This window comes from Gopherus evgoodei, chromosome 11, assembly GCF_007399415.2.
Source record: "Gopherus evgoodei ecotype Sinaloan lineage chromosome 11, rGopEvg1_v1.p, whole genome shotgun sequence".
Lineage (NCBI taxonomy): Eukaryota > Metazoa > Chordata > Testudines > Testudinidae > Gopherus > Gopherus evgoodei.
In genome coordinates, this window is record NC_044332.1 from 67,309,372 (window position 1) to 67,363,391 (window position 54,020).

The window sequence follows — 54,020 nt, forward strand, 5'->3', positions numbered from 1 at the left end:
GGTTGAGAGTCACTTCTGGGGTCCGCGGACTACGTCTAAGATTTCCAAAGGCAGCTGTGCCTCCATTCAAAAGTGTTTAGGGGTGTCTGCAAATTAAAAAAGGTTGAAAACCACAGACTTGGCCTACAGGACCCAGCTTCTCTGCTCTATAGATTCCCAGCCTACGCCTTTCTGACTCAGTGGTGGTACTGCCTAGGGCTAAGCTCACTCCCCACAAACCCTTTCTCAAACCACTGAAAAGAGATTTGGAGGCTAAACATGTAAACATTAGGAAAAAACCCTTAGAAGGGATGGGAAAAAATCCAGGTGTTTTTCTTTAATTTCTTCCCCCAAAACTTTGCCACTTCTCCCCCTGTGCCAGAGCTGAAGATGGTACAGCCCGCTGCAGGCTTTGTCTTGGAACTGAGTTGATGTTAGCCTAGCAACCAGGGGAGAGGAGCTGGGCTGGGGAGATGCTGCTGCTGGCCCTGTTGTGCCCAGGGCAGGCAGGTTGCTAGGCTGGGCTGCCCTGCTCCCCCTCCCTGCCCGTCGCCCCCTCTCACTCATGGCTGTGGACAAGGCTCTGGGCTGTGGCCTGCACTCGAGGTAGGTGCAGAAGTTGGCTGCAGGCTGAGTGCAGGTGAGTGGCTGGCAGCCTGCCCTGTGGTGGGTGTCCAGGACTCTGGTGCAGCAGAGTACAAGCCCCCCACAGCACCTCAGTGCAAACAGACCCGCTGCCCTACATCTCCTGCCCTTCTCTGAGCCTGGAGACTCGCTTTAAGGGAGTCTATCCCTCTGGGGGAGGCAGGGACTTTTGCCACGTGCGTGTGTTTCAGTGAGATGTTTAGGGGCATCGTTTTAACAATGGAGAATTTGCAAGCGTGTCTATTTGCAGGTGCCAGTCAGGTGATTGTGTATCTGGAGTCCATCTGAATGCACACTAACCCAGTTTATGTGCAGAAATCTGAGTGTATGCATGCCAGTCAGGTAACTAAGCACCTCAGGCCTAGATCCTCAAAGTTGTTTAGGTGCCTAATTCTCACTGATTTTAATCCTAGTTACTGTGGTCCTGAGCCTGCAAACAGCTCCACACAGGTGGTCTCTGCCTGCACAGAGCTCATGCAGGATCAGGGCTGTGATTTCCAAATACAGTTGTGTGGGTTTTGTGCCTGCCAAGGATATGTGTCCTCTTGGGCACAATTATATTGAAACTTTGGCTCTTATAATTCAACGCTGAATTATTTTAAATCTCGTCCATTCAGATTCTCACCTGGTGTGAGACACAGCCAATACTAATAATAAAGGCAGTCAGTCTCAAGACAGCCTGCTTTAACTTTTTTATGATAGTGTATAAAATAATGAAACTTTTACTTCATGACATAAAACGTGAAGATTTATTTAAAGTAATTGAAAAAATATGCAGAACACTCTTGTTATAATAGGAAGCCTGTGACACTAAGGCATCAAGAGACCTGAGAGTTAAATCAGCAGCAGCATCTTCACCAATGTGAGTGGAATTTTCAAAAGTGCTTCATTGACTTTGGAGCATAAGTCCCATTGCTCCTAACTCACTTAGGTGCTTTTGAAAATCCCATGCTATGTGCAACTGCATTTAATTGTATTCTTATGTATTTAATTTATTACTTGTTAAGTGTGCTCGGTGCTCTACAAGACACAAAAAGATCTAATGGCTCAAATATTAATAGATGTACAGTGAAATCCTAGCCTTATTTAACAATGTGAGTTTTGCCATTGACTTCAGTGGGGCCAGGATTTCACCCATAATGTTTATTACACAGAGTAGTTCAACTGACTGTCCTGCCCCAGTAGTTGTAGGATCAGGGTCTTAAAGGCAGACACAGGTATTGTGGAAGGGAATAATATGGACGGTTTGTAATGTAGATGGGTAGTGGGGTTTGCTGTTGTCAGTTACTGATGTGAACCTATATGAAAGAATACTTTCCTAATGGCATTCCATCACCTGCTTTTCACACCTTTTACACCTAATGAGGGACAGTAGCAAGGAGGATGATGATGGTGATTTTATAGTTAAAATTTTAAAATATAAATGTATGTAACACAAATGGAGAGAAAGTGACATGCTATTTACCATTGTTTCAGCATGTTGTTGTGTCCATTTTGTTGGGACCAGTATAAAATTACCTTTGCCCTGCACAATACTGATGTTTTCTCACCCTGATTTGTGTAAAATATTGAATCCAGAAAAGCTAACCTGTAAAGCCAAAGCATGCTCATTTACTAATAAACATTATGCAGGGCCAGAAATCAACATGGCATTTTATGTGCTTAGGAGAAAAGCACAGACCCTGCCCCAAAAAGCTTATAGCCTAAAGGAGGCTAGACAAACAGAGAGCAGGACAAAGGACCATTAAACAAAGTACCAGGGATCTGTGAGTCTCTGTTCCTCAGATCAACATATCCAAGGAGCTTGTGTGGACTGCCTTTCTATGATGCTCCTCTCTGGAGCTCTTCCCCAGCCATCGTAGTGGTAGCCTGTAGCTGTAGGCCTGTAGGCTCTATAAGACAATAAGAATTGTAAAGCATGTGTAATGCTGTACTCCTGGATGGGCTGTCTGCAGTGGGAATTGATGTGGGACCTCTGGATCTTAAAGCCTGAGCTTCAACTATCTGGGTTAAAAGACTCAACTCTGTTAGCTAAGTCTGTACCAGGCTCATCAACCTCCGTATGTGGCCCAGCTATCACTAGAGGGGAACAGAGCCACACATTGAGTAAGGGTGGTTTCACTTGCAGGAGTGAATGTTGCATCAAGCATGCGATTGTTTTTAACCTGGGGTCAAAAGAACATTTGTGGAGAAGGGAAAAGGGGGGAAAGGGGAGGCTACTTGAAGGAGGGAAGCATCTGGCATAGCAGCTTTTCCTCTCCATCCTTGTGCCAAAGCTTTGTTCCCCTCTCCTCCGTGCAGCAGGTGTGGGAGATGGGGGAGGAAAGGGGCCTATGTTATATTTGTGAGCAAGCTTCCATGTGGATTATGTCTGGTTTCCTTATTGCACAATGTTTTGGACATTTCTCTAGACAAGTTTCTGTTCTGATAACTGTGCTTACTTAAACAGGATCCATACGCCTTGGCTTGCTGAATTATACATTTATCTTGGTTAAATAAATAACCCATCCAAACAATGAATTTATCAAAAGGACCTTTTCTGCCTTTCGTTGTGTTGGAGGACACTGAGGGGAACAAAGGGTCTCTTCTACACACACACAACCATCCAGGCTCCATTGAGAGATACTAGAATATCTCCAATAGGAGTTAGTAGAGTGTGCATGGTAATGCCTGTCCAGGGGAAGCAGGGAGGCTGGTCCATCTTATTTAGGGCAAACTCATTCAGTGGCTGGAAGTCAAAGCTAGACAAATTCAGACTGGAAATAAGGTGTATGTTTTTAACAGTGCAAGTAATTGACCATTGGAACAACTTACCAAGGGTTGTGGTGGATTCTACATCTCGACAATTTTTCAATCAAGATTGGATGTTTGTCTAAAGATTTGCTCTGGGAACTAATTTGGAGAAGTTCCTGCTGGATACAGTGAGTACAAGGAGAGAATGAGTCTGTACCAATCAGCATGATATTTCGTGTTAAGATTACAGTTTTGTGCTTGATCACAGGTAATGACATATCTTGGTACTCGTGGGCCTACATTTCCATGCCAACATGGAGGTGGTTCAGTCAGCCCCTTTAGAATTCAGTCATGCAGAAAAATCGTTTAAGAAAGTACCCACCATCCTTTTGGACAACCTCGTGGAGGAGCCTCAAAAGGGAAATAGTGTCCCCAATCACCTGCTGGAGTCGAGTAAGTAGTCTGCTGCCTGACCATCCTCCAGGCCGGAACATTGGGACAAAGGGTCAGGAACATTGTTACTTTTCAGAGACCCAGTCCTGCTCTTTTTGGAGTCCCATTCTCCAGCATAGTAGCCCTGCCTCCGTCCTGGCCTGGATGTAGAGGGTATGACCGGAGAAAAGGGGGCGTGCCTGTAATACCACTGCGCTTGGCTAATCCCAAGCTTTTGGAATGGACCTTGGAGCCATCAGCAGCCAGATGCAATTTAATATTGTGCCAGGGGTGAGGCTGGCCTCTGAATCATGGATCTATAAAGGTGGCATAAAGATACTTTCATTCCCCTCCCTCATTGTGCGTCAAGTATAGCTCAGCCAGATAAGAGGATCCAGCCCTATATCTTTGTACTCTCTCTCATGCATGGTTATGGTGCTACATACAGATATTAAATAAACATAATTAACAGTAATGGCATTTAGGTAGCCCAGTCTCCTTCTTTCATGTTTTCTTATCTTTCATTGCAGAGATTTATGCAAAACTTCTGAGAAACAAGGTCATACAGGCTAAGCCTGCCGTATTGCATTATGGAGGGTATGAAATCGAAAAACATCACCAGCAGATCCTGGTATGTCTTGAAGCTGGGAATAGCTAATACATTGTAAAGGGATAATCCATGTACACTGTGCATATTGCTCAACAATCTTCTGTCCTCCTGGCCAATACGCCCTCCTGCCCTGTGGAGTCCTCTAACAGGATACTTTGCCATAAAGCTAATGGTAGATCCTCCCCAAAACTTTCCTGGGTCACTGTGATTGCATTTGGCTGCACATGTGCTCATTAATCAAAGGAAACTTTGAAAATGCCCTCAGTCCTCTTTTAGAGGCAGTTTGATCTGGTGTATGGGGAGCTGGACTGAGAGTCAGGACACCTGGGTTCAATAGCTGCTTTCTACCACTTTCCTTTTGAATTACCTTGGGCAAGTCATGTCTGTTTCTGCTCCCAGCCTTTGTCTGTTTTGTCTATTTAGGCTGTAAGTTCTTTGGGGGCAGAGACAGTCTCAGACTATGTGTTTGTTAAGTGTGCAGCACAATCTCAGTTGGGTCCTAATAAGTAAATATTACTCTGGCTGCCAAGGGTTGGTCAGTGAACTCCTGATGCCCTGAAAAGTGCATATGGGCTCTACCCAGTTTTGAGGACCTGAGCAGCTACCTCTGCAAGCATCCTTCCTTTGGGAAAGCTATTCTGTTCTAACAACAGCTGCTAATGTTGCTTATAATTGGGAAGAAGGCTAATATAACCATTGATCTTTGCTGGCAGAACCACCACTGTTCAAAGTTTTGTGATCTAAATGAAAACTCCAGAAACCTCCAGAAAATAAAGTTATTTAATTTCCTTTTGTTTGAAAGGCCTCTATACAAAGTAATTATAAATAAGTAATTTCATTTTCTAATCCTTTTATACTTAAGGGAAAAACACTTTGAGCCAGATTCTGATTTGACAGATAGCATTTTCCTTTTCAAGTAGTCCCACTAATTTCAAAGAGTTTACTTGTGGAATAAGGTCCAACTCAAGGTATTAGGAGTTGGTCCTTTGTGATTGGGAGATTCTGCATACAAGACTTAAACAATTTGCTTTTTTAAATCAGCTACTGGTTGTGTTGTATTTTGACATTCTGAACAAGACTATAAACTCTCTGAAGCAGGACCACCTTTCCATTCTGAGTTTCTACAGCACCTAGCACACTGGGCTTCTGGTCCATGTCTAAAGTGCTGAGTCACTATGGTAATTCAAGTGATAATTAATAACATTCAACATTTTCTCTGTCAACATTCAATCTATTATTTCATGGTTTAACAGACTGTCTTTGTTAAGTATGGTCTCAGAAAAATGCAGCTTTACAATATTCCCAAATGTTCTCATAAAAATAACTTTTTTTGTCTTCTGCAGAATCTGGTAAATATTTCTGGCGATGTCATAAATCTTCACATTATACCACCCCAGACAAAATACTTTCACATCAAATACAACAAAACAGTGAGTGTCAAAAATAACCATCAGTTTGTTCATATTTGATTTTGCACTTGATAACATTGCACACAAACAGCATTAAAGGGCCTCCTCATTTATAATCTGTGTTATTTTATAGCATCGGCTTGTCCCCGGCTTGTCATTTGCCGTTACAGTTGATTTTTGTCCTGATGAGTGGCGATATTACTATGACTGTATCCGAATTCACTGTCCGGTAAGAAGTATCTCAGATAAAAGTGTCTCGTTTTGACTGTAATGTAATACAAATATTTTGCAGGGCATGATAATAAAGCATAGACATTTGTAACAAACATTCATATTATTCCACAGTCCTCTTTAGTGCATCATTGATCTCTCTTTCGTTATGCCCAATGTAGACCGCCTTACTTTTTGGCCTGCTGTCAATTAAAATAATATTCACTGCAAAAATACATTGTTATCCAGAGCCTGGCACAAATCCACAAAAGAACATCGACTATTAGGACACTTTGATATAGATGGCTAAACATGGATACAGGTGCCCATATTAAGGCACTCAACATTTTTTACTCTAAATTATTCATGGATTCTGAAGACCTCAGAAAAATGTACTAGAGTTGTGGGCCCTCAGCCTGGTTCAGTAATCCTTTCTTCCACACGTCAGACTGTATTTGATGCAGCTTTCACAGATGGTATTGTGGTAATGTGTTAGCTGAGCAGACGTGGGGGAGCTCCAAACATAGCTTCTAGAGGTAGAGAAAAGTTGAGGGGTACTTAGAAAGAAGCGAGGTTTCTACAGGCTCAGTCTATGAAATGCTAGAGAAGGCATTTCACATGCCTCCTAACTGCTAAGTACTGCTCGAAAAGGTGCTGGGGACACTGGCTAGGCGCCTGAGTCCTGAAGTGTGATTCTAAATTAGCCCCTCTTTCTATACATAACATTAATGAATTCTGTTAAATCAGTACTTTCCCCCATTTCTTCCAGGGAGATGACACTTTGCTTGTTCCTATCCATGGCTACCCTGCTGTGAACGTTGTAGAATTTCCATCATTTATAAGCTTATCAGATGTTTCTCTTGGACAGAGGTGAGTAAAGGTGACAAATGGGTTTTTTTTTTAAGGCTTGCGAAAATTAAAATATCTATTTTTTGTTTTTAATCTACTGTCTAAACATAAGACCTTAGAAGTCTTAATTAAGTCACCTACCATACATATTGCAAAGCCACTACACGGGACTTCTTTTCAAGAGTATGTTCATAGAAGACTGAACTCTGCAAAAACTAAACCTCTATAGAGACATAAGGCCAGAACCTCAGCTGCTATCAGTTAACATTGATTCACTTTTGATCTAGCTTTGATTTATCTTTAAGAGTAAAATCCCCCCTATGCAGGGAGCCAGCATAGGTCTTTGCTCCACTTAAGATGTATTTTGAGGATCTAGAAATTCACTGTACGGTCTGATCTGCATACTGTTTTTGTATCAGTAGAACTGTTTTGGTTATGGATGTGATTTTTTTTTACTGAAATAGTCACACTCACACAGCACCTAATTATACCAATATAAAAGTGGCATAGACCAGAACACCTTATTCCACTTCTCATACAGGAATACGCTAAACTCAGCCCCAGAGCTCTTTTTATTCACTTATTGTTCCGATTCTAGAAACTCCCTCTCCAAACAATCAGCCCCCCTACATAAATGAAATTCCAGCTCCGCAACTGGGTGACCCCCTCACTATGAACCCTAAATCTGCAGTGAGCTACGTGGAGTTATTTCCAGCTCAGTGCTCTGGTTATGTCATAGGCTGTGTTGTCCCTTGAGCTCCATGTAATTGCCTTGGTTACAACAATATAATACAATGGTCAGATGTTTAAGGCAAAGTGCTCCCGTCTCTTTTAACTCTTAAAGCAGGTTACAGTTAAGACACAGGCTATAACTGAAAATTGCAAAATAAAGGCACTCACTGTTATTCTTTATTTCCCTAACCTTTTAAAAGTATGCTTTCCAAAGGAGCACTGTGTATAAAATGCATTCCTTGCTAATCAGCAGGACATAATATCAGCCAAATAGTTATTAAAAGCAGGAGTAATCTTGTGTCAAATAAGTTTCCAGATTTGCAGGATGATCTCCAGGGTTTCACCAAACCATTGTCCCAAGTTAGGCACATGAGAATAGATGCACACCAAAAAAGACACAACTTTAGAAAGAGTGAGGGCTTATTTCTCATTTGTCTGAAACCCTCTTTACACTGCCAACGTGGGAATGAGAATCAGGCCCTTGCACAGTACTAATAATTGCTCCAAGGCCCCGTCCTATGTTTAGGTGCTCACCACTTTACACACTTGGTCTCGAAGGACATCATCAGTGGCAGAACTCCCAGTGACTGCAGTGGGTGCAGAATTAGATCCTAAATGACTCCATTACTGTTTTATGTGAATGAGAACCGAACAACAAATTCACATTTGTTTTCAATCGTTAGGGATTTTAAAGAAACACAGATAAACAAAATTTGCCCCCAAATTTAGATTGGGTAGAAAATAAGCTTTAACAAAACCAAAGACTAATAGAAATGTTTGTATTAATTTTTTTTTTAATTCCAATGGAAATGGTCTTTTTAAAAGTGAACACTTCCCTCAGTATTGTCAACTTCAGCTTTGCATCATTGTACTGGTGCATAAGACATGAGAAGCGAACGTGAAACTAGAGATAAATTGTTTAGTCTATGTTCAGTGTCCAAGCTGAGGGAAGTAGAATAAATATTGAAAAGCAAATTCAACTTTAATATTTATTTCAGCTTCAAGGTATTATTTGTAGAGGAAAAGAATGTTTGTTCATCTCTGATTTTTAACCTGACCGTGTCTCTTTAAAAAACCAAATGAATAAAAAGCCGTAAGTGTCCTAGAGCTATCCCCTTGTTAACAATTGTCCAGAACAATGGAATTGGGGATAGGTGGGGCTACTTGCCAACAGCAACTCCTGTTCTCCAAGTGATACAAGGAAAAAAGCATTGTTTAGTTCTGAACTAAACCATGTTTTTTCCACAGATTGAAATGAGGCCAGTCTGACATGTGGACTCTCTAACATGATTTTCCTTTTTCGGCTGGTACTTTAACAAGTGACCTGTTCTGTTGTAGTGAACTGCAGCCAATGTGTTGTGGTAGTTCTGAGTTTGTTCCCAGTAATTCATTTCCAGCAGGTCTTTAATTAGAGACAGGTCATATTTACAGCAGTAGAAAATATGTAACAACACTACCTGGTTCTTGTTACTAATTCCAGCTGCGATTCTAGCTCAAAGGCAAGAGTAGGTAGGAGAATAACATTCATTGATTCTGTCCTACGTAGATTTTACACCACACTCATCTTCACAGTATCTGAGTGCTTTCCAATAAACCATTGTGCAACATACCTAACATATGTCGTGTGGTTTGTTCTGTTTCCATGATGGCTGCAGCCTAGGGCTGATTTCTGTTTGTATAGCCAGTGTGGGTCTAAATTTGAATGTTAGTCTTTACTAAATGGTACAGTTTGTAAAACATACAGGTGATGTCATACAGGAATAATTAATCTCTTAAAATTATATTAGATTAATTTAAATGTATGCGTAGGAGAAACTAAGTATAGGAGATGGAGAGCAATACAGTAATTAAGACAATATTATACTCTCATTTTCTAATCTGAAGGTGTTCTAAAACGACATAGTTGTTGTGTAACTATCAAAATTAGGTAGTCCATCTCCATGACTCCTATATCTTGCAATACATGCTCCAGATGGAGAAAATGTCATTTTCCAGATGTGAGTCTGTAGTCACTGATTATAATTATTACTAATTTTTCTTTCACAATTCTTCCTTTCTTCTTTTGCAGCAAGGAATATGTGATCCCTTTGCAGTGCAGCTGTCCGATAGAGTTTGAGTTCCATATCGATTACATTCAGCCTCACAAAGCCTTTACCATTCAGCCAATCTCAGGTAGACCACATCTGTTTAAAGCTCTAAACATCCAAATAATAGTTTGCTGAGTTCTATTATTTATGACTGTGTGCTCAGTAATGTTCTGAAATGCACATTAGAAGATACAGTCCCTGCCCCCAAAAGTTTGCAGTTAAACCCAGACTGTGCAGTTGAAACATAGCCCCACACATGCATATAGAAAAACAAACAAGCAACTTTGATGGAAGGTCAAACTGTTATGCAGGTAGTATATATCTTTCCTTTGTAGCATAAGTCCTCTGTGGTTGATGTAGACCCAAGTCTCTTTGGGTGATGTAGACATGAATAGGATCTGGAAGGTTTGTCTTCTAAAGCAAATTTTCAGAGTAGTTAATAGCCACCATTTTGGTGTAACACAGCTAATTCCAACAAATAATTAGCTCATCCTGCTCAAGAAATCTAGCCACTAATGAAGACCAGTGGTGCAACTTAGCACATGGCGTTTGATATTATTGATGATGCAGAGAGAGAGAGAGAGACAGAGAGAAACTAACAAAAAGGCAGCCATGCTGGTCTTTGCTTCATTAAAAATATCAGAAAAAACTAATAAGATTATTAATATTCCAGGGTCAGTAACAAATCTAGTGATCTGCATATGATAGATGACTGCATTATATAATCTGCATGTGATATATAGCTGCATCATGGCAGAGTAATTTAGAGCCACTTCAGCACCACTTTGTACTTCTATAGCCATATAAAGAGGCCTAGCATAACTGAGAATCAGGCACTATGGGTTTTACAGGAGACAGGTGCTGAGCACACAGCATTTGGATGTCATTTAGTCACATATTTTCATGTATCTGCATATGCAGAAGAGGCAGACCGTTATGAGTCAGACAACGATACCATACACTCAACTAGTTTTTTTGTAGTGTGAAGTTACATATACAGCGGTGCCTAAAGATGCATATAGGCACCTAGTGGGATTTCCAAAAGCATGTATACAGGTTAGGTGCCCAACTCCCATTGAAAATCAATGGGACTTAGGTGCCTAACTTACTTAGGTGCCTTTGTAAATCCCGCTGGGCATCCATGTGCATCTTTAGGCAGCTAAAGATCTTTGTAAATCTGGCCCTCGGTGCCTAAGTCATTCTGAAAATGGGACTTAGATTCCTAAGTCACTTAGGTACTTTTGAAAAATATACCCATCTCCCGTTATACTGTGATATGAATGACATCCTATATCTTGTTAAATATTCAATTTAATAAAACTCATCAATGGAAACAATAGGAAGGAGATACCACTTAACTCCTTCAAGTTAGACTATCTGAATCACAGTGTAGTGTCACAGCTACTTTCTGCACACACTTTCAATTAGGCAGGTAGGAAAGTTAGAGCTTCTCGTTTCTAAATGATCTACATGATGCTCCAACAAAAGAGCATTCTCTTCTTTACTTAGTTATCCACTTGTTTGTTACATCTTTTTCCAGTAGAAGAAAGCATCATGTCAGACAAATGAGTATTGGAAATGTAACAGATGGTCTGGATTTGTTCCCAGCACTGCTGTGTAGAATAAATTCCAGGAGAATTAAACTATTCTCCATTCCTAGAATTAGATCCAAAATATTCATTAGTTACAATATGACAGCAACAAAGTCTTGCTTTCCCAAATCCAAAGGGACAGACTTAGTATCCTCAGCTTCTCTGTCCTTGCAAATGGAAAAAATGACAGTAAGAAGATAGTAAGAGCTAAGTGGGTAGAAGCACAGACAGCAACTGAAAATTTTCATCTTCTTGTACTAACATTAGCTCTTACAGAAGAGTAAAGGGAAACATCTTTCAAATTTAGGGACAGACTTTGATATCCTTGCCCATATTGAGTAGTACCTTATGCCTCTTAGGGTATGTCTACACTACCTGCCGGATCGGTGGACAGCGATCGATCCAGCGGGGATCAATTTATCACGTCTAGTCTAGACACGCTAAATCGACCCCCAAGCACTCTACCGTCGACTCCTGTACTCCAGCGCCACGAGAGGTGCAGGCAGAGTCGATGGGGGAGTGGCAGCAGTTGACTCACCGCGGTGAAGACACCATGGTGAGTCAATCTAAGTACGTCAACTTCAGCTACGTTATTCATGTAGCTGAAGTTGCGTAACTTAGATCAAACCTCCCCGCCCTGTGTAGACCAGGGCTTAATTTACCTAATTATTCTTCAACATAAAGCTTCATTCCACCACAAAATTAGGTCATGTTAGAACACTCCTTGTGGAGTCATGTTAGTTAACATGATATTAAGCATGATATAAATGGGACTACCCTTTTTAAACATGGTGTCATGGACATGCTTAACTCTCTGTTTCCAATAAGGCTTACCCATGAGCATTTAAGTTTGAAGGTCTCTGTATACACTAACTGCTAAATCATGTTTAACATTTTAATTAACATGGCTCCTCAAGGTCATGTTCTAACATGACCTAATTTCCCAGGGAAGAGCAGCCCTAAGGGTAATATAATCTAGCCTTTATTTCTGACATATTAACAGTGAAACAGTTTTAAAGTTTACTTGACTTGGATGGATTTTCATTCTTACCTTCAGATTAAACTAATACTAGGATTCTAGCACATGCGTGGATTAAATTGGGACACCCAGAAACCCTGGTTACTCTTAAAAATGTAGGTCATGATCCATTTCAGCACATTTTATTGGGCTTACTCAGAAGTAGAGTGCTCCCATGATTTCAGTGTAAATGGAATGTATTTTGTTCCCATGTACAGGAATAATTCCAGCCAGTGGGAAAATGGATGTGGTTGTTAAATATGCACCATTTGAATATGGAACAGCACAGATGAAAATGCAGTTGTGGATTGCACAGTTTAACTCAAAACCCTATGTATGTGTATTCACAGGAACATCAACGCCCCATGTGGGTTTAATGTATGTGTGATTGATTTATCTATCTTTGAATATTTTTGCCCATTTCTGTTTTAAAAATACCTTAATGAAACAAGATTTCATGCTATCTTGCCATGCTACTTAGATTGTGTTATTCAAATGCACCAAATATCTTGATTGCACATCATTCTGCTTAAAGTGCAACTAGACTGCATTAAGTGAAACTTTAATGAACATACAGCATTCCACCACATATTGTTCCACCGATTGAGATGCAATCAGCACTCTAATCACCAAGGCCTTCAGAAGCAAGGGGGCAATAAGATATTTTGGAACATCTCTCATCCTTCCTGGGAATTGTGAAGTAGCAAGATTAGGAAGTTACGTGCTCATCATTGTAATTTGAGAGACACCATCACAATCTTCTTGTATATCTATAAGGCACAGACAGGCATGTGGTGGGCTCCTACTCAACTCTCAGAATACTGATTAAATTTGTGTCTTTTCTTCTGAAATCTAGAAAGGAAGAATTTAAAACACATAAAACTCTCTCGGAGAAGAAAACAGTGTCACTAGGAAAACGAGTGGTACGGAGAAAAGACCATTTAAAGCATCCACAATCCAGCCAAATTCAGAAAGTAAAGGTACAGAGAACTACTAACCAAAAGTACCTCCAGGGGCTGATACAATTCCTTATACCTAAACACCACACACACAATTTATTTCTTCCTATTAATTTTTATCCCACAGGAGATTGAATACCACAACCTGCGATTCCCAGCAGATTTGTCAAATCCCTATGCTGTCGCAACGGTTTTGATTCAAGAGCCTGGCAAATTAAAGATTAAACACTTGAAAGAAGGTAACGTAATGAAACAATCCAGAATAAAATAAATTTGAGGGGCCTTATCTTGCTTTTTAATTTTTAACAGAACTCCATGATGATTTCAGATGGAGAGCTTGGCTTCAAAATGGCTGGCATAATATGACCCTAGTTTCTGAAGAAAGTGTCACCTTAACCTTTCTTTTGATTAATTATTGCAGCGGTCAGGTTTTCCCATCAAAAATATATTTTCATTTTACACAGAATTCTGGTTTGAGATGTGGTGGAATAATTATCTGCTCTTGTCCACAGTCCTGTACCAAGGTAATGAAGGTGCAAAAACAAGACAGATGAAGGAAGCTGTATTTGAACTAAAAGTCAAACAAGATATTCAGGAAGAAGCAGCAAATCAACTTAAGTGGTGAGTGTTCATTATTCATTTTTATAACAGACAGCAGTAAGATTTGTTTAAATATGACTTCTCTGAATAAAGCAAGCAAAATTTATTCATGCTTAAAACCACCATTTCTGATCATGGTAGATTAATTTAACAAATGAGTTACTTTTATTCTATTCACATTCTATTTCCTGAGAGGAATCTGATAAGTAGTTAGTAGTAGTAGCCAATAAGCACAGTGATTTTATTTTGACTGCCACTCAGAAAGAAAGCTGCTCAACACAGTCCAGATCCCACTCTCATTTGTCCTCATCCTGCACCAATAAAGTAAATGGGAGCTTTGCTATTAACTTCAGTGAGTATAGAATCAAACACACACTGAGTTAAGTCAGTGGAATTACACTTGTGTTTAAAAAAGCGTGTAAGGCCCCAATCCAGCAAAGTATTTAAGCTCATGATTAACTTTAAACACATGAGTAGTCCCATTTAAATCAAAGGATTTGCTGGATGGAAGCCTTAGAAAGAGGGCTGTTAGGTCCATTATCTTTTAAATAAAGCAAACAGCATGCTGCATCAAGGATTTTTCTCTACTGTAAATACAGGCAGGTTCATACAGGTAAAGATCCAGTTTCTATGAAATTTAAGAGAGAGGTTATCGAAGAACGACAGCAGGAAGACGAGAAATACAAGGTTAGCCTTCACTGTTTGTTCTGCATTTTTTAAATCAGATTTATACTTTTGGACTAAATAAAACTGACTAATGAACGAATACCCTGTTTGAGATGGCTGCTGGCTTTATTAAATAGGTTGATACATACCAGTGTTAATGATGCTAATTCCCTCACCTATTATTCCCAACCCTTATTATTGTTATTACTATTTATACAATGCCTTGTATGTGCATGGCTCTGCACAGAACATATGAAAAACTTGGCCTTTGGCCTGTAAAAAGCTTACAGCCTATGAGCCCTCAGCCCACCCCGTAAACGCTCTCAGATAGGAATAACGTTATTCACATGAATATCAATTGACAGGTTTCACAAGTATTCCTGTTTTTATGAATATCAATGGGACTCCTCATGTGATTACATTATTCACATATGTGTTTGCAGGCTCATGCCCTAACGTCAGGCACAACTATGAATTAAAACAAAGGAGGAACAGGAAGTAAAATGAGGCATACAGTAATATAAAATAAGGATGCCTTATTAGCTGCATGTTCATCTTTTGGATTTCACTCTTTTTTTATATGTATTTGTTTAATGTTTAATACATTCAAAAGTTTTATTTAAGTTGATTTAGGGAAACAGTGTTGAGCATGAGATTAGGAGAAGATGGCCCTGGAATGGAGGGGAATAAAGGATTTAGCCATGTGCAAGAGATGGGACAGTAGGGGAGAGGCATTGGGATGGGGGAAGAGAACAGGAGAGAGAAGGAGAGGTCAGAAATGAGGATCAGGAAGACAAACCCAGGTGGTATAATGAAACAAGATAGGGAGAGTCACATCAGCTGGCAGTGAGAAGCAACTCAAAAGGTACCATTAAATCAAATGGCAGAGGAAGTTACTCATAGGACAATGAGGAATTTAAGACAGGACAAGGTAACCAAATGGCAGCAATGGAAAAGTCAAACATCAGTAGCCTGGCGAAAAGTGGAACCATTAATTAAAAGGCACGAATCAACGTTCAGTCCAATCGCATGAACGGCTTTTACAGCATGGTGAAGTTAAGTGATGTCAGCACAAACTACTAATTGAACAGTGATGTGAAAGATTTCTATAGAAAGAGTACCGTTAAAAAGAGTGGCAGATGAAATACAGAGTGGGAGGTTACAGAAGGTAGGAAAACTGCAGCCAATATGCAGAAGGACAATGAAGGAGCTCTCTGGTCCAGTGCTTCTGAGGATTGGAAGTTGTTGCTGTGTTGGTTTTGTAGCCCATCTAGCGGTTGGTCTCTGCTGCACAGAAAAGTGGGTACTTTGTTCTTATTAGGCAATGGGAGAAGAGAGTGGGTGCAACTCACTTCCTTGATGCCCGACCATGCTGGGGGTCTGACCCCAGACCCCAACCCTTATCCTGAAATGGGACCTGTCCTCCCAGACTCTTACATGCATTGGAATTCAGTGGATGTTCCAGTGCCATAGTAGCTGCAGAAGTGGGACTTCAGAGTCAGAACATTACTTAGTTTGACTTTCTAAAGTACAGTGATCATCATCTCCCTGAAATGTATCAAGTCTGCATTTTGTCTACCAGTTTAGTTGTGGAATGTTATAGCTGTGATTAAGTAAGTGGAATGTTATAGCTGTGATTAACTATAAGTGACGAAAGTGCATATAGAATACTTTGCACTAATGTGGACCTTCTCACTGATGGCAAACCAGATCGAAAGGGGAGATCCCATTATAGAGAGAGAATTTCAAAGGAATAAAGTGGAAGTTTCTTTCAGACGTTGTATCCGGGCTGTTGAACAGGTACGTCCACATGGGCTATTATGCTAATACCGCATACCTAGCTGTTCTGCATCATTTGCTTTTCCTATTAATTTGAGATCTCTAAAATGTTTATATTTGTGTTTCATTTTCAGTGCTACTTTTAGAATGTTAGGACCAGCTGCTCACTCTATACATAGTACAGCACAGTGTGGGAAACACTGCATGCACAAATATGCAGGCCGATGCATCTGCTGTAATTTTTATACTGCTGTTGCTATAAAGGATGACATGTAGGCCCAACCTGTGTGCAGGTTGCTTGTTTATGAAGGTTCTCCTTGGAGCAATTTGCTCACTACCATTGGACCTATAGGATTTCTGGTTGATCACACCCTTTTCTTTAAATGTTTCGCCCTATGGTGAATTTACTGAGCCAATGTCATTACCCTTGGGTATCTGTATCTGTAGGATCTACAATAGGATATCAGGCCAAATTCTGATCTCAGTTCCACCAGTTTATATCTGGAGTAAGGGCCAAACCAGCTTGCACTGAAGGGAAAAGGAGTTTTGTCATTGATTTCAATGAGACCAGGTTTTGGCCCTAACATCCATAAGATAAATGATGTTAGATTAGATTTACACAGATATCAAGGAGATCAGGATCTGGCCCATCACTTTCACCCCTATTGTTCCACTAATTGGTTACATTTATGTAGTGTTGCCTTACTTCAGTGGAGTTTCTTCAGGTTTACACTAGCACAACAGGAGAGTATATTGTGTCTCTGAATATTTAACAGTGGCTTCCCATTAACCCATTAATGAGAATTTCAATTTAAAAACTGAGAGTGTGCTATGGCCTAGGACCAGAATTAGTTTATTATTTGACTGGACATTTCTAGATGGTATAACCTCAATGCTAGAAAATATTGTATGGATTCAGTCCATGGAATGAATGCTAGATATCCCTCCACTATCTAATTAAAACAATTAAAACCTACATTTTCACTTTCTGTGTGCTCTGCAGTGTCCAAGTGTCCAGCCCAAATTTGACCTCCTCCTTAACGATCCTTGGGCCAACAGACACAGGATTCTAAGACGATTTCAACAAGCAGCTCGCCGGGTAACGTGAACAACCAAAATGCAGTGTAATAGCAACATGTCTTGGGAAACACACACAAAAAAACACCGATTTAGTTTACCGTCTTCAAGGAACCTACACATTTAGCCCATTGGTTTCACTGTTTGTCATAAATGTGCCACAGCCTTTCCAGAAAACAAAGGGTTTAATAATAATCCATAAGCCACTATTAGAATAAATCAGTGTTAAACGGAGATAAAATGTTAAAGGCTCCAAATTTAGAATTTGTAAACAAACAAACCGATAACTTTTGCAAAACCAAATTTGAAGAAAAATGTTTTTGTGAAACTAAAAATCAGATCAATGAAAAGCTATCTGTTTGGATTTAAATATTACCCTGTAGTTCTACCACTCATTTCCCATAAATCCAAATGCAATGGCTAGTGTAGGCTCTCCATCTCTTGATGTCTTCAGCTCAAGATTAGATACCTTGCTGAAATGTATGCTTTAGTGAAACACGAGTTATTAGGCTCAATGCATGGGTAACTGGGTGAACTTATAGACTCATAGACTCTAGGACTGGAAGGGACCTCGAGAGGTCATTGAGTCCAGTCCCCTGCCCTCATGGCAGGACCAAATACTGTCTAGACCATCCCTAATAGACATTTATCTAACCTAGTCTTAAATATCTCCAGAGATGGAGATTCCACAACTTCCCTAGGCAATCTATTCCAGTGTTTAACTACTCTGACAGTTAGGAACTTTTTCCTAATGTCCAACCTAAATCTCCCTTGCTGCAGTTTAAGCCCATGATGTGTGTTATATAGGAGCTCAAATAGACTCTTCTGTTGCTAAAATCTATGACTCCATGCTGCTACTTCATAATGTTGTGTAAAGTGTACACAAGTGCATGTTAAGACTTCATTGCTCTACAGGGGCAATAACACATCCATGGTCCTGTCCTGCAACAGAATCCTCATGGGCAGATCTTTGCCTTCACATAGATCCTATTACAGGATGAAGGTTTATATTTACAATCTATATTTAAATTGACAGTACAGCTACCTCTCTTAGTCAAAATATATGCAGCAAATACATGCATCCTGCCACACTTCCAAAAAAACCCAAACACACAGAAATACCCTGGGACAAAAATTATGCAGTACATCAAAAAACTCCTTTCAACTGAAGTCCAAGTGACCTGTGAGGAATAAATAAAGCTGTCAGTACTGCATGTCAATAGAGTATTCAACTTAATATTAACTTGAAAACTTTAAATAATTATCCTAGGTCCTGATTCAGTGGCGGCTAAATCGTGTATTACTTTTGTTCCGTGGACTAGAGAGGGACGTCAAAGAGCATAGTGATGAAGAAAGCTCTGTATCAGGTAAAGTGTAGGACAAGACATTTGCATTTTAGCTTATCTCAGTTTATTGCGGTTATTCCAATAGCACCCACAATGTGTTAGGCATAGCTCATGCACACACACCTACAAAGACAATCCCAAGAGCCTGCAATCTTGTGATGGAAATTGGACATGGGTATAGCTGAAATATGTATGATTTTGATACACATTATTTACCGGCATTAAAAAACACCTTAACGATCCTTGAGAACCTCAAAGCTTATCTGTTATTAGCTGGGCAGTTATTTTTAGCATCAAGTAAGGAGTGGGTCTTGAAGAGGGACTTGAAAGGGAGACGGCATTGACCTTAGGGATCAGCTCAGTGAAGGTGTTCCGTGCATAAGGGGTAGGGTGCTAGGTGTGGAGATGTTTGTCTGAGAAGCAGGCAAAAAGGTGGACAAGGCTGGTATCGTTGGTGGAGCAGGAGAGCCGGAAGGCAACATGAGAGGAGGTGAGCAAGGACAAAAAGGGAGGGACAGAGTTGAGAAAGGATCTTGAGGGTGATGAGGTCAGGATGCTTGAACTTGGTGCAGTAAAACCCGGGGTGGGACCAGAAAGTACAAAGCCATCCATCCAGTGCCGCTCCTTTTGTCTCCTGTCACTGTTTCTGAACAGATGCTTACCAGTAATTATGTGACATCAGTCTTGGCTCTTGATAAGCAGAGAACAGCAGTGGATCATTTCCTCATAGTAAAATGGAAGCGGTAGTACCGAAACGCTACTCATTTTATAACAATGGGGAAATGAAATAAGCCTTTGATAAACCATTGAGCTGTCCAAGACAAGGCCAGCCCTGGGGTGCACTGATGTCCTAAGTGATGATGGAATTTTAGTCTCTTCCTTCACCACTCTCTCCTTCCTGCTTACCCACCCTGTTTGGCAACCCACCTTGTCCATTGTCCATGTCATTTCCTTTCCCAAAGGAAGTTCTTTTTTTCTGCAGTGGGCAATTCCAGTTCCCCAAAACCCATCACAGTAATTTCATTGGTGCTTTAAAGCTGAAGTGCTGTGGCAGCCAGTGCAAAGGATTCTTAGGTGCATCTGTGGACTTTTAAATATATGTCCTGCAGCATGAGCAGAAACAAACAGACAAGACAACCTTTGCAGAGAAGGGAAACAAGTGGGCAAAAATTCTGCTGCTAGAGAAGAGCAGGTTGGGAATGGCTTGTTATTGAATTGACCCAGCAATCCCAGTACTGTGCCTGCCTCCTCTTAAATGGACTTGGCAGAGTTAGATTTTTGTCATTTTATCATTTTGATGGATAATGTCAATGTTTATTGTTACCTTTTTTTAGTTTTATCAATTTTAATTTTCGCAGTTGTGGGAAATAATGGGGGTGAGTCAGACAATGGGGGAGACAGATATTAACTATTTAATGACAGTAGGCACAGATTTGAAAGTTAAAGTTTTATAAATGTTAAAATACAAATTGTCAACATCACTGGTCAAAATATACAAAGTAAATATCCTTAAATCAAACTAATAATGTTCTCAAGCAGCATTTTTCTTCCTCCTGTCTGTAAATTTTAGAATATTATTGATGGAAATATTTTTTTCAGATTGTGTTTGTCTGGTGAAATTCATGTTTACCAACATTTACCAATAAAAATCAAATGCTTCCAAGTCTACTCTTAAATGTGGCATCTAGAGTCCTTGTGAAATAATACCTTACAATTTATATCAAAATGGCTAGGCAAATCCTGACTTAGGAAGAAGTTAAAAGTCTGTGTTGTGATTTGTTTTTGTTTTGAGAGAATATCTTAACTTTTATTACAAGATCTTGATTCTTTCTCTCCACATGGCAGAAAACAGCAGTTTGAAAATCATCAGCTCAACAGCTACGGGTGAAGAGCATAAGAGCGTTGCTTTCAACTTGTCTGTAGATCGCATATTACCTTTCAGATTCCCAACCTACCATCCACCTCAGTGGTCTGATGAACTGGTAAGTCCCTTGATTATAGTGGCAACAAATCAGTTACTAGAAATGAAAGATCTGATTCTCATTTACGCTCAGGCCACTTTACCTGAAGTGGGTATAAATATGATACCCAGAGTAAGGTAAAACAGCATTAGTGTGAATGAGAATTTAGCCTGAAAGGTTGGATCCAGATTTTCAGCTGCTATAGTTGATGGAACTATGACAATGTACATCAGTTGAGGATCTGGCCCTGGAAGTATAAACACCATGGTATTAGTTCTGTTATACCAAATACCAGGCTCTTTTTATAATACCATAGATGTACATACTTTACATACATATGAAGGCAAGGTCCTTGCCCTAGTCAGCTGCTTAAAAACTATTATTGCCCAATAATTTTCCTCAATGTTTTTGAAGTTTACATTAAAATATGCACTCTGTATGATCTCCCAACTCTGAACAATGCCTAGCACAGTACAGTGCAGAGTCAGAATGAGATAAGTGGCTGTAAGAGTACTAAAAATATCCCCAAATGTCGGTATCACTTAGTAACACGCCTTATACTCGTTTCCTAGAAAGAATGAATTCCCACACTGCACATTATAGAAGAGAATCAGTGCATTAACCATTCTGACCAACAAAAAGATCATTTCCCTTTCTCATATTAATTGTTGTCCTCAAATACAAAGAGCTCTCTAATGGCCAATACTCTTTAGAGAGCTCTGTTCTAAGATCATGTGTTTGTATCTGAAAACTGTCTGTATGGTTCAGCAGGTCTGGAGCTCCTTGCAATACAGAATCATTGAATGGATTTACACACTGTTTGTATATGAACCAAAGGTTTTAGATCATCTGCAACTTCTGTTAATCACCTGCTTTTTTTCGTCACTTGTGGGGTCTCTTAAGACAGGTTTCACTGTGTAAGATTCTTTAAAGATTACAGTAAAGATCCCATTGACCTCACTGGGAGTTGCAACTTTATAAGTAAGGGTAGAGTTGGGCTTGGAACCTTTATTCCATTTCAAGAGTAGTTGAAGATGTGCCCTTTATTTTAAATTGCTTTAGAGACACAGACACAGATGAAAAATCACACAAATGGAGTCCTCTTGCACATAACTGGCAGGATTCCTCCAGGGGAGAGACTGATCTTGCAGGGTGCATGGGATAAGAGATACATAACAATATCACATGAAGAAACAGACTAGCTCTGACACTGATATAGGTTAACCCCCATATACAAAGAGTCAAAGAGGTGGTGAAACTATCTAACAGGATACTTATTAATGACAATACCAAGCTCTTATATAGCCCACTTCATCAGTAGATCTCAAAGCGCTTACAAAGAAAGTTAGTATATTTATCCCAGTTTTACAGATGGGGAAACTGTGGGACTAAGTGACTTGCCAAGAGTCATCCAACAGGCCAGTGGTAGAGGCAGGAATAGAACTCACATCTCCTTAGCCTGTGTCCAGTGCTCTATCCATTTGGAAACTCACTCTCCCCTTATTTAGATGCTACAGTGGTAGCTGTCTTACAAATATTTGTGCTAAAGGGCTAAAAGCATAACTAAGGCTAAGATTTTGTCATGTTTTTTTTCATAAAAGTCACGGACATGTCACGGGCAATGAACAAAAATTCACGGAAGCTGTGACCTGTCTGGAACACCCCCAGCTGCTCATCCGAGGCGACCTCTCCCCACGCAAGGCTGTCACCTGTCGCTGGAACCCTGCCAGGGCCCCACTGGCTGCTAGCTCCAGAGTCCCACAATTCCTTGGGTTGAAGCAGAGAATGTCTCGGAGGTCTCTGGAAGTTACAGATTCTGTGTCTTCCATGACCTCCATGACATAAACGTAGCCTTATGCATCATGTATTCAAACAACAAACAAAGGAAATCATGCATATGGCTAGACCTATTACAGCTTTCCCTAGGCTTCTGGGTTAAAGCCCAAAGAGTCTTTAACTTCCAGAACATCTGAGCGCCCATCTGAGCTGAGGACCATTGCACATTGAAATGCCAACAAACCATAATCCATGAGGACTCCAAAATCAATGCTGATGCCAACTCAGAGAATTCATCTGTGAAATTCCTTAGGTACCATAGTGGCTATATGAGAAAAACAAAACACCAACTACTGTTAATTCAGACAATAAGTTTATTAAAAGTGCTAGCAAAATAGTGAAAAAAAATGAAGTGTTACATTTTATTAACTGCCCTTTACTGTCCTCAAGTTCATAATAATGCAGTGATGGCTGGAGCAGATTGAAATTTTCTGAAATTTGATTTTTTTCGGGGAGAAAAAAATTCACTGAAATTTCAACAACCCAAAAAGACAGGAAGAAAATGCTAGTCAAATGTTTCCAAAATTCTTTCCCTATTTTTCCAACTGGCTGGACTGATGACTTATTTCAGCTGGAAAAGAAAATTCCCAGTATATTGTTGTCTTAAAATACTGTATTGTTTCAGGCTCCCGATGGTCTTGGTCCAGTTCCTGTCAAGTCTTTAGACATGAAAGTCAAGCACATTCACCCATTCTATGACTTAAAGGTGAGACAATACAGCTTAGTCACTCATCTGTATCATATTGCTTTCTTTCATTAGGGTCAGTGTGACATAAGAAATACGCTGCCGCATTTTGTGTAGTGCCCGTCATTCAGGTCAGTGGGAGTTTTGCCCAAGTAAGGACTGTGGGATTTATCTTTTGTTAGTTCCCTAAATGCGTGGACTCATTTGCGATATTAATGGAAAGTTGGCAATAGGGAGCAGTACAGAGGTGCACCACCCTAGTGTGTGACCTCCTCGAGCCACTGCACCTCAGACAGACTTTTACTGATACAACTGCTATGACTTCTTAAATAGGACTATTTGCATGGGAAAGGGCTAGTGACATAGTAAGGATCTGCAGGGTCAGACTCTCCACATTGAGTGTCAGTTCATATGCTCACCAAGCTGATGAAGACTACATCATAGGTATGAGGTTCTGTGTCCCCAGTGGATGGTGTCTCCACTGTTCTGCTCTTCTGCTCTCTCACCTTCCTGAATCGTAAGACTGAAGACAGCCTTTGAGAAACTATATGACTTGGGCTTACTTCACACATGATCCTTTGTAGAAAACATCTAGAATGAAAACATTTCTTCACAAATTCATTTGACTGTACAGGGCTTAAGTATTCCTGCTCAAAGTTTTCATCATATGTCACTGTCACCAAATGATGGTCCAAGCATCTGTTACAGCAAGAAACATGTGAAGTGTCTATGTTAGAGCTGGAAAGTTAGAACACACTGACCTCGATATGCATGTGTTACAATAAGTCATCTTCATTTGTACCTAGGTTCCTCAGCACTTCAGCGTTATGGGGTACCAGCCATTTTGTACACACTATGCATCAACAAGTTATAAACCTCAAAATCTTTCCCGACCATTAAAGCAGGGAGCCAAGGTAACAAGTCAACCAACATCCATTATTTGGTTTCACTGCATAGCATTTTGCCACAATATTTTACACCAAAACTCCCTCTGCACTCTGAAAACATTTGTCTTCTGACTTGTTCCAGGATGAGCTGATCTCAGTAGTAACTTCTCCAAAGCCACAGCTCAGTCCTCCCTTGCCACAGGAAGATCTACACAAACACCCAGGAGAGAAATCCTTGGAAAGGGCCACGAGCCTTTTAAACCTGGCAGCTCCCAAAGCGTTACTCCAAGCTCCAGACAGTCACTCACTTCGCATATTTGTAAGTAAAACTCAGCTCTAGTAAAGCCTCCAAAGACTGTTGCAGGATTGATTAGGAATTGGAAGACAATTACCTTCCTTAGGTTTATATATAAAAACTGTGTGTCACAGGGCTAGATGGTGCTGTAGGGCACAGCCCTCCTATGGAGGTGCCAGAGCCACACTCCCCCACCTCCAGAGGGAGCAACAGGTAAGTGCTGAATGACATCCAGAGCTCCCCAGCACACCCACGACCACATTCTGTATGGGCTGCAGCCTGTCCCCTGCTCATCTGCAGGTCAGCAGAGAGGAGGGTCATAGCCTTGCCTCCTCTCCAACCCCTGTGTAGCATCGTGCACCTCCTTACGTGGGATAGGGTTGGCATAGTTCTCCTGCACTCACAGTCTGCAGTTCTGCATGGTCTTTAGGCAGACTGAGAAAGGGTTGGGGAGGAGGAATGCTCCTTGGGTTCTGTGTATCCATCTTAGAGTGTTCTATAGTGTCCATGATCATAGGTGAGTTTTCAAAGGTCTTTAGGTGCCTAAAGACACTGCTAGATGCCTAGTGGGATATTTAAAAGTGCCTAACTCCCAGTGAAATCAATGGGCCAGAAGTGATCCCAGGTAGTGTCTGTTGCTAGCCATGTTCCATAGGGGATCATAGGACAGACTTGGACCTGGGGTAGAGGGGAGGAAGGTGAGATCAGGTGTTGAGTTGAACTAAAGAGGCAAAGTGGGCTCTAGGTGGTGGAGGTTGAGCTGGGAATCCTTTTCTTATTAATGACAAGAACTGACTTTTTCAGTGACAGATTTGCTCAAAGGGCTCAGAATTATTTTTTTTTTAAATCTCTTCTTTGTGTTTGTTTTCAGAATCCTACTCCAGGACTGTATGTCTGTATGCAGCCTTTGGACTATTCAGAAACAAACATTGAGTATCATCTTTGCCCTCATCCAAAATATAGATTCACCAAAGAATATCCCACAGGATCCAGCATTCCAATTACACAAAAGAAATTTCTGCATCACAAGGTACAGCTTTTGGTTTCGGCGAAATATTAGTTGCAAAGGGTGTAAGTCAGCAGAGAATTTGCCTTGTAGACTCAAATAGAACATAAACAATTAACCCAAATGGGAGATGTGTTACGCTATTAATGGCATACGCAGTTGATTATTAGCATTTATTGGTAAATGTGATTGTTCATTGATTGAAGCTTCTTCCTCCCTAGAGCTTCTCCACGTCCTTTCTGCAGCAGCCCTGAGGATTGCCTCACGATTTCCCTCTTTTGACCCCTCACTGCATCTCCAGGGCCCTGTAGTGGAGCCAGTAACTTTTCAGATGAAGAGAACTGAAGCTCAGTAAACACAGGCTTTAACCAAGCAAAGCAAGGCATTCCCTCCTGCACGCATTTCTACCACCCTTCCTTTCTTTACTGATTGCATTTTACCGGCATGGTCACTGGGACTGTTGTCATTTCAGGAAGTCATTCGAGGAGTAACGTACTGGAGACGATTCCCATCAGTGGTTTATTCAGCCTTGTCTAATGCTCCCACCCTGGCAAGCACAGTGATGCATCATTGGTAAGAAAGAATTTGACCATCAAACACCTTCACTCCGGGCCATATTCTCCCACCCTTGCTCATATCGACCAGTAACTAACTCCACACATTGTCCCACTGAAACAGAGGACTATGTGCAGAGTAAATTATTACTCACTGGGCCCAATCCATTGAAGCCAGTGGAAAAACTCTCATTGACTTTAATGGGCAGTGGATCAGGCTCAGTGTGAGTGTGGGGGGGGTGCAGAATCTAGCCCTGTAAGTGCGACCTTATGGACTAAGACTGTTCTCCACTTCAGCCCCAGGCACTGGGGGGAGATGCTAGCAACTCAGCTCTCCATACCCTGCATGTGTGAAGGCGTGAGCAGGACACGTGACATCTAAGACACAGGCATCTGATTGTAACATCTCTCTCCCTCCTCTCCCCACTGCCTCGGTGGGTCACAGCAGCTTTGCTTTACTCACCCTGCTCCCATAGTTCTAGCTCCGCAGTGGGGAAGAGGGTGACACTAATTCACTTGGAGCATAGCACTTAGGCCCCATTTCAGAACATACTTAAATGCATCCCTGTTCAGCAGGGCATGGACCAAAAGCCCAGTGAAGTCAGTGGGAGTCTTTCAGTCATGTGCTTAACTATAAGCAGGTACTTAAGTCCCCTGGAAGCCAGTGAAATGTAAGTACGTGGTTAAAATAAGCACATGCTTCAGTGCTTTGCTGAATCGAGGTCTTTAGTACCTACTATAGCTATCTGCATTAGCAGTGTAACACACTCACAGCTGACTGAAAACCTAGCTATGACCATTTCAAAACCTGGGAACCTAATGTTAGGTATCTAAGGCACCTAAATAGATGGCCTGACTTTCAGAGGTGCTGAGCACTCAAAGCTGCCATTGAGGTTAATGGGAGATGCAGCTGCTTTGAAAATCAAGCTACTTATTTAGGTGCCTAAATATATATTCAGGTGCCTAACGTTACCAATTTTGGATCTAACCTTTAAAGAACAAAATTGTACTGTGCTGACTCGTGTCTGTAGCAGGGACGGGCAAACTTTTTGGCCTGAGGGCCGCATCGGATTTCATAAATTATATGGAGGGCCAGTTAGGGGAGCGGGTCGTGGCCTGGCCTCTACCTCCTATCTGCCCCACTCCTGGGACTCCTGCCCCATCCAACTCCCGTGTTCCCTGATGGACCCTCTGGGACCCCTGTCCCCTGACTGCCCCCCGGACCACCACTGCCCCATCCAACCCCTCCTCTCATTCCTGACAGCCCCCCTGAGACTCCTGCCCCATCCAACCACCCCTTCTCCCTGTCCCCGACTGCCTCCTGCTGTCCCATCCAATCCCCCCTCCTTCCTGACTGGCCCCCGGGACCCCTGTCCCCATTCAAGCCCGTTTCCTCCCCGACCACCATCCACACTCCCACCCCCTGACCACTACCCTGAACTCCCCTGACCACTATCCCCCCCCCCCCCCGCCCCCTGCTCCCTTACTGAGCTGCCTGGAGCACCAGTGGCTAGCGGCACTGGAGCCGGGCCATGCTGCCGCCGCCGCCACCACACAGCACAGAGACCGAGTCAGGCCAGGCTCTGCAGCTGTGCTGCCCCAGCAGCTCACAACCCCACCACCCAGAGCATTGCGCCGGCAGCAGAGCGAGCAAGCTGAGGCTGCGGGGGAGGAGGGACAGCAGAGGAGGGGCCGGGGGCCAGCGTCCCGGGCCAGGAGCTCGGGGGCCGGGCTGGAGGTGGGGGCGATAGTTTGCCCACCCGTGGTCTATAGGTAGCTGATGTATTTGCTTTCCAAAGTATCTGGATTTTCCAGAATATTTATAATGTGAAGATCCCCAGAACATATTTATCATGTGCCATTACCCTACCCTTCTCATCTCAAACATATGATTATGTCATTTCCACAGTAGTGATCCCTACAATTTAGATATGCTTCCAACAGAGGTACCACCAATGCTGGATGACTTACCAGAGAGAGACAAGGAAAATATAATTGGCTGGTAAGTTTCCTCTCATTATTTATTTAATATAATTTGCACTGAGTTTTTAGCACCCATGTGTGTATGTGTGTGTGCATATAGCATGTGTATAAAAACACTCACAGAGCAACAAAAAAGTACAGATGGTTCTTGTCGCATAACACATCTTTTTATTTTCCAAAGCTAAAAAATATAAGACAGGTAAAAAATAATAATAGGTAAAAGCTAAGTGTTTTTCAACATATTCATTTTTCAGTGAGACTGAAGCTGAGTTAAAAGTGATTCTTACTCCGGATATGCTGAAAGCCGAATTTCCGCAGATTGAATCAGGGGAAGAAGTCAAAAGTAAACCACTGAGAGAGGGAAGGTAAATGTATATTTATTTAAATATAGGGAAGATGCTTGACAAGGAATTTGAGGGTACTTCTCTTGTTTAGGTTTATGTACAAGCTCATTGCTGAGGTCCCCTAGCAGTGCCATCATTAAGATGATGTTCAGATCGCGCACTTGGAGCGGAACTGAATCCATTTGTTTCACGCTTTAAGATTTGAATTTAGTCTCCAAAATAAAACGCACTCGCTCTTCTTGGGCCAGGTGAATTTTCTATAATGGTTTTTTTTGGTCAGATATTTACTGACATTGGCAGAGGAAATGAGTCCTTTGAAATTTCCCTTGGGATGGTGATGTTTGTTTAGACTTCCCCCGCGAAAGAGTCCCAGCTTCCCACAGATAGTCATTCCCAGGGCCGGCCTTAGGATTTATGGTGCCCTAGGCGAGATTATTAAACTGGTGCCCCTGTGCCTGATCTGCTCTTAGCAACACAAACATAAGCTTACAGTATTGGAAAACTTGCCACATTCACGTTATTAAAACCAGTTTAACTTAATTAAGCACACTGAAATGCTAATGGACTAGCACTAAAGAAGCAGCACTATAGAAAAAATTCTGATGACAGAATGATGCAAATTTTTTTTTAATTTATCAAAATTTTATTGGAAATTTATATGAAGAGGTATTGAAACAAAGATTTGTTTTTAATTAAAAGCAATCTTTCTGGCTTTTTTGGCTGCAAAATCAGTAATAATGTCATCGTATGACAAAGAGAAAGTCGTGTCTTGTTCGATTGCAAGAATAGCAAGACCAGTTAAGTGTTCCTGACTCATTGTAGAGCGGAGATAGTTTTTAATGAGCTTTAGTTTTGAGAAACTCCGTTCTCCTGATGCTACTGTTAAAGGAATTGTCAGTAGAATACGAGTGGCAATGTACACATTAGGATATATGTCAACAAGTTTGCGGGTATGAATAAACTGTACAATGTCCATTGTTGATTTTGCATGTGGCAACATTGATGACAGTGTACTCAATTCTTCGTACAGTTCAAGTCCATTTAAATCAAAACTATCACCGTGCTTCAGGAGGCTCTCTAGGTTCTTGCACTTTGTCATTAGTTGCTCTTGTTTTCCTATTTCATTGAATTTAGTTATGTCATACAAAAATCCAAACTGTTCATGATGTACTTGCAAGGTATTAAACCTTTCATCAACAGCAGATACTGCTTTATCCATCACAACATTAAAAAATTCAACCTCAAATTTCTTTTCTGGATCGTCTATGGGCATGATCTGCTGTACAGATTCTTCACAAAGAAGTGTCCCTGGCCTTTTTAACTCATATTAACTATGTATTTACTTTATGAAAGTTGGAGAAAACATTGTGAAAACGTAAAACATTGGCTGCCCAACTTCTGGGCTTGCAAAAGTTATACTGACTCACAGGGAAAAAAAAAAGCAGGAGAATCTTAGTACAACATATGGTCACTCTATACCAGGAGTCGGGTCGGCAACCTTTCAGAAGTGGTGTACCAAGTTCACTGTAATTTAAGGTTTCTCGTGCCAGTAATACATTTTAACGTTTGTAGAAGGTTTCTCTCTATGTCTATATTATATAAATAAACTATTGTTATTATCTGAGGTCTTGGCCACCGGTCCTGCTCAGGCCACTGCCAGCTGAGTAAATGAAACCCCAAACCGGCAGCGGGCTGGTGGCTGGAACCCTAGACAAGGATCCCAGGCCTCGCTCAGCCCGCTGCTGGTCTGGGGTTCTGACCACCAACTCCTGCCAGCCAGGATCCCGGCCACCAATCCCCCCTCAGCCCGCTACCAGCCTGGGATTCTGCTCACCCAGGCTGGCAGGAGGCATAGTGGGGCTGGCGGCTGAGCTCCTGACTGGCAAAGGACCGGCAGCCAGAACCCTGGAGTAGCAGTAGGCTGAGTGCTGCTGGCACCCCAGACTGGCAGCAGACTGAGCCACTCAACCCCCCACTGGCCCTGCTCAGCCCGCCACCAGCCCACTCAGCCCGCTGCCAGCTGAGTGAATGGAACCCCAGGCTGACAGCAGGTTGAGTGGTTCAGCTGGCCTGCTCAGCCCACTGCCAGCCTGGGGTTCCTTGGGGGTCCCCAGGCCAGCAGCAGGTGCTGAGTGGGGCCGATGGCTGGTATCCCAGCTGGCAATAGGGCAGCAGCCGGAACCCCAGAGCAGTGATGGGCTGAGCCGCTCAGCCTGCTGCTGCATACCATCAAAAATCAGCTCACCTGCCACCTTTGACACGTGTGCCGTAGGTTGCCGACCCCTGCTTTATACACTAGTAAGGAGATGAGCATATTACAGTTGTTGGAGGGCTCTTATCAGGAGTAACAGGCTATAGGAAAGTCAGTCAACATTTTTTGTTTCTCTGATGAAAACTGGCCCACTCCCTGCCTCAAACCAAACCTGTCACTAATAATTGTCAACAACTTAATTTTCTGTTTTTGGCTAAGATATTGATTTTTTTTAAATAATATTGAAATTGGATTCAGGATTGTTAGCAAGAATTTTTGGCAAACAAAGTTGTTAAATGACAATCTAAATGGCAACACAGTACTGCTTTCATGCTTGGCTCACCCCCCAGCCCGCTGGTCCAACAGCTGCAGTAGAGGAGGAGATAGGTGGAAAACTGCAGGACCCCAAAATTCACCTCTTGGGGTGCAGAGTGGCAACAGCAGCAGCAAACCCTCAGGTCCAATCACACGCCAATGGGCACCACCACCAGCCTTATGGACCATGGTGAAGTTAGCACAGCATCTGATCTCAGGGACAGGGCACCCATGGAGCCACAGCAGCTCATCCTGCCCTATGCAGCTCCTCCCGGATGAGATGGATCGCTGGCAGCTGCCAGCCCGGGGGAGAGGCACTCCCCAGCTAGGGTGGCCAGATCCAGATGTCCTGATTTTATAAGGCCAGTCCCGATATTTGGGACTTTGTCTTATATAGGCACCAATTACCCCCACCTAGAGTGACCAGACAGAAAGTGTGTAAAATCAGGACAGGGATGGGAGGGAGTGGGGGGGTAAAAGGAGCCTATATAAGAAAAAGACCCCAAAATTGGGACTGTCCCTATAAAATAGGGATATTTGCTCACCCTACCCCAATCCCGATTTGTCACACATCTGGCTAACCCCAGCCAAGCCCTGTGTGACATTCCAATTCTGGCTGCCTGCCGAGTAAGTGAGTTACTTTCACTTTCATTCCTCAGCAAGCAGCCAGCCTCCCCTCCCCCCACCTACCCCCAGCACCTCACCCAACCCAGCCCTGACGGAGGGGTGGGAGGAGAGAGAGATGGGTGCTCCTGGGGAGGAGGGAGAAAGGAGGGGGTGCTCCATGGGGCAGGGAGGAGAAGAATGGATGTTATGGAGACAACAAAGGATACTGGTTCCAGAGCCACAGCCTCACCTGACCTCAGCCGCGGGGAAAGAGTCACACTCACAGGTGAGCTCCTTTCCCAACTCCCACCCCCTCCCCTTCCCAGAGACCCCAGCAGCCAATCCCATTCCTCAGACTGTGCTGCATTCGGCTCTCTCTAGGACCCAGCAGCCCTGCTTCTACACTGTCTGGGCTGTCTGCAGAGTGGTGCCCCCAGGCAGTGTGAGGCCCTACGCCGCTGCCTATTCTGCCTATGCCTAAGGACGGCCCTGGTCATTCCCATGGTGTCTCACACACAAGCTGCTTTTCAAATGTCACATTTATAAACACAAAGAGCCATTCCCTTTTTTTTGGTATAACCTGGTCTCTGCAAGGAAAAGCAAACGGACCAGTCAAGTTCTGCTGGTGACTTCCATTCTCCAATACTGCTAGACTGCATTGCTTCCATAGCTCAGCTCAGGGATTCTGGGGAGCCAGGCTGGCTGGCAGGGGATGGGGAGTGCTCTGGGGAATGGACAGGAGTTTTGTGGGTTAGATGGTGAGGGAAAAGTATGGCTAACTCTATTTCCTGGCTTCAAGATGTATTAGATAGCAACTCTGTGGGGAGATAAGTGAGGGTAAGCACACCTGTGGGGGTGTAAAAGGGTGTGAGGGGGGCTGAGAAGGGCAGGGAAGGTGAACAGGGCTAAGGTGGTAAAATATGATGGTGAGCACGGTATTCTGGAGGTAGGGGTCTTAAGCCAGAGGCAGAGTGGTCTGGAAAAATGGCATGAGGTGATCGTGTGTTCTAACCCTGGCTCTCTCGCTGACTCACTGTGGCTTTGGGCCAGTTGCTTCACTTCTCCATACTTCAGTTTTGCCATCTGTAAAATGGGGGTAATAAGGCTTACCTGCCTCCCTCACAAAGCTGTTGAGAAATCAACTTATCCAGAGCTTTGAATTTGCAAGCTGTGATTTTCAAAGTCATCTAATTCCCATGAATTTGAAAAGGAATTGAGTTTCCAAACCCTGTAGGCAGCGTATCATCCATAAAGCATTATATAAATGCCAAGCATTATGGCAACTATAATTACTGTCATCTCTGCAGCTTAGTGTCAATTGACGATAATTTATAGTACATACACACCTGGGTTTACTTATGTGTCTCAGTACTGCTTTCTCTGTTTCCTCTCACTGTGTTGTTTAGAACATGAGGATCTGGAATAGTTTGTGTTAATAAAGAATGGCCTTTTTCTCCTAGCGATACACCCCTGGATGTTAAACTTGCTTCCAGCAACATAGTGGATACCTCGTCTCCTCTTTCTGGGTAAGATTGTGTGACTGTAAGATTCAGTCTTTTAAAATTCTGTTGTTTTCTACAAAGCTAAAAAAAAAACCACCAGGCTTTAAACACGTCTTTGATCAGGAGACAGACTGGCCTACAGCTTTGGAATGAACTCCCAAAGGGACCAAAGACCATGACCTCACCCCCTTTCACTCTAAGTGCAGAGCACATTTCTTTGACCTGGCTTTATCTAACAAACAGGTTGGTGTGCGCATGTGTGTGTTATAAAAAATCAAAACAAAACACTCCCTACTCACACTTCTCCCCCTGGGGAGCGGATGAAAGAACAGACATGTGACAGGTATTAGTCACACAGTTTGATGCATAACTGAAAGGCACTTACATACTAAAGTAGTGAACACAGTGTAAGAACCTCTATTGAACAGAGCAGACTATTACATTAGAAATGTTCTGTTCATTGAGCTTTGGGTACTTCTGCACTAGCCAGAGGAGGCAGTGTTGTTTAGATTACTTTGCAGGTGATTACAAAACTCTCATTAGCATTAGTTATAGACCAGTGATTACATCTACTACAGAATATAGCGCTCTCGCTTGCCATTCTTAGGGTATCTCTTTGCCAACATGGCTGTGGGTTTTTTGGTTTGATTTGTTTTTCACCTTCCTCTAAAGCATCAGAAATTGGCCACAACAGGAGGTGGGGTACTGGATGGGGTAGACTAGAGCAGGGAATCCTCTCTCAGATGCCTGGCTGCTGTGTCTTGCTCAGTGATCATTAGCTGGGGGTTGGGAAGCAATTTTACCCCAGGTCAGATCAGCAGGGATCTTGGGGGTTTTGACCATTCTCTGCAGCCTGGACTATGGATCACCTGCTAGGATCATCTGGGTATATCTCAGCTAATCAATTCCTTGCCATTGCAGGAGCCTCAGGCATTACTGGCACCTTGGTCTCTCCTGTTCTCTGCTGGGACACACAATAGCTTAGTCTTATGAGGACTGAAATGCTTTGGTCTCCCTAAAGTCACTGGCCTCAACATAGGGGTATCTGGGTGAAATTTAATAGCTTGCAATATAAAGGAGGTCAGACTAGATGATCTAATAGCCCATTCTGACTTTAAACTCTATGAAGCTGCTTCTTTATGGAGCTGATAAGACATGGAGTTTGAATTTACTCTCAGGACACTTTATTGTGCAATGATACAGGCTCTGTGTCTTGGCTGCAGAGAAGCTTGTGGTTTGATGGCCAAAACAACCAGAATAAATATGAAAAATTGTGATTCTCAGCCCAGTGCTGAGTTGCCCACAGTTGCTTTCCCCACGTGGCTACACAGAGGACTGAGGACAGGCCTGGAAAATGGTAGAGCCTGGCCAATCCACAGGTCACAATCCCCATGTAGAGGGAAGAGGACACAGAAGACAGTGGCTGCTGCTACAACCAGTAGGCAGTAATACAGCCATAACCTGTATTTAGCATGTCCTGCGTGACAGATTTGGGGAAAAGTTTCTTATTTGCTTTTGCTCTATGATGGGGAAACCAAGATTGTATTAACAAACAGTTAAGGCCCAATTCAGTGTCTTTCAATGCCAGTGGAAGTCCCTGGCATTCTCACTGGAAAGCCCGTTAGCATTAGTGTGTGTGTGTGTGTGTGTGTGTGTGTGTGTGTGTGTGTGTGTGTGTGTGTGTGTGTGTGTTTTACTGGATTATACCATTTACATTTTTCTAAATACTCTTGAAATTGCTCCTAGTACATTCTTACTGTATGGTAAGTCTTTAGCTCCCCAGTCAGCAGTTACCTGAGCTCAGAAGGAATGCCACCTTTGCTGTTCTTGTTACCCTTTTCAATATTGCATATATTCATGTACAACAGCACTTATATAGACCTTACTAAAGTTATCTCCTGCCCTTAAAAAAAGAGTGAATATGACACACTGCCATGAATGGCTCTCTCTTTGGTTTTATCACCTTTATATAATAGTTGTTATAAATATAAATTACTTTCACCATCTCCTGCAGAGACCCGAGAGACCATCTGGATTGGTATTTACAATCCCAGAATAGCAAACTCAGAGGGAGACTGCAAGGACACATGGAGAAAATGAAGCAGAAAGCACTCAACAAAACTCTCATTCTGGAATAAGCTAGTTCACAAATTCCACAACTCTGTCGCTAATGTGCTGTATCTCCACCCCACATTATTGCTGTTTCAGGACTTCTGTATCTGTGCAGAACAGGTATGAAATTATGTTCAACAAGCAACAGATTCCTGTGTAGGCTCAAGCATCCTCTAGTATAATCTCAGCTTTGGCCCTTACTGTATATATTGCATATGAGCTTAATGATCTCTCTGTAAGGGATTCTTCCCTACATGCTCATTCATTGTGCATTGGCGATAAGTGCTGGAAAACTACCCCAGCACATGGATATTTTGTAGTTTTATATACAACTTTTCCCCTCACCTATTTAATGGACTCTTGCCTCTGCCACTAAGTACTGTTATATGCATTTTGTCTGAGAGTGTGTGCTGCTTTCAAATAAAATGTAAAAAAATCAACATGAAGAAATTGTTTGGATTTCGTTAGTTTTTGTATTGTTTGGATATAGATTTTGCACACACGCTAGAATAAATTCCATAACTGAGCTGCAATACAGCCCAGTGGCCTGTTCATGAGTTGTTGCAGGTGGGTCACTGAGGACTGGTCGACACTGGGAATTTACGTCAGCCTCGCTACACCGCTCAGGGGTGTGACAAATCTACACCCTGAGAGATGTAGCTATGCCAACCTAGCCCCTGGTGTAGACAGTGCTAGGATGATGGAAGAATTCTTCTGTCGATTTAGCCACTGCCTCTGAGGCCATGTCTACACTACCACTTATGTCAGCAAAAGTTATGTCACTCGGGAGTGTGAAAAAAACACACACCCCTGAGCAACATACAATAGAACTTCAGAGTTACAGACACTTCGGGAATGGAGGTTGTCCGTAACTGAACAAAACACAGCTCCAGCTCCAGCAATTCACACTCAAGGCCAGGTTGCAGAGGCATCTAGACAGCTTCCTTGCAGGCAGCTTCTAAGCTTGTCCCCCTCCAGACCAGGGTGGTGGTGATGAAAACAGCACATTCCCCTCACAGCCAGGGGGATGTCTGTGAAAACAGCACTCCTCACTCCTGGCCAGGGGAGGGTGGGTGAATACAGCACCCGCGGCTTACAGGAAAGCAGCACAGACCCCAGTGCTTCTCCTGCTCTGGCTGCCTAGGGCTGGCAGCAGGGGCCTACAGCTTTGCCTGCGAATCTCAGTGTATTCAACTCCTGTAAGTGGGTGCCATGTGCGTGGGGCTGGGGGTAAGGAGAAGGGTGAGGACAGGCAGCCAGGGCCGGCGCTACCATTTAGGCAGCCTAGGCAATCGCCTAGGGCACCAGGTTAATTGGTGGGCGTCATTTTGCTGGAGAGGGCGGCAGGCAGCTCCGGTGGAGCTGCCACAGTGGTGCCTGCGGAGGGTCTGCTGGTCCACAGCTCCAGTGGAGCCGCCGCAGTCCTGCCTACGGACCGTCGGCTCCTCGCGTGGCTCCGGTGGACCTCCTGCAGGCACAACTGCGGCAGCTCTACCGGAGCCGCGGAGCACCAGACCCTCCGCAGGCATCACTGCGGCAGCTCCACCGGAGCCGCGGGACCAGCGTGCGGGGCGCCGAAATTGCCGGCCACCTAGGGCACTCAAAACCCTAGCGCCGGTCCTGCAGGCAGCCCAGATGTGCCTACCTTTAAGGTGCAATAGAGTCACAATACAGTATTTGCTTTTTGTTGTTGTTCACTGCTGCCTGATTGGTTACTTCCGGTTTCACATAGTGTCTGGTTGACTGGTCAGTCTGTAATTCTGGTGTTCATATCTTTGAGGTTCTACTGTATGGTTCACTGGCACAAGCAGTAGCAGGCAGAGCCTTATGTCGGAGGGAAAGCCTCTCCTGCTGACATAGCTACTGCTGTTTTATTATGTCAATGGGAGAGCTCTCTCCCTTCAGCATAGGGCGGCTACACGAGCAATCTTACAGTGGCACAACTGTATCAGTACAGCCGTGTCACCGTAAGCTCACTCAGTAGACATGGCCTCAGGGAGGTGGATCACCTACAGTGACAGGAGAACCCCCATTGCAGTAGTGTGTGTCTACACTGAAGCGCTACAGCAGCTGTGTGCTGTAGCATTTTAAGTGTAGACATACCCTAACTCTCAACCTCCACCCTAAGTTGTTCACTCAAGCTTTGTACTGAGAGGGGTGAATTTAGCCCTGTTATTGTCCACAAAGAAATAACATGCAAGCTGGTCCCTATGACAGGGCAATCTGCCCCTTTGATATCTGGGGGAAGGAGGGGAGATAGGGAGCAGCACCCTGCCCCAGAGAGCAGCCCAGCAGATAGATGATCAGCACCTCATGATTGGCCCACAGTCTCACCTGGACAACAGGAAGCTGAACTCAGCTCCCTGAAGGGAGGGGAAAACCAGGAGAGAGGGTACTCTCTGGTAACCAGACCAGAAGTCTGCCAGCCACCTGCCCACCCCCTTCCTGTGAAGCCCCTGGTTTCAGAAAGGTCCCTACCCAGTGCGACCCCTAGTGAGACTGTTGTTTGTATTTCTTGTTGTGCACTTTTTCTTTCTTTGTGAAGAAAATACACAGAGCCCTTACTCTGGGTGCGGCCAACTGTCTATCCCCAGCAGGTGACTAGAGCCATCTGTGTACAGTCCCCTCCAGAATCCAGCAGTCAGGGAGTTAACTCCTTGCTCAAGTGTCTTGCAGGTGGAATAGATTGTGGGGTAATGAAAGAGCTTCTGAGGGAGGGGAAAGCTGGTGTTGAACAGGGCTTATTGACTAGGAGAAAGGAAGATAGGAAGCAGTCACAGGAACTCCGTGACAGGTTAGATGGGGGCTGGCTTTGCAGTAGGTTAAATAGTGCTTGTTTATTCTCTAGTTTGTGGTATATTCCAGTTAAAGCTTGTCTCATGTAAGTTTACGACCAGCATTGAGAGAAAAAGTTCGCTATGCTGCCTGACTGGGCCCCTTAAAAGAGCTCCTTCACCCAATTTGTGTAGTTTCGTCTCCCTGGAAGAAAGTGTGCTCCAAGGTATTACCTAACATACCTTCCCAAAGTTCAAGCAAGGATGTAACTAAGGGAGGAGTTATCCTAGGGGGAAGTTATTTATAGTGCCCCCTTACCTAAGATGCATATAACTTTTTTCCTAGTGCCAAGCAGCTGGTATAAAGCAGTTCATGCTTGTCATGGGCAAGTAGTATGTTGGCATGTTGGTTTGGTTTATCCAGGGAGAGCTGGTTATCCAGTTGGAAGAAGAGTCTGAGCTATCTAAAAGCTGAAAGTGAAAAGCTCAGATTCTATGTGCTGTGAACCTGTAAGGTAATGAAATGCTGCAATGTACACTGCATGTTAGGATTGCATGCCAGAAATACTGACTCAACATGCAGTCCCTTAGAAAACAAATTAGATTCCGAGAGAACAGACAAATGCTGACACAGACCAAAAAGCCCAAAGTGCTAGGAGTGGTGCAACCAGGGAGTCTGTTTTCTCCTGTGTGTGTCAGACAGCTACAGCAAGTCCTAGCCACGTATTTCTTTGCTGTCTCAGAAAGGCTAAGTAGGACAGTAGGTTTCTGTTAGCTACCTAATCACAGTTGCCAGTAAGGCAAATCGGGACAGTTGCAAAGTACTGGGTTTCTGTAGAGTCTCTTATTACAGTGTGTGTTTCAATATGGGAGGTACATGCTGCCTCCTTTTTCTATTGAAGGAAATCAGGCGTGTTTGCAACAGGCCCAGTGGGACTTGTCTCTTTAACACTCTAATTTGCAGGGTGACACCTGGGTTCAATTCCCGACCACGGTAAAGACGCCTATTAGAAGGGTTGATGCTAGACTGAGGCAGCACAAAGCAGCCATGTTTCTGCTTATAGTGGTGTGGAAGAAGGGGTCAGAAAGTGGGTGGGGAAAGGGATGTGGCCAGGGCAGCCAGAGAATGTGTTGATAAAACAGCTCTCAGAGCGCTGTTCTCAGAACTGCAGTTGCTATGCAATCGTGGTGGTAATTACAGCTGCCCTCCAACTGGCAGAACCTCAGAACCACCCATTAGGTCTTCAAAGCAATGCACCTGGCTTCTGTGTTTTGGGGTTTGTAGGTCCAGGGATCAGCATGCAGAGAGGAGGTGCTTTGTTTCCACAGCCCCCAGGGACAACTCCAGCAACCACTGCACAGAGGTGGTCTAGCAGCCAGACCTTTTATCCCTGCAGCGTGAAGGTGTGGAGCTGACTCTGTCACCCAGGGTGACACCTTGTGCAGCAGGGGGAGGGGGCATTAGGTCAGCTAATATCCCCTTGTGCCCCCAGGAATCTGACTCTTTTTGCAATTTAGCAGATCCTTCAGTTATAGGAAGTTGTTTCTGCAACACACCACAGCTGGGCAAACTGACTGGCCACATATTTGGAATCTACCCCACAATGGCTGCCAAACATTTGCTTCCATAATCTATGACTGCCCCATCTGACTACTTCAAAGTACTTTGGGATACCTGGATTACAGAAGGCACTAGGTATATAATTCGAAGTTCTATTCTGTATCCTACTAGCATATGAATGTTGGTTTCGCTTATCCCACATCAGTTAAAAAGTACTCACAGTTGGAGAATTTTTCAGTGAAACTTTTTATAGGAAAATGCTGATTATACTAAAAGGCTTTGGTTTTGACCAATGTATCAGTTTCAATTAATTTTTTTGAAGACCCACACCACACTATCTTAGTGATTAGGACACTTGGGATGTGGTAGACACCCAAGTTCAAATCCTTGCTCAGCCTGAGTCAGAACTAGGTTGTGGGAGACCTGGGTTAGTGACCTAACCATTAGGTATTGGCAATGGGGGGGGGTGTTTGATTCCAAATCCCGTGCCAACCCCCCCCCCCAAATGAGTGAGAGAGATTTTGATTTTGTCCCAGTGTGGAACAGGAAACACTTTTGAAATCTCAATTTTTTCATGAAATGGGGAACTCATTTTCCCCATAGCTCTACACATAACAGGGATAGAAGGAACTTAGCTTCCTGTGGTCTTCCTAAATTGTATTCCATGCATCCCCTGCCTCAGCTCATGTATTGTACATTTGCTTAAAAAACTTGAAACTTGCCTAAAGAATAAGTGCTTCCTGAAGTGTGTCAGCCACTGAATGCAGAAGTTTTCTGGCATGCACAAGTTATTTCTATGATTAAACCTTATTTTTGTAAATAAGCTAGTAGCACTTTTTAAAACAATATAGCTCAAAAACAAGAACTGTATTAGTTTCCCTAGGAGAGGCCACTTAAGTTGCCTACTGGAGAAGCACAGAATCATTTTAGAAATTGGATATACACAGCAATACATCAGAAACAAACCAATGCCTGGATCTGAAGAAGTGGGTTTTTTACCCACAAAAGCTTATACCCAAATAAATCTGTTAGCCTTTAAGGTGCCACCGGACTCCTTGTTCTTTTTAAAAAAGGTAACTTAAGAGTTCTTGTAGGGAAACTTGTAGTTGTTTTCCAGACTAGCCCCATAATACTATGTGTGTATTTAACACATGATTTTCACCCAAGAGAGAGAGTGACCATATAGACAAATACTTCAATACACTGTTTACTCAGGCTAAACTCCCACTGACTTCCATGGGGCAGGAACATGTAAATTGATATGCAGGATGTGGTAAATTTGTGCTGTTGGAGACAAGTCAGTCTGCTTCTTCCTCACTTACTTTGAAAAGGATTAATTGGCTAAACTATTATTTATCTACCTTCTATTGGTAAATTAAGATGTATTCATCTTACTTAGCAAATGCCTGTCTCGTTAGCTGAGCTAATATATATTGAAATTCTGAATCATGCTTTATCACTTACCCCTGTGATTACCTAAAATATGAGCATTGAAAAACTAAATTAGCTTAAAATGTGCATTTTAAAAATTAGGAGACTGTTAATGTTTTCATCTGCAAATCATCTTTGGGCTAGAATGCCAGATAATTTGGCATTAACATCACTTTTTGTTCATAAGGGTAAGAAAAGCCATCAATCTCTTTAAATTGAATGACATTTTATAGGGTCGCTGGTGAAAACCTGCAGCATGTGTCTGAGTTAAAAGCTGTGTATGAAAATATATTTCAAATATATAAGGAATCAGCATTTAAATGTACATTTGTGCAAATTTGTAAGCAATTTTCTGAATGCAAAATAACAACACTTAGCATTTGTATCTTTTATAATCATTAATCTACTAACTCTCATGACAACGTCTGGGGGCCACCAATCAGATCCCCATTTTGCAGCCCAAAAATCTCAAATGTGGGTGTTTGTACTTAGGCTCCTAACCCCATATTTAGACACCTAAATCAATGGCATGATTTCCCCAGGCACTGAGAAGTAACAGCTTATGTGCTGAAGTTGCCAAAGACCTTTAAAAATCAGGTTTTTAAAAGGGTGTGTAGATTGGGGAATGGGTGGGAGTCCCTTTTCCTTTAAAAACCCCATCATGGTGGCAGTGGTCTCTCTGAGTGCACCCCTCCAGTGTCAGGCCTCCTGCCTTCCCTTATCCCAGAGGGTAGAATTCCCCAGTTCTCCCACTCTTTTAACCCATGCCCTGGGTCAGTGCCCTATGCCTGCTTACTCAGCAGCTGTGACTGAGCTCCAGCAGCTGTAGTTCTTTCCTTCGTGAGCCTGTGACTAGTAGTATGCAGTGATCAGGCTGCTCCATAAACTAAACTAAACCTATTGTTTGTTTTAACAGTCGAAACAAATCATTTAGAGGAAAACGGATTTAAAAAACAACTGATGGTTGTTCCATAGTATAGGGCTGATAGCAGATTTTGCCATTAGCACTCAAGACTGGTCTACAATTTTTGAGAAGTTGTCTGCTTCAGAGATAAAATGTGATATTTATTATGTATTTTGATGTGCTGAATTCAAATATGACAATTAAAACAACTGATTGGCTACTGTTTCTAAGATATTTAAGTTTTTACATTTATGTCTATGTATATTGTGTAGATAGTAGAGTTTTAATCATAAATTGTAAACCTAGGTCTTTTCATGTGTTTATGGTTGCTTTACATGATAGTATTTCACCTGTCCTGTTTATGTAACACTTTAAAAATCAGCAAAAGGGTTATATAAATAAAATTTATTATGAAACAAAAGGCAAAAAACTATTATGTACATAGTTTAGTCCTATTCAGTGTCTACTCGGCGCTTCTTGGCTTGTCTCTTGTGTTCATTATATGGAGCATCTCTTGTCAATAGTCTGCAAGCATTGATGGGCTCCATTTGCCCTGATAGCCTGCCAGGAGATTCCACTGCTGTAGTCTGGAGCCCAGCAGCTCTGCCTTACTCTTGGGTAGTTCCAAATCCCTGACAAGGTCATTCAGTTCACCTTGTGTTATGAGGTGTGGTTCAGAGGAGGAGGATGGGAGAAAATGTGGGTCCTGTGACATTGATGGTTCAGGACCAGAAGTTTCATCCTCTTCCTCTTCCTCGTCCGACTCAAGTGAGAATGATTCTGGTGCATCAGGAACCGGCAGTCCTTCTCCGTGGGGGACTGGGCGTATAGCTGATGGAATGTTTGGATAATGCACAGTCCACTTTTTCTTCTTTGACACACCTTTCCCAACTGGAGGCACCATGCAGAAGTAACAATTGCTGGTATGATCTGTTGGCTCTCTCCAAATCATTGGCACTGCAAAAGGCATAGATTTCCTTTTCCTGTTCAACCACGGGCGAAGATTTGTTGCACAAGTGTTGCAGCGTATGTGTGGGGCCCACCTCTTGTCCTGATCTCCAGTTTTGCAGCCAAAAGAAAGGTGATAGGCTTTCTTAACCATAGTGGTTATACTGCGCTTTTGTGATGCAAAAGTCACTTCACCACAAACATAGCAGAAGTTATCTGCACTCTTCACACAAGTACGAGGCATCTCTGCTCACTTTGGCTAAACAGAAATGTGTCCCTTTGCAAAATCAAACACTGACAAATAAGAGAGCACAACACTGTATGATTTCTAGAGCTGATATAGGGCAATTTGTTCAGCAGAGTGATGTAAGCTTCTTTATGATTGCATCATCCATGACTTCTAGGAATAACATGATGCAATTCATATCATGTATAATGCAATACCAGCTTCAGATTGCGTCATTCATTGTTTTGCCTAAAAAGCAAGTACTGTCCAAACCCAGTCATAGATTTATCCATAGATCCAGTCAAAGATGTATTTTAGTCATGTCTGGTTTAAATTGAGATCCCTTCCCTTTATAACTCACTTATCCTCCGCCATTCCCAAGTCAAGGGTCATATATACTGACCCAATAGCATATCTTGAAAACTAGAGCCAATCAACAATTTTAAGCATCATTTTCATTCTCAGTGACCCAGAATTAGTTAAGTTGGACTACATTTATTTCAAAACCATTTTGGCTGTAGAGCAGTGTAATTAAAGATCTACAGGAATGCAGCCCCTATCCTCCAAGAAAGGACAGATACCCAGATCCACGGCTCCTGTGTTTACACATTGTGGACACAAGCCTTCTTTCTCTATAAGGACCCAAACCAGACGAGGCTTAGTGTTTTGTATTGATTCTATTACAGCAACAAAAAAGAGTAGAGCTGGAAGGTAGAAATTCGGCATAGCTAGCCAGACAGATTTGGCAAGAATAACTTGCGCTATTCAACAACTGCAGAAGCTACTTGGTCACTAGAAGGGCACTGTTAAGCAACACATATGCTGGTGCCTGGCAACTACATGAGTGCTCCAAATGTGGGATCAAATCCTTATGAGCATTCAGTGATTCTCTGTCACCGGCTTCAGGTGCTAGTGGCCCCAACAATAGAGACGCTATATCAATGCCAGGAAGCAATGCCTTCCTGTAAGGTATTCACTTGTCAGATACTCTCTCACATGAGTATCAGGTGCACCTTATGGGCTAGATTCTGCAAGATGCTACAGTGCTGAGCATTAATGAGATTGCAGAATCAGGCCCTAAGGATTGTATCTCACCATTATTGGGCATTCTCTTTTGCACCGTCTGTGATGAGTTAGTTTTCTCTGCTGTGAGAAAAGCTTTTCAGCTAGTTGCTAAAAGAGCGTTTAGTTACACGAGTTACTGATAATGGTGCCATTTTTTTAAATCAGCTGATTAAATTTGTAGCTAGGGCTTCAGAACTCTTAACCAAATTACGCTTGCTTCAGCAATGAATTGCCACCCTATTAAAAATATAAAATGTCACCAGCTTGGTCTCCCATAGTCTGTGTGTTGCCTACAAATCAATAATAATTTGCCGTTGCAATGATATTGGATGCATGTATCACGGAGTGAATTTTGAGTGCAGCGAGTGAAGAAGCAGAGGTTTAATTCACATTATTTTTAAAAGGATTGCCTACTGAATGCCCCGTGTTTTGCTCTGAAAATGGATCTCATGCATCAGAACTGCTTTCAGCCATTATAATCAAGGCTTTTGCTTCTGCCCTTCCATGGTGCTTGCTGTTCTGTCCTCGCAATTAGTGTAATGTTTGGACATACTGTACTTGCTGCTTCTGGCAACACCACAGGCATGGCTGTCATGCATAGTGATATGCCCAGCCACATTAGGTAGGAACTATTTACAGTCATATAGTGCTTTGAGATCATTCAAGATGAAGGGCATTTTACAAACCATGGCCCCAATTTAGGATGGTACTTGGGGGCTTGTCTGCCCAAGGAAATTGATCAGAACTCCAGAATAGCTATAGTCCAGAGCAGCTCCCCAGCTCGACATTCTATTCGGGAACAAAGGTGGCTATTATTCCAGACTAATTAATGCACTTCAAAAGTAACAATCCACACAGGGAGCTAATCTGGAATAGTTGTTCCAGTCAATTTTGCCATATAGACAAGCCCTCATTTAAAGCATGTGAACAGTCCCAGTGAAGTCCATGGAATCACTCATGTGAGGGGAGTGCTCAGGTGACTTGCTGAGTCAGGTAGATTCTGGCTTATAGATGTTCATACATATTTCTTCCCATATGATATGTAGCCTGGGCTTACAGCATGGGGCTCTCTCCTCATAGTGGTTGTAACCCAGAAAGGTTTCTGAGTCTACTACTGGCTTACTGCTAACTGACCTGGGCCTCTTTAATCCAGAGGTTCAGTCCCCACCACCAATGACACGCCCTGGGGTGTCACATTACATATACTTGCACATGGAGGATCACTTCACTAGTAGCTGTTTGACAACACCTAGCGACACTGCAGAACAGTTATGGCCATTCAACGCTGCCCCTCCTTATTTGTCCACTCTTTGTCTCGCAGCTTCCTCCCCCTGCTTTCCCCCACCTCCTCTGCTCTGCCAGTTTCACAGGCCTTGTCTACCCAAGCTTCCCTGTGCATTCTTCCACAATACCTTTTCTGCAAGGACTGTTCCCCCTGATCTGTTCAAAACACCACTGCTCTTTCAAATCCCTCTTCCAGACATCTCTCTGCAATAATGCCTAAGCAAAACAATCCATTAGTTAATGATTGTTATGCTGGGAGCAAATGGAGATAGATGGCAACTCCTGTCTCTCTACATGATTGCAAATATACATTAAAAGTGTAAATGCTTGTGCCCTTCGCTCCCCACCTATGTCACTAGTTTACTTAGATCCTAAGGTCTAAAGGCAGGGACCAGAGGTGCAGGCCATACTCTCACATAAGAGGCACTGCCAAGTGGGAAGTGAGGCTAAGGTGACTTCAAGCTATGCTGGGCTGCTCGAGCAGCTGGAGAGCCACCGCGCATACTTAGGCAGCACGGGGGGGATAAGTTATACAGCCACAGTGCTGCCTAGAATCTTCACAATGCTGCATGCACGGGCCTCACCCCTGACACACCGTTACTGCCCTCCGCCTCAGCCCAGCACACCCCCAACTCTAGGGCTCCCAAGTGGGTCCTTGGGAGACAGCCTTATGAGGGTCTTCTGCAGCATCTGTGCCCTGGGAATTCTCTTCAGCCCCTCACCAAGGCTTTTAGGATCCGCTTACATCCTGCTGTTCCAATACCCACAACAGGCAGGGCCCCCCTACATCATTCTGGCCCTCTTACCCAGCATACAATGGCCAGAGCAGGCTGACTCATGCCTTCAGAAATGTTTGTAAAGCCGCTAGCATAATGTGACCCCACTCATGAGTGGCTGCTGTGGATGCTGTTGCATTACTACAAATTAATGGTACAGAACTAATTTCTGTAAAGCTGTGGGACAGCCCTGGCTTGTCTAAGCTAAAGACTTTCTGGGCCATGATATGAAAATGAATTGAAGCAATTTTCTACAGAGCTACATTGTAACTCTTGCATTTATATTTGCACTTTGGTGAGGGTATAATTGAAGAATACATTTCATATAAAACAAATGTGATTTGGTGGTAGAGAATCCTACATGCCTCATTCTTCAAATCCACATGCACCCCAAGAAAAGACTCACATAAGGCCTTGTCTTGAGTGGGGCTTTGCCCTCTATTCAGCCATAGGGGGCCAGGCATTCATGTCGCTGCATCAATGCAAACCCTTAGTGGGGGCAACAGGGAAAGCTGCTATTTGCACTGATGGAGCTTCTCTTTGCTTGAATCCAGAATAAACTGCACTCCTGTGAATAGCAGTATTACCAGTCCAAAGTAAGCACTAGTGTAGGTATTGCAATAGCTGGAATTGGGGAAATCCCCTGTCCAGACTTATGCGAGCTTGATGGGCCTTATGCTCTTCAGTGGAGTTCAACAAACTTTGGCTATGTCTACACCAGCACTTTTCTCAGTATAACTTGTGTCACTCAAGGGTGTGGAAAACAAACACCACACCCCTGAGTGACACGAGTTCCATCGACCTGCGCCGCTGTGGACAGTGCTATTCTCTCCTGTTGACAGTGGGGGTGGTTTAATTATGTCAATGGCAGAGCTTGCTCCTATTGGCATCGAGTGACTACACAGGAGATTTTACAGCTGCATAGTGAAGTAGCTGCATCGGTCCAGCTGTGCCACTGTAAGGTCTCTAGTGTAGACGCAGTCTTTGTCTCTCTCAGACAAACAGGGAAAGGCAGATGCAGAGTTCGGAGCAGCCAGCCTAGAATCCCCAGTCATTTACGACTCAGGATTGTTAGATGAAGGGCCTCAGCCTCAGATCACATCTTAACCTAATAAACATCGTTCGATACTATTTAAATATAAATTAATCCATACTGCCAACAAGCTTAAGCCAAAGCTAGTGCCAAGTGAGAGTTTAATTACAGACCAGCTCTTTATTCATGAGAGCAGGAAATGTTTAATCTAGCCAGGGCAGAATACATTAGCACCGACAAACATTGGCTGATTTTCCTAGCCATAAATTATATTTATAGTGGAACCTGTGTAAAACAGAAACAACTCCAATGCCTTTTCCAAAGTTTCATTACACCGCTAGCTTCCTTTCTGGATGAACAATGAAGCAGAGAATGATTGGTGCACTGAGGTTTTATTTCTTGCCCAACCCTCTGAAGAATTGCAGATACTGACTTGCGATACTCCTAGCTTCAACCCCAGCACACCTTTAGTGTTGCTAGTGAAAGCCAACACCTTATTCACAATCTAGAGTAGCCTGTCTGATCTTAACAAAAGCTTTCCTGACCTCCATTATGCTTTCCATTAACTATGCATGGAGGCTACCTTATAAAGACTGTGACACATCCACAGTAGTCCATATAGTTAGCAAAGGCAATGCCACGGCCATGTACGTAGCTGTGAAACTGAAGGGAGATGTCATTCTATGTGCTGCTCCTTTAAATTTAGAGGAGTCTGCCTCCCCATTGCCAGGGCAGCTGCCAGTTTGTGTCTCAGTTCACATGCAGAATGTCAGAATGAATCACTCACTGTGTGCTTGCGCGCTCTTATTCCCATGGAACTTTACATACGTTCTTTCTTTAAGGCTGCCTTAAAACAAGTTGCAAATATCACTGGTTTGGCCACTCCATCACACAAACATGTAAATCAGGGTAGCTGCATTGAAATCAATGGAATTACACTGTCTTACACCAACTCAAGTTCTGGCCCTCTCATTGCAAGGAGCTGAGCAGCTTCAGCGACTGCAGGAAGGTGCAGTGACTCATAAACTGCTGTCGAGCACATGCAGTACATGACTTTCCACAGCATTACTCTGACCTTTCTCCCAGTCAACTGGCTGACTCTGCTGAAAGCCATGCGCATCCTCGTCATGCAATAGTACAGATCCTTTTCAGGCACTTTCGGGCACTGCCGTTTGTTTCTCCAAGTTTACTGATGATGAATGAAGCTCAGATTGTTAAGCTCACTATTCTCACACACAATCACCCTGACTCCAGGAGCTGGGACTTCAAGAAAAGCACTGAATATCATGAGACTCACAGTAAAGTTGCTAGTGTTGGCATTCTGAAACTCCCCTGATGTCAATGAACCTGCACCAATTTACACCAGTTGAGGATCTGGCCTTGTATCAAGGGGAATTTATTAAGTCACTGTAAAGTCACCAGTTTAGTCTGGTCTTGCATTACCATTTGGAGTCTCTTCCAAAGAGTTTTGGCTTTCATCCTTGAGTCTTCATAATCAGAAGAAGACCAGATGAGAGAACAACATGGCCTAGTTTGTTCATTGAACATCTCTTTATGAGGGAGTAAAAGAAATAAACAGCGGAATCTATGTTAATGTTAGAGCTATTTTTCTGCCCTTGCTATTGGAGACCCAACATTGTGTCTATCTGAAGGAATTCCTGGCCACCTCCCTGATTTGGACTAGATTATCAGACTGGAGTTGTACACTCTGGAGAAACACAGTTGTGCTTAGCTACCCTTTGAATCGTTATCCTGTCACATTTATTTGGAGTAGTGTGTTTATATAGATAGGCAGATAAAGATGTTTAGGAAAGTTAGCTTTACAAAAGTGACACACACTGAATTTTCTGCTTACAATCTGGATTTTGTCTCTGATCCCAACCCTGCTGAAAACAATGGGAGTTTTGTCACTGACAGCAGTGGAAGGGGGAAATCAGCCCTTTTAGTCTCTAATGCCTCTTGCTATGCTAAACAGTCGTTCCAAAGCTAGAACAGGGAACTCCAGGCCCTAGATAGTTTGGATCCTGGCACTTCTCCTTATGTGATACTGTGGCAGCTGAGCCCAGCTGGCACAAGAACTAATAATCCCTGATTTAAACAGATATTGTCTGCAACTGGGGAGGTGAGCTTTAAAGTCACTCCTTGGTCCATTCTTTCTGGCATTCTACAGAAAGGACTCGTATGGGCAGAAACACCTTGATGCAGAAGCTTTGGGACTGGGCAAAGACGGGGGGAATCTGCTAAAGTGAAGCTTCTCGGCCAATCACCAGCCATTTGAAAAGAAGCCTATGCAGGTCACCGAGCATCTGTGGGCACTGCTGGAGCCCCACGGGTGCTGCTTCGTGGAAAAGATTCCCATAGGTGATCACAGCAGCATGTTGGCTCTGAGAGAGGGGCCCCCGCATTGAATCTCTCAAACACTCAGGGTTGTTTATGTGCACTGACGCGAATCATCTTTACTCATCTATCACTCTTTTTGGTTTTAATAAACCCTAGCAAATCCCAAGGGAATGGACTATCAGAAATTTAGAACAGTCTTTGTAAGAATAACCACAAATCTGGGCAAGCACAGGGCCTCCTTCATTTCAGAGCCAGGGACAGGCATAGCAGGGACAGCAACTCTATCCCATATGTCCTCCAACCCCCATGTGACACTGACAATATCCCGAGGAAACCTTTGGAATAAAGATAAAATCTGTTGAATGAAGGTTAATAACTTTGGGGTACATGGCATTAAACATGCAGCTGTGTATGTGTTCTTGTGGCATGGTCTGTCCCTTCTCTAGTAGCAAGGGGGAATGCTCGTGAACATCCTCCATTATCAGCCTTTCAAGCCACCACTCTGGCGGGATACATGTACACTATGGGGTATATCCATATCTAGAGAGAGCTCTACTGCTGATAAAAAACTTCCACCACCGCCTGAGTGGCAGTAGCTTTGTTGGCTCTCCCACAAATAAAGCACTGTTCATGTTGGCGCTTTTCATCAGTAAATTTTTTGTCATGGGTGGGGGAGGGGCAGTTTCACACCGTTGAATGACAAAAGTTTTACTGACAAAAGTCCAGTGTAGACAAAGCCTAGTCCAAACAGGATTCTCCAGAGCCCAACAGACAAAGAAGAGACTTTTGGATAATAGCTCGAGTTTAAACTGGCTTATAGCCTTCTTCCTGATTCAGCAACCAGACAGGACCCCTGCTCCACAGAGGGCCTTAGGGGAGGGTTGGAAGGACTCAGCCTGTGAGAATCCATGTTAGGGTGAACTCTGGTAAGCCCATTAGCATGCATAAAGTTTCTTTTATTGGTTTAGTATGTATTCCTCTGTAATGCTTTTTACCTTAAGAATAAAGTAGAAAGAACTGTGTCGGAATTTATATCTGTAGCAATCACTTATCAGTCTCTGAAGAAGCAGTAAGGAGGTCTGTTTAGGCAGACTGACTTTGCTGGGAAATGCACGGTGAAGGCAGGGAGCTGTGCAGCTTGGCCATGCCCTGGTCAGAAGGGAGAGAGACATGGGTCTCCACCCAAGAGAGGCAACAGCCTGAGTGTGGGTGTCTTTGCTGAACCACTGAGGGGAAGTTGCCCTGTATGGTGATACCTGACCTTCCACACACACGAGCCTAGAGAGAAATGTTTTGTTTCAAGTGAAACATTCCACAAACTTTTTATAAATTGGAACAGAAGTTCAGTGAGTTTTACAGAATGGGCACTTACTGCCCACCACTGATGTTGCAAAGTGAACAATGGGACCTAGAATGAAATGATTTTTCTGAATGTATTGCTATAGCTTTCACTTTTTAAATGCAAAACATATCTGTTAAGGGGTAGGTATACACCTTGTCACGAGGTAGGTACACCCTGTCATGGGGTGTTGGGTCATGGGCCGGGGGGGGACAAAATGGGGATTTGAGGGCTCAAGTGGTGTAGTACCTCATGTCAACATGGCAGCCCTTCTACTCGGGGCAGCACAGCCAGGTGGCAAGAGTCTATAAAACTGGCCTTTGACAATGGCAGGTGTAGCCAGAGTATGGGGACCTGTCCCCAACCTTCTCCACAGGGTCCTAAACCAGGGCCCAGAGGAGCCAGTAGTTTTGTGATCAGTCTCAGTCGCTCGTTGCTACAGTCCCAATCCCTGAGTGCTTCCTACCCTGACTTCCAGTGACAGCAATCTCACGGCCTCAGCGGTCAGTTGGGTGTCCACTGGGGTCTCAGCACAGCTGGCCTCCGTGGCCTGGGGCTCTGTCAGCTTCCCAGTAGAAGCCTGCAGTACACATCTGGTCTCCTTCCTGGCAAATCAGCCCAGACTGAGCTGAACTGCTCCTTTTTTATACTCTGGTTCCAATCTGAGCATGCCCAGCCAAGCTAAGGGTGCTTGGCTTCTTCAGTCCACAGAGTGTGGTTAACACCTGCAGAACCTGTCTCAATGTCAAGTAGTAGATCAGATCATTTCCTCACTTGTCAAAGGTGAGAAAAGGCGCAATGGCTCTGAGGGGGATTGAGCGCCAGGAATTCCTAGGTTCTATTCCAACTTTTACATTAAATAAAAATACTTGATCAGTAATAAATATTTATGTTCTGGTAATGCCTAAAGGCCCTGATCAGCATTGAGGCTCTATTGTGCTGGGTGCTGTAGCAACATAGGGTATGTTTACACTTCAGAAAAAAACCAGCGGCGGTGAGTCTCCGAGAGCCCGGGTCTACTGACTCGGCTTATGCCACAACACTAAAAATAGCCATGTGGGATGTTCCAGCTCAGGCTGGAGCATGGGCTGTGAACCCCACTCCACTTGCCTGAGTTGGAACAGCTACAAAGCTGTTATCAGCACCATAGCACAACCCCCAGTCTGCAGACCCAGGCTCTGAGACTCACTGCCACTGGGTTTTTTGTTTGTATTTTGCAGTGTAGACATACCTATAGGATAGAGACAATCCTTGTCCTGTAAGGCTCTTATACAGTATTTTCCATTTGTAGCTGTCAAAGCAAATATCATCTTCATTTTATAGATGGGGAGACAGAAGCCCAAAGATGGATTAAGTGACTCACCCAAGGTCACAGGAGGTCAATAGCAGAGCCAAGAATACAACTCAGGTCTCCAAACTTCCAGTCCAGGGCCCTATACACCAGACTCCCATTCGGGGAAGTCACTTTACCTCCGTTTGTCTCAGTTTCCGAGACTGAAATGCAGTAACACCACCACCTCACGGAGGAGATGTGAAGCTGAACTATATACAAGTTGGTAATGCTCTTAGGAGGTAAAAAGTGCTGGGTATTACTATTAAAGTAACCATTTACAGTTGCTATTCCAGTGTTTGGAGCCCAGCGCACATTGTTGCTATGGTGGATTTTATACATTAAATAATTAATTTAAAATAGCTATTAACTGGGGCAAAGTTTCACTAGGATGGTGTGAGAGAAGAAGCAAGCTCTTCATAAAGTCCTGTTCACAAATGTTTCCCAAAAGGGCCTCAAAGACAAAACAGTTTGATTTTGACAACCTGCTGGTGGAAATAAAACGATATGAATAGATCTTGGCTCCTGTAGAGGACTGACATGCCCTTGTTCAATCTCAAGCTATTGGGCTTTTTGCAAGAGTCGCTGCATGAAATTCTATGGCTTGTGTTCTGCAAGATGTCTGACTGGGTGGTCATAATAGTCTCTTCTGGCATTTAAAATCTGTGAATTATGAAATTCTCACAATTACAGAATGCAAGTACCTTTGGGAAAATAATGTTCCAAGTCCAATTTTCGTCCACAAAAGGCTAAGAAATCCAGAAATAAATTTGGCAGTCCATCTCCTATTAAGATTAAATAAAATAATTATTTACATAGCACGTAGGCAGAACTACCGTCATTTTAAAGTAATTGCAATATTGGTTAACAATGGAAAAGCCCTGTACATGCCTGGGCTCTTGCATCTTTTTATTTTCACAAATATAAACATCTGCCTCTTTCCCACCTTGTTCCTTTAAAATGTTTGCCATGGTTTACCTATAATACTGCACCTACCAAATCAGAGCTTGGTCCAACAATCGAAATATTCCACTGGTGTCAATGGGAGCTGGATCATGCTCTGACAGACTGTCTTTGCAAACTTCACAATCTGTATACCAAATCTGTACAGAAGGGAACTGTTCCATTGAATTCGCTGGGACATCCCACAAGAGCATTCATACATTCATACAACTAAAACGTGATTTGTGCCCTCTCCCACAGGGCTTGTGGGAGAGGGCACAAATCACGTTTTAGTTGTATGAATGTATTTAATGAGAGCCTTGGTTTGGCCTTAATACACAGAGACCAGGTCCTCAGCTGGTGTAAATCAGAATAGCTCCACTGATTCTAATGGACTACGCTAGTCCTGCAGAATTCCTGGCCCACTATATTTTCAATCTCATCCACTATCTAAGCAGCATTGTTCTTGGTTACCTTCATTATGAGCTTAGAGCACTCCGCAAGTTTAAGGAGCACTATGCTTTACAAATGTTTACCCTACCAATCTTCTTTAAAATATTATTTTCTACAGCGAAACCTCTGACCTTCATTTATATGAATAAAACCTAACACTTCACTGTTGTAGATCCTGTAATTATGGTATGCCAGCTCTGTTTGCAATAAGACTTCTTTAATACCTCTTAGAAAGTTATTAGTCCTTGCTTTCTGCCCCATTTACTCTGAAGAGATGATACTCTTCTGTTTTCCTTCAGAAAGGAAGACATGGCTATTTTTAGCCCCTTTTACATACTTGTCAAGATTACTCAATAAATATCTGAAAATAAGTTATTTTCCCTCACTCTGTTTCAACTAATCTAAAAGCAGCAGCTGCACTGATTAGAAACAAAATGTAGGAATCATTCATAATTTTCCTCTCAGACATTAGCAGCCTGTCACAGGTTCTCCACACACCACTGGGGCACCTTCTTGTGCGAATAGCTTCACCTGGTCTGATGCCCCCTTCTGTC

The 54,020-nt window shown here is 43.0% G+C and overlaps 1 protein-coding gene across 3 annotated transcripts; it reads left to right on the forward strand.

The window, feature by feature from the left end:
* The first annotated feature begins 453 nt into the window (after positions 1–453).
* On the forward strand, positions 454–35,496 carry CFAP221 (cilia and flagella associated protein 221). Of its 3 annotated transcripts, none has more exons than XM_030580948.1 (26): positions 454–619; positions 3,409–3,545; positions 3,626–3,810; positions 4,320–4,420; positions 5,743–5,829; positions 5,942–6,037; positions 6,788–6,888; positions 9,668–9,771; positions 12,515–12,674; positions 13,153–13,276; positions 13,383–13,494; positions 13,768–13,876; positions 14,455–14,542; positions 16,232–16,321; positions 17,304–17,399; positions 18,648–18,744; positions 20,569–20,705; positions 23,146–23,226; positions 24,012–24,119; positions 24,235–24,411; positions 25,259–25,417; positions 25,866–25,966; positions 27,857–27,949; positions 28,185–28,295; positions 32,907–32,972; positions 34,963–35,496. In XM_030580948.1, exons 3-26 carry the CDS (start codon positions 3,672–3,674, stop codon positions 35,084–35,086), a joined length of 2,661 nt encoding a protein of 886 aa, XP_030436808.1. In that variant the 5' UTR covers positions 454–619; positions 3,409–3,545; positions 3,626–3,671; the 3' UTR covers positions 35,087–35,496. The 3 variants fall into 3 exon arrangements, with proteins under 3 accessions (XP_030436808.1, XP_030436806.1, XP_030436809.1); XM_030580946.1 differs by having other exon boundaries at positions 454–585; XM_030580949.1 differs by lacking the exon at positions 3,409–3,545 and having other exon boundaries at positions 454–585.
* Positions 35,497–54,020: the final 18,524 nt, after the last annotated feature.

Bases quoted from the DNA above. Each gene is read 5' to 3' on its own strand.
- CFAP221 (XM_030580948.1), top strand. From the start codon at position 3,672: ATGGAGGTGGTTCAGTCAGCCCCTTTAGAATTCAGTCATGCAGAAAAA. The intron at 25,967-27,856 runs GTAAGAAAGAAT...TCATTTCCACAG, and splicing joins AGCACAGTGATGCATCATTG to TAGTGATCCCTACAATTTAG. The intron at 32,973-34,962 runs GTAAGATTGTGT...CATCTCCTGCAG, and splicing joins ACCTCGTCTCCTCTTTCTGG to AGACCCGAGAGACCATCTGG.